The sequence below is a fragment of the Zingiber officinale genome, chromosome 5B (genome assembly GCF_018446385.1).
Source record: "Zingiber officinale cultivar Zhangliang chromosome 5B, Zo_v1.1, whole genome shotgun sequence".
Lineage (NCBI taxonomy): Eukaryota > Viridiplantae > Streptophyta > Magnoliopsida > Zingiberales > Zingiberaceae > Zingiber > Zingiber officinale.
The window spans coordinates 75032073-75104161 of record NC_055995.1 but is presented as its reverse complement, the minus strand read 5'-3'; the positions used below and the strand labels follow the sequence as shown (position 1 = coordinate 75104161).

The window sequence follows — 72089 nt, the reverse complement described above, 5'->3', positions numbered from 1 at the left end:
TCACCATTTCCAGAGGTAACTTCGATCCATGGGGAAGTTCTAGTTCATCTTTGTTTTGTTCACATCACGTGGATTATTTGTCATCATTGGCTACAACATGCAAATTCATGAATACAGGTATTGAAGAGATTGCGCAAGGACAAAGTTATATCGAGCGCTCAGATTAAATTTGAGGTACTTACATAACTTGGATACTTGAGTTTTGAACAATCACATTGACATATGACATTCTTTATTCTTTGGTAACCATATCTGCATCAATCCATATGTGATGTTTGAATACAATTGTTTGCAAATAATCAAATACAATTAAATATTAATCACAATAATAATTATATAAAAAAGTCAATCCTTGGCCTTGTCGTAATAGATTCAAGAAGTGGGCAATTGGTCATTGCCAAATGCCACTAAAGCATATCCTAACTTTCTTAACTCAATTTTTATGAGGTATGGAATACAGGAGATAAGGGATGAGAAATGGAATGGAAGGATAATGAAAAGTAGATCTTCCACGGTTTTTTAATTCTTAGAGAAGGTACAAGGTATCAAAAACATAAATACTAGGCAATTAGTATGCAAGCTTGTTTCATCTCCTCTTTCATCTTTTGCTTGAATTTGGTCAGGGAAAAATTGGGAAGAAAATTTTCACTGTTCTTTCTTCTCTTTCTTCTTCCATTTCCCCTCCTCTATTCCTCCCTATCTACCTAAGTAACCAGTCCTTTAATGCTAATATTCTTTTATAATCTAGTGGCCATTATGTTTCCATCTTTACTTCAACTGACTCATCTAATGTGTTTTAGGATTCACACGGTGTTCATGAAGACTTATTGAATCAGGCGGAGTTAGCTACTGCAATAGAGAAGGAAACTCATTCCTTTGAGATAGACCCTTCTCAGGTGCCATATGGTTCCACCTCCTACAGTTAATGCATTTAATGAAAGTTGTCTAAAACAGTGTTATTTTTATTGCAGGTGGAAAATGTGAAGCAACGATGTTTGCCTAATGCTCTAAACTATCCTATGCTCGAGGAATATGACTATCGAAATGATACAGTGAGTCACATGTTTGTTTATTTTTCAAATATGCCTATTGGAATTCATTGAGTTTTCAAGTTATACTATCATTTTATTCAAGTTCAAGAATCTCCACTCTAGTTATAGTGGATGTAATTCCTCTTTGGAAATTTAACCACAGGTGAACCCTGATTTGAATATAGCATTGAAACCTCAAGCACAACAAAGACCATATCAACAAATAAGTCTCAGTAAGATGTTTCGCAATGGTAAGTACATTATCACCTGCATTTGTTTATTTTAACTACAACGCAAATGTCTCGACCAATATTGATGCGAAGCACAGATGAAAAATGTTGAGGGTCGCATGAGGGTTTAGGGTCACCAATATTGATCACCAATATTTTAACCACAACAACTTGATGCTGACACTGATGAACACATAGGAATTGGTGCCCTCCTAAGTTTTATACTTGCTATTATGTTTCATCTACCTTTTTGTGATTTTTATGCTCGTTTCCTTGCTGCTATTAGTTGTTATTTTGCATGATTTCTTGTGGAATTTGATTGGAGAGAGTTATTATAAAAGAAGCTCCAGGGTAAAAAAAATTTAGGAAAGAACTTGTGCTAACATAATTGTTCAGCCTTTGGACATTTTGCTGCTATGTATATCTAGAAACTTATACAAATACATATTATTTTTTGTGCAGTGAAACTTTGTGCTATCTTATTATTTTTTCTTCTAATTCCTTTCCCATATTTCATAGCAAAAGAGTTACAGCTAAATTCTAATTTCTTTGCATTTCTTAGACATGTAGTTTTGCTCTATCCTCATTACCATTTTTTGTCACATTCAATGGGCCTAAGCTCATCTTCATTGAACAATTAAAGCCTCTTCTCTAACACTATTACAATAGAAATCATAGATGAGAAAGTAGATGATCATTAAGGTTGGAAAACAATGTCATACTATGTCCAATAATAGAGTTGAATTTCCATATATATGTGATTAGAGCTGCTGCTGTTGCTGATATATCTTACCCGAATTAGGCGTGCTACAATACACATTCTAGATGCTCTTAAACAATTAGTTAACTAATAGTGATTTTGCTTTACTTTCTTGTTGTACAACAGGACGAGCTAGGTCTGGTATCATTGTGTTACCTTGTGGCGCTGGGAAGTCTCTGGTGGGTGTTTCTGCTGCTTGCCGCGTAAAAAAGAGTTGCCTTTGCTTGGCTACAAACGCCGTTTCTGTGGATCAATGGGCTTTTCAGTTTAAGCTCTGGTCCACCATAGAAGATGAGAACATAAGTTGCTTCACATCTGATAATAAAGAAAAATTTCGTGGGTCGGCTGGTGTAGTTGTGACCACCTACAACATGATAGCTTTTGGTGGGAAGAGATCTAAGGATTCTGAGAAAATCATTGAAGAAATACGAAATAGAGAATGGGGACTACTACTTATGGATGAGGTACTTTATTTTTTAAATCCATAACATGTCTATTTTTTGGATAAATTGGTTTCATGCATGCACATTCCAATAAATTATATAATTAATGGATTGCAGTTGAGGGTGTTAGAGTAAAAGCCAAAGGGAAGCCAAAAAAAAGTATAGTTAACATAATTTCATGATGATTGCACCACTAAAGCTATTTCAAACTGAACATATAAGAGAGATGACTTCAGGGATCTACAATTGATATTCGTTGAATCACCATCTAAAATGATTCAGGAGTATTAGGAAATCACTGCCATCAAAATCAAGAGTGAAAAGAAAGTGGCATGATGGCATCTACCATTTTACATCCAAGAATTAAATTTTTCTTGGCATAATATATCTAGTAGTTCATTGTCCACGTAAAAACTTTCCTTCCGATTCAATATAGTTTTCTTTATATTACAGATTCACTTTTTGTTCTTCTCTTTCTCCTTACAGGTTCATGTTGTTCCAGCACATATGTTTCGTAAAGTAATTAGCATCACCAAATCTCATTGCAAACTTGGACTTACTGGTCATTTTTTCTTCTATTGAATTACCTTTATGATTACCTGTACGGCATAAGCTGCCTGATATTTCATGTTTCTTTTTACTGAATATTGTTTTCTTGTCACTTCAGCAACACTTGTGAGAGAAGATGAACGAATCACAGACTTGAATTTTCTTATTGGACCAAAGCTGTATGAGGCAAACTGGTTGGATTTGGTAAAAGAAGGATTTATTGCTAATGTCCAGTGTGCTGAAGTCTGGTGTCCTATGACCAAGGAGTTTTTTGCAGAATATTTGAAGAAAGAGAATTCAAAGAAAAAACAGGTATTTCATTTATTTGGAGATGTTAACAGTTTTTATAGTAGATTATCTTGGTTGCCATGATGTAGCTTGCATAAAGTTAGATTCATATTTGGCCACTACTACCTAGAGAAGGAGGTCAAACAGGTTAGGAGTCGATTGCCATTAGATCATGAGGGTGATGATAGGAAGGATGGTAATTAGTGTAAGGTTAACAAGTTAGGTTAGTAAATAGTGGATTCAAGTTATTAATTAGCATTTTAGATAATGAAGTGAGGCTTCCTGCTTTTGCTCACCCTTGATGTTTTGAAGTAGCTATGAGGTGGTGCTACAATGACATCTATGAAAGATGAATCTTAGGCAATAAATGGAAAGCACCCATGGCAAATAGCACCATGTTGAGGTAGTTATTGACTTATTGTTCATGCCTACCTTATTTTGGTTTTGAACCAAAAGGTAGTTTCATTTGTGTCCACCAATTGGAATGACACTTTAATCCACGAGCCAACTATCATCCTATCTCACCACATAGGTGTTGTTGGGAAGGTACTATATTTGTTGATCTAAATACTATCTTTTTCCCCCACAACCATGGTTTGAAATTTCCTACGGTGTCGGCGGTATAGTTAGAACGTTTAGTTCTGACAAATTTCTGGAACTTGAAGTATCGTATCATATTGACATTCGACACTACTAGACATGCTACAAATGTTTCAAGATGTATTGAAATACAATTTATTATTATTTTTACTTGTGTCAATATAATATAATGTTAAATTGTATCGTTCTAAATGGGATATGAAGGTTAAATTTTGATATATATAGTTAGGTTCTTTTTTTTTTTTCCTACTTTTTTGTTTCTTCTTTCCCTTCCAATTCTCCATTGGTGCTATACATTGAAACACCAATATGATATCAAAATTAGTATTGTTTCAGTCAAAGTTTGAAACTGGCTCGAGATTTTGAACCTTGTCCACAACATAATACAATCAAGTGATATCACTAATTAGTTCAAGCAAATGTTTGAAACTATGACCATGTCACACAATACAAGAATTAATTTACATGAAGAATCTAAAGACTAACAGAACAATTTTTTTTTGATGTGAAGATGGATATCTTGGAGTTATTTAATTAATTATACCTTTACCATGTTCATATCTATAAATTCAAGTTTTCCCTTGATAGAGCCCAATGACTCAGAAAGCTGTACATGTAATCTACTCTAATAGTGCTTGGAGAATTAGATAATTTTCTTTCTTAGCATATATAAAATTGTCATATATTGTAATTCTATTGCATGCTTGACAGTTCAATTTACCTAAATAAGATTTAGACTTCTTCCATTTTCTCCAAATTCCGTACTAATTTACTTTAAGATTTAATCCGTTTTTTGCCCTTTTATTTAGTGCTATTTATATGTTTCAATTCTAATTTTATTTGGATTCATATTCTTGATTTGTTTTCTAACTAAGTAGATTCTCTCTTGCTAGGCACTATATGTGATGAATCCGAATAAGTTCAGAGCTTGTGAATTTCTTATTCGCTTTCATGAGCAGCAACGTGGAGATAAAGTTATAGTTTTTGCTGATAATTTGTTTGCATTGACTGCGTATGCAATGAAGCTCCAAAAGCCCATGATCTATGGTGCAACCAGGTTCTTTCTAGGAGCTTTGATGAAAATTTTCATATAGTGGCCCTTGTTCTTTGATTTAATTATTATTATTTTTAAATTATTTTCAGCCATAGTGAGAGAACTAGGATTCTTGAAGCTTTCAAGAGTAGTCGTGATGTCAATACAATCTTCTTGTCCAAGGTTTGTGAAGTATTATCTTTATACTACATATTTTAGTAATTTCTAAATATTTGTTTACTAGATTATGAGGTTGAAGTCATATTTTTGTTAATCTTGGAAAAGGGGATAAGAGGTTGGTCCTAAAGCAGTGAAAGAATAGAGCAATTCATTATTTCTTTAAAATTTATGTCATTTTTGGAAGTCAAGTACCATTGATCACTAATCAAGATATTTTTACTTTTTTTTTACAGGTTGGTGACAACTCAATTGATATTCCAGAAGCCAATGTGATAATACAGATTTCATCCCATGCTGGTTCACGACGTCAGGAAGCTCAACGTTTGGGTCGTATTCTTAGGGCTAAGGTAATTAAATAATGAAATATATGTAGGAAACGAAACTAGAGGACTAGTTTGTACATGATATGATTCATAAAATTGAATAAACTTATTTTTTTTATTGCGTCATATTGAACCTTCAAATTGGCTAGTATACATGGGATACCTTGAGTTAGCATTAAAAGATTCAAGTTTATTGTGTCTGCTTATTTGTTTCTGACAGAAGAATCTCTCTAACTGATGATTTTAGGCAGAAAATTATCTTGCAAAAACTTGTATTATAATTATTTAAAATTTCAATTGTGCTAGCTAACTTCATGTATTATGAACTTTACTTTTGGGTTGGCCAAGTAGAAACCATATCAAGCTAGTAAGCTTAAAATCCCAAAGATCTGGTTAGTCCTTGACCAATGGATCTGCAGTAGGGTCCCAATAGAATTGGCAGTAAAGAGCAGATTGTTCTTGAGGAAGACAAAAACAAGATTAATTGATTTTTGCAACATAGATTAGTTTGCTTTCTTGTATAGTTGATTGGTTCGAATCCAGGTAACCACTATACAAAACCTGCAAGCCTAAAGTTTTTTGGATTTGACTACCTAGAGGATAGTTCCCTTTGTCCTGCAAGCCAACATCTAGTGCTATTATAGATTGCGACAACATTAGGTCACTATTATCTGAAAACAATGAAAATTGTCTGCTTAAGTTTCTACTATCAATTATCTTTCAATTAATTGTATAAATAAATAATTTGATAACCACTGTCTTACTACTCTTGTTTATTTTAATGTTGTCCTCTCGGGTGGGTTTAGTGGTTAGCGCATGAGGTGTTGCCACAATGAGGTCTGTGGTTCGAATCTCGACAAAGCCGAGATAATACCTCCCTATGTGCTAGTCACTATTCCAAAGGCTAGTAGCCGCCCGTGATTTACCTCCTCCGTGTTAGCCCTGGGACGGATTGGCGGGGGCACTGGGGGTGAGCGTATTCGCCTTTTGCCACAATTGTTTACTTTAATGTTTGTACTACATATATCTACTATTATGGCTTGACTTGATTTTCTGTAGCCACTTTTGGATTCGACATAAAATCAGTTTGTGCAATTTATTTTGGCAGAAACATTTCTGTTTCCTAATACTTAGATAAAATAACCTTGTGTATTTCATTTTTGTGTGTGTGTTTTTTTTTTATTTCTTTGTCATTCCTGGGCATGGTCTGCATTGCAGGGGCGACTGCAAGATAGAATGGCAGGTGGAAAAGAAGTATACAATGCTTTCTTCTATTCTCTTGTTTCCACGGATACTCAGGTGCAGTATTCTTTTCTTTTTAAAGAAAAAAATAGACATTGTGCTCAACTAGTGGAATTGTAGTAATTATTTCATCTGTTGATTGTAGTAATAATTGTTCCATCTATTGGTTTTCGTAACGCTCAACTTGAACGAAGTTGTGAAGCATATGGTCTAATAATTGTCCTCTCTACTGGATACAGGAAATGTATTACTCTACTAAAAGGCAGCAATTCTTAATTGATCAAGGGTATAGCTTCAAGGTAAAGCACATCCGTTGATCCTGTTTTACAAAGGTTAACAAATATTTGTCCTAAGTTTTTGTTCGGCATGCTTCAAGTGTTTCTTGTCATCTCATGAATTTGGCTCATGCGGACCAGCATCAATTACAAAATTTCCTTTCTTTTCTTTTCATCTCTGTGAAATTTCTGAGCTCAATGCATTGACACATTTTCTTCTATAGGTTTATTTCCAACTTTATTTAGAAGCATTGGTCAAATTATAAATGCCTTTTTATATGGGATGTGATGAATTTGTAGTGCCTCAACTAAGAGTGTTTTATTTGATATGCTATACGGAAGATAATTTTTATTAGGCAATATACTAGACATGAAGAGGTATGGGCATTTCTAATCTTCCGTAAGATAATTTTTATTAGGCAATATACTAGACATGAAGAGGTATGGGCATTTCTAATCTTCCGTGTCTTTAGATTTATGGGATGTGTACTATAACTAACGTCTGGTTGACCTCATTCCATTAAGTTTAAGAAGGCAAGATGTGTATTTGAACAATTGTATATTCAGTTTAGAATTGCCGAACACAATTTGAGAGCTTGTGTGATTGCTAGTGAATGATGAAATATTCTTCCTACTTCGGTGAGATAAACCATAGGACAACATAGTAATGCATAACCATAAACATGGTCTTTTTTATTCTATTTAATTATTTGCAGACTTTGTAATATTTTTAGTGAAATTCGAACTTTCATCTAGACTAGTTTTGTATTCTATTTCTTATTGTACACATCTAATAAATGAGAAGCAAAATTATCACAGGTAATCACTATCTTGCCGCCTCCTAATTTAGGCGCTGAACTCAGTTATCATAGCCTTGATGAGCAAACCGAACTACTGAACAAGGTGTTTTTTTTTTTTTGATACTTATTTGATCTTTTTGGAATTTGGGTGAATGTTTTCAGTATTGAGCTTTCCCTTTTTAAACAGGTGCTGAATGCTGGTGACGACATGATGGGTCCGGAGCAGTTGTTGGAGGATTCAGGTGATATAACTGCTATCAAGCGCAAGCGTTCTGCGGGCTCAATGAGTGCTTTCTCTGGAGCAAATGGAATGGTCTATATGGAATACACGTAAGTCTTCCTCACATGCCTTTTCCCTTTTGCAACATTTATTCATATTTGAATTATTTAACATACTAATGATTTGCTTCATTATTGGATTTTTCAGCACTGGGAAGAACAAACAAGGACGTGGTTCGAAATCGAAACCAAAGGACCCGTCAAAGAGACACGCGTTGTTCAAAAAGCGATTTGCTCCTTGAATGTTTACATCGGAGGATCTTGGAGCCCAATGCAAACTTTATGCGTGGAATATGGTACATTGTGAATATGTAAAATTTTTAAATCGACCACTTAATTTTAGAATGCCTCTTTTTATACCCTTCAAAAATTCCATTTTATAAATTTTCTTCTTTTTATTTTTTTTTTATTTTTGAAATATAAATATTATATACTATTAAATTGTAAATTTAAACTAGTTGACAACCTACTAATCTATAAGAGCACCCATAATGTGGTTAATGGGGAGTGTTAATGTGGGCGTGTATATTAACGTGACCCTACTGTTCATCTATTATAGTATTAATGTGTTCAAAGAATTGAACGCGTTAATAACTACATATTGAAAAGAAAATAAAAAAATAATAGCAAATGCCATTAACGCTTGAGCGTGTTAATAATAGCATTGGGATATCCTAAGCATTGGGATATCCTAATGAGATTTATCTTAATCAATTCATTTATGGGCAACCAAACTTAGGAATTATTTATCACGATCGGATGTAAATCCGAACACGATCCAAATTCGAATATTTAAAGTATCCAAATCTTATTTAAACGAAATGAAATTCCTCTTTAATCAATTTCTTAGATCGCCTTCTTGCTGAATCAACTGCTGAACTGGCGGCGCCTTAGAATCATCTTTCTCCTCGTCGTTGTCGATCGTGACGTCACCATATCTTCCATTTCCTGCTGCACCTCCATTCGCCGGCGCCGCCAACGACCTCGATCTCTCCTCCAAGTCCCTTTCCCTGCTCTCTTCGACGCCGTCGTACAAATTCCCCGTCCGCACCTCCTGCGCCACCGCGCACGGCCAGCAAAGCAGCCACCGCAGGTAGTCGGCCGCCGTCGGCGAACACCTGCAGCACGAAGGATCACCCTTGAGATCGAACCTTTCCCTCATTTTCGTCCTCCAAAACCCACCGTAGAGCAACCCGCAGAAGCAGAGCAGCGCCCCGGCGACTCTCATCAGGATTTTCACGACGCCGTCGTCGATGCGGCTCGCCGTCGTAGTAAACACAAGCAGGGGAGCGAAGCAGAGCAGCACGAACTCGGCGGCGTGGACGTACTTGTTCCCGAGTCCCAGCCGCTCCATGTTCCACCCGAACACGCAGCAGGTGCAGAAGAGCGATAGCGACGCGCCGACATGGTCGTCGCCGCAGTCGAAGAGGCCGCCAGCCCACTCCCGGCCCACGGCCTCCTTTCTTTCGTGTCTCCTCGATGACGAAATCTCAAATTCCTCATCGAGTTTGCTTTCAAGGGGGCCGAAGGCGACGTAGGCGCTGGCCACCGCCGGCGACAAGATTCCAACCGCCATCAAGAAGATCTGTAGCCACGTCGGCCGGTCGTCGGAGGAATATCCCCAGTAGAGCCCGCATTGGCCGTACTGACACAAGCAAGTGAGGTGGAGAAGCACGACGACGAACGCCATGTGACCCCTCCCGTCGCTCCGCCGAGCGCCGGCGTTAGCGTTCTTCTTGCAGTAGACCTTCCTCACCTCGGCGGCGTCGTCCGGCAGCCAGCGGCAGAGGAGTACCAGGTGGTGGCACAGCCTCGGGTGCTGGTAGATGCACATGATAGTGAAGAGGGCGTTGAGAATCTGGTTGGTGATCTCGGTCCACCGCGTCCTCTCCGACCTCTCCGGCACGGCGCCGTCCATGCCCCCCGACATGAAGAGCAAGACGACGGTGAGACCCGCGACGACGACGAAGGCCCACGCCATGAGCGCCATGTTCATGGGTTGCATGGCCCAGTTCTTGCAGGGGGCGAACAGAGCTCGCAAATGAGCCTTGGAGGGCAAGCGACGGCCTTTTTCTGAACCAGTCAACTTTAAATCCATCGACCGGCAATTTCCTCTTCGTCGACGTTGATTCGCTAGCTCTGCGTTTGTCCAAGAGAAAGAGAAAGATAAAGAGGAGGAACTAAATTAATTAAGCTTGCCGTACTGGGCGGCGTTCAGGGCGGATCTCGCCGTACTACTGCAGGCAGGCAGGCAGCACCGCAGCAGGCCAGACGAACGAGAAGGGGAGGAAAGCAAGCAGCAAGAAGGCAGGTTCCGTGTAGAAAATTAGATATTTTTATTTTAGCAGAAAATTAAAAGAAACGCTATCAATTAACTATATCATAAAAATTGTTTTTTTTTAAAAAATAATAATTATGTATATCATACAATTGATTTTTTTTTAAAAAATAATAATTATCTATATCATAAAATTGATTTTTTTTTAAAAAAACAATAAATTAGAAGTTCGTTCTACTCATAATTTATTCAAAATATAAAAGCTATTTTATTAATTTATAAAAAAAAAATTTGGTCATGGATTCTAGATGATGCGTTTGGACGGTTATACTAGTCAACACGTGTCAACATGTGACGATGTAGCCAGTGTGACCTTCCAACGATTAAGTCGGCACTAAACCAAAGAGAAAGAGGCTCGCGAGTGCGCGTGAACGAGAAGAAGAGTGGCCTCTGTATGCGAGACGAAAATTATGTCTTCATCTACCATCGTCGAACATTATATGATCGACGGGAGGGAAGGATGAAACTAAGATTTTATTTCGGGATTAAATTTAAAATAAATCATTAAAAAAATCATATAAAATTAATGTATTATATTATATAACCACTCTTTCACATAATATTTCAACAACATATAAATAAATAATTAAAAAATAAATTAAAAGAGTGTAAATAGAATAATCATATAAGACACCACAAAAATAATAAATTAAATTTATTGACATTATATTTTATCTTACGAGATTTTTTATCAAACTCATCTATTATGGATTTGAGCTAATTAGAAAATATTAGATCTTTTAGAATTTGAGTTAAATTTGAAGTCTTAAGTATAGAGAAGAGATATATTGAATTAATTAAAAAATTTATATTCTGCTTTGATATTTGAGTTAGATAATATACTCTTATAAGGAGGGGGGCTAACTTGAGGTATAATATACCATTATAAGGAGGGGGCTAAGCCCAAACTAACCCCCTTTTTCTTTTCGCTTATGACGGGAGGGAATATCCACATTACCTACGCGCTGACCACGAGTCACATAGTGCCTTATATGAGTGGTGGTCGTCTTTATTGCCACCTTATATGAGCGGTGTGTCCTCTCGAGACGATCTAATGGCTAGCACATGAGGTGTTATCATCACGAGGTCTGAGGTTCGAATCTCGATAAAATCGAGGTAATATCTCTCTTATATGCTAGTCACTATTTCAAAGACTAGTAGCCACCCGTGATTTTACCTCCTCCGTGTTGATCTTGGGACGGATTGACAGGGGTGCTAGAGGTACTGGAGGCGAACATATTCATCTTTTACCATCTTATATGAGTGATGAGTCGGGAGCTAATTGACGGAGTGACTATAAGTTAGATAATAGACGGGACAATGATTGAGTCGTACATTTTACATGATCAGACCGTTGACTAGGTGTCACCCTCGGTTTCTACTATTGAGCCAGGGACGGTTCTAGCAACAAAGTATGTCAATTCGACCATCAAAAATTATCGGAGGTTGAGGTGAGAACCAACTTGACAAGGAAGTCTCCGTTAAATTGAGCTTTTGTACACGAGAGCCAGCCGAGCAAGGAGAATATCGACCGTGCCGAGGAGCAGAGGAGAATGCTTCCTATCTCCGATTCATCAGTTACCAAAGTTATCATTATTTCTGAAATTATCCTTTCATAGCGTGTGTTTCGTCTTTAAATCATACCAAAATAATATAGAAAAAATTGAGAAAAATACTACTGAAAACGCTCTTGAATGAGTTATTAAGACATCATTAACTTGAATGTCGTGGATTCTATTTCTTCAAATACAGCAGCATGACTTGGACCAGATATTAGTCCTTCACAGACAACTCTAGATAAGAGAAGCTCTGTTGGTTGGCTATTGAGGATGAGATCAAACTAGAATTCAAACTGTATGCTGTAAACAAATTAAAGGTTAAAGTCCCCGGTAAGTTACGAAGATTATTCGTCTACTTCAGTAAATGACAGTTAGAGTAGTTGAGCTCACTGAAACTTATGAGCATCTGCAAGTTCAAGCCTTTTCCAATCATCCTCATCGAGCGATGCAGGGTGGGTCTCATACTCCATTCAGTATGAAATAGTATGTGAGAGTACTATACTACCTCGCCAATAGTCAATCTCATGACTCTTTTACGGTTCCTATCTCCGTATCTGACCATAATATTTTCCATGGACCACGTACCTTTGGTTTGTAGTCTGGAAGCCAAGAGAAAGTGTCAGCATCGTAAAATAAGGATGTCGAGGTAGTTTACATCAGTTTTTGCACCTCCAATTTCCAGCAAGGGCTCGTAGACTCATAAAGAGAACCAAGCCCCCACGGGCGGGATCAACTGGTTATGACATGGATTCTTGCAGCATGAGTCGAGAGGTCGAGGGTCTGCGGCAGCAAATGCGATAACATCAATATCTGTCCGTGCTAAACACCTGAGACCACCATGTCATAGCTGAGCCCGTATTCACCGTGATTTACTCCCTCTCATACTTGAGGGGGCCGCTGGGTTGGCGGTTCCAACCTTTGCAGCATAAAGAGAACCAAGCCATAACCCATAAGAAGGAACACGGATGAGATTAACCCTATAAGCACCTATACGACATATATTTAAGGTAATGAAGAAGTGAAAAAGTAGTGTTGTTGAATTGTAAGTGTAGAAGAGATGAGACCATTGAATATGCAGCATACGAAAAGTCTGAGATGCCGTCGACTGTAGACCCCGTCAATTACAAAAGCAATGGCATTGATTGGTTGAGATATAGACACAAACTGCAAAAAATTCCAACTTGATTCAAAAAATTCCAACTTGATTATGGACAAATTAAACAAATCTTCTGAGTTTTAACAATAATGAAAAGAAATTTATACCAGAACACCAGAACTAGCGATTTGGAGAACAGCAAAATCAGTGGTGAATAGAGTTGAGAATGACTCGAATCCAAAGAACAACAACACACTCAGTGCAATGCCAGTTACGTTGTTCTGACCTGTCGATGATTTAAAGGACGATCAAAGAAATTGATAACAAACTTTTCCCATTGGATTTTACTAGTAACCATAGATTCATGGGCAATTATATATAGAATGTGTTGAACTAAGAGCATCATACAAACCTGTAAACCCCTATACACTATAATGCGAGCTTGTTTATAGTTCTTCTTGGTATATTCACTCGCTAGTAAAGCCTGTGAAAAAGGTTTGCACATTTTCTTAATATTTCAAATGAACTGAAAATGGAGTTGTATTTTCTTATCTGTATATTTTGAAGAATGAGCAGGTTGATTATGTTATCTGACCTGACCAGTGAGTGCCAAAGCATCATTAAGCAAAGAAATGACCAACCAAACTTGCAGGCATATCTGGTGACTGGCCATGGGAACTGGACCTTCTCGCGCTGCCTTGGAAGTTGATATTGTCATGGTTATGAGCACCGCAATGGTTCTTCCAACCAAGAAACCAACTGCATAAGAATAGCATTAAAAGTATTCTCCTTCAAAAACAAAATGTATAGTATTCAGATCTAGTTTTCCATGTGGTTTATACTTTATAGTCATTCATTGAATTATAACTAAAGCAATCATAATCAGACTAGAATGCCAAAAAGGAAAATCCATGATTTAGGCAACAGTAAAACTGAATGCTTTTGACCATTTGATACGGAGTTAAACTAGAAAGCTAATTTGTCTGTTTATGAAAAATGTATTGTTCTTTTTATTATACTAGAATGGTTCAGCTTAACTCTCTATCTACTTAGTTCCATCCCAATTCGATGTGATATTTCAAAACGCCTCTCTCCAAATTCATGCTGTTGAAGAAAGAGAAACAAGAAAATAGATGTTGAATCAAGATAAGGAGAAAGAAGAGAGAAAAGAGGAAGAGGCAAAAGGAAATGAGTTCCTTGTCTCACAACAAGCTTCCCTCCTACAGACTATCCCATTCATTTTTTCCAATACAAAAAGTGCTCAAACAGATCATCTTACATATCTTTGTTTATTGTATATTAAAAGCATTTGGGCAACCTACCAGATTTCAAATATTTGACTCATTCCTTTCCCATTTATACTCGGAGATAGTATAACTTTCTCATTCAGCTTCCAGAGGAGAATAGCAGCTATCAAATATCTTGAATAGAATCAAGCATGAAAGTGAATTAAAGAAGAGAAGTAACAAAATAACAATTCATTGGTTTGCTAATAATATCATATTGCATAGACATACCGCCTATCCCTAGACCAAGCAGAAATATCAAAATGGGATCGACTACGGCATTTAGCAAGTTTCCAGCACCTGATAGGCAAGATGATTGTAGTATTACTCAGTGCTAAATTTGGCATCAACAAAATAAGATGTGAAACAATAACCAAAAACACTAATTGCTAAGAATGAATATTGAGACTAAAATATTTTTCAGTGCTAGTTGACCATTATAGAAAAAAAATCATCAGCTCATGATTCATTTCATGATCTTTTATACTCCCAATTATTTTAGGTTTGAATTTATGCAACTTGAAGTTAGTCAAACCTCTCTGAAAAGAAATAATTTTTCATGAAAAGAAAAGATTTTACAAATGAACTAGTATCAAAGAGTATACACTCTTTTTGATGGAGTTGCCATTTTTCAGACTATCCTGTATCGATATCCAAGCAACCTTCATGAGCAGACTTCTTTGTGCATAATATATAACTGAAATACTACCTCAACAATTTACAATTTATCTAACTTGGAAATAAAAGTGAGAGATACATGGAACAACAGCAAATTACAATGGGTGTATATATAATGGGCACTTGACTATGTAAGTCATTTGATGGGCTATGTGAAGATCTTTGAAGAAATGGAGTCTGTGTACTACTGGTAAACTACAAGGGACGTGCAAAAAATTTACCCAATAATATTTGGCATGCCATGTGTAGGTCAAACAAAATCTCTATATTGGTATATCAAATGTCAGCTTGATAATAGAAATGCTAAAATAAAGTTCCATGAATTCTTCCTCTTTTTTTTTTTCAAGAACCACAAATTTAAAACAATTCAATCACATTTCTCTCTATCTTTTTAGCAACATCAAAATCCATCTTGTATAGCTGTCTAAAGCTTGCTTACCACAGAAGATATTTTCTATCTGAACTAAGCTTCATTTAATTGAAGAAATGAAAAACCTTTGAGCAATCGAACTTATCCAACTATCTCCAATTTGGCATCCATCACATTCTTAAAAAGGGATTGGGAAGGATCGCAAAGAGTTGGTAACATGAATGGAAAAATAGTGACGAATGGTGTGACTTAATTGAATGACAGTTATAAACAGTGTTAGTCTATATGGTTTAGTGGTGTAAGATGAGACAGAGGCAAAATAATGCAATCTTTGTATATACAATAAAAACAACATCCAAACAAGAATAGGTTACATAAAAACAAATGTTGAAGATACAATACTTACAGACAGCATATAATGGTGTTTTTGTATCCTTAAAGCCACGAAATGTTCCTTGAGCAGCAAGTGTTATTAGTTATTACAATTGCAGGAGCACCAAATGCTCGTGAGTATAAGAAAGAAATTGCTCTGCAGGTAATCGCATAGGTGAATCCTGCAACAATCATAAAAAATGCTGTCAATTTACAGAGGTACAAGAAAGCATCCAACTGTTGTCCTGTGTTACAATGCAAAAATATTTATTAGATCGTCAGGAAAATTATAACAATTAGCTTCAAACACTGATAGCCTTTGTTGCAGTAAAATATAGCAAGAATATAAATTTGTAATATGATATCTATCATCTCCACCATGCTTTTACAAACCCAAAAACTAGTGCTGGAGTGAAAAATTCCAAATCGGCATACTTGAGATAAGATTAGCAGAATAACATCAATGTCAAATTGCATAAGCTGAATCCTTTAGGGAATTCTACATTCTGACATCATCAAACATATGAAATCATCTTTTAGCAATAAAGAATATGATTTAGTCCAGTGACTTGACTTATTCTGTATGCATTATCCATGAGCTGAAAATAAGATCAAGAATTCAATTTAATTAAACACAGCTATGAAACTATTGTGAACAATTGCTTCATTGGACATACAACAGCTATACCCATGAAATCCATCAACACACCCAAGCCAAATATTAGACCAATTGATTCCAAAATCCCAACGACAGCAGCCAAAGCCAGAGAAGTCGATACTGCTGGAAGAGACTTCCAGCTCTCTCCATATATATATATATATATATATATATCATAAATACATTTTTTAATTAAATATTTTTAAATCATAAACTTAACAATTAGATGCATCAACTTTTAAAAATTTACAAAAGTACGATGTCTTGTTGCTATATTTATCCTAATTTTCTGAATGTTACCTTAATTTTAATATCCTAAATTTTTAAAATTTAATAATTTACCCTCAGCTGATATTTTTAACAATAGTTACTTAGTCTGTTCACTAATGTGAGATAGATTTTGAGAGTTTCTGAATAAAGACTAAAAAAGTTTATTGGGATTTTAAAAATAGATAAAACTATTACTGTTGAAATGAAATAAAATTACAAGGACTTTTTACAAAAAATAGTATATTTTGCTGTTAATTTTACATTATATCTCAGAAATAAATCACCTTTCTATTACCACACGTCTCAACTGTTAAACAACTTGAATAAAATTTACTTTTACAAAAGTGTGATTTATTTGTACAATTTGTGGAAAAAAACACCCTCACATTTTTTACCATTTCCACTTGTATTATAAAGTATTTAGTACAAAGTGTAGTACATTCAATAGCTTAACAATTTTTTAAGTTTCTTGGCCACGACGTTACTTGACAAAATTTGTCGCATCATGCAAAGTTGTGGATTTCAAATTTGTGGACGATGACAATCGAGTTAATATTCGAGGAGATCAAGATTGTCGCAGCCTCGACTCTCTTAAAAGCCAGTAAGATCGAAACATGATCGGTTTTATAATTATATATAGAAAGGTAAATGTACACATGAGAAGGTATTTCTCCCGATTTTATTAAAATCGACCCTTGTTTGATTTCATAATTCTATCATATGATGACCAATTCAACGAAATCTTAGGTCCGTTTTTTTCTTTGAAACGAGAAGATAGAGTAGGGGAAGGATTGTAAGTGTAGGGTTGAGATCAGAGAGAAAATGAATTCGATGTTTGGGGTACTCCACGTACAAGTTAGAGAAAATTATATAAAGCCTTTGGCCTTTTTATTGGACTCAAGATTTTCTAATAGAACACTTTTTTTTTTTTTGAGATTATCAAATAAGATTCTTCACTCTACTTTTTTAAATTCTCAAATAAAAATCGATCAATCCTTTGCCGTTTGCCTATCTCCACCCTCTCACACTTATTGACGATCACTCAAATAGCTTTCCTTCGCCCTTTATCCAACTGGCCCCTCCATATAACATATCAAATGAAACACTTTTAGTTGAAATAATACAAATTCATCGCATCCATGTAACAAGACATTTATAATTTGACCAACACTTCCAAATAAAGCGGTAAATAATTTGTTAGATAATTTATTACAAGAGATATTAAAAAAAATTATCGAATTGAAATTATATAAAATCAATTCTAATTTATCTATTGATGACCTCAGCAGATACTCTCAGGTTGTCAGCGGAGCTGGTTCTGCCAAGCTTCTAGTAGTTTGAGTTGTAAAGTTGATGCAGTGCGTAGTAGAATCGGGAGTTCATCATCGAATCGGGAAGAGAACTCGCTGACTAAGATACCGAGGTTTACGTTTAACACAGTTTCCTTGAAACAAATTCGTCCCACTTCTGGCTGTGCTTCGAGATTCTCTCGGGTAGTCTATTTCCCAGGATACAACGACAAAACCACGTATACAACCAAACACTGATTGTTTGTGGCAAACTGAGAATGCACCTCAGTACTATCACGAGTAGTTTAGCTTAACGGATGCACGACTAAGAGAGTTTTGTGGGAGAACACAAGTGGACAGAGATTCACTTCTTACTCTTCCGAATGTGTTCATTAATGTCGAGACATTATAGAATCATTATTAATAGATTTCATGTCGCCATTAATGCCAAGACGTTACGAAGTCACCATTAATGAGTTTAATGTTACTAGTAATGTCGAAACGTTACGGAATCGACATTAATTTCATGTTAATGCTTCCGTTACCTTCTTGAGCAGGTAGAAAAAAGAGATTCGGTGGTAAAATGTTGGTTTATTCACTTGGGCAAATCTTGCATCGATTGGTCCGACATTTGACGTGTGCAGGTCATGCTCACACAGTCAACCTTGGTTCAGTACAATTGGGCCATATATTTGCACCCACCCGTACGCACCCATGTGTGAGAGAGTTTCTCCCCATGCATATGTTTACAACATCAATGCATGTGTCATAATTTAAACCAACAATAAAGTCAAGAGACTTCTAATGTGGGATTAACAACTCATACACAATAGAGTCTCTTCGTCTCTATCTCTTTATTCCATTCATATTTCCAACAATTGCCCACATGAATAGAATACATGATATATGATAACATCCAGCGGTTGAGTCAAGTATAGGATATGTAGGTTTTACCCTTTGAACCTTATGATGTCCATGAACTATTCTGCCATTTGTGTACCCAAGACTCTCCCTGATACAACTCAGTTCTCATGAGTGTGTTCGTTCTTGGCCATGCATGCCTGGTTCTAAGAGAAGCCGTAAGAATTGTGCATTCAATTCTCTTTGAAGTGGCCCCACTTCTTTCTCATATAGGTGATTCCTCGAGAGTAGTCATATATTTTTCTTGATCATTAAAAGCCCATTAGCTTACCCTGGTTCGATCACTATTTTATTGGGTTATCTTCCATAGTGTGTCTAATTAGTGCAAATTGGTTGTCCCTTTGAACTTAGTTCTTAGGATCTCCAGTCAGCATAGGTTGGGTGTCCTCTGTACTGATCGCTGACAATGACATCAAACCCATTCCTCATGATGAGCTTGCAACTAACTCTTGATTTAACCATTTGGTTAGCAGATCCACTGTGTTATCCTTTGACTTCACATGGTCAACAGTGATAACTTTTATTGAGAGTAGTTGTCTAGTGATATTATGCCTATGATGTATATACCTAGACTTACCATTATACAGATGGCTCTGTGCCTTGCCAATTACTGATAGACTATCGCAATGTATACAAATTGCCAGCACCAGTTTCGACCATCTCAGAATATCTTCTGAGAATTGCCATAGTCATTCAGTCTCTTTAGCGCATTTGTCAAGAGCTACAAATTCAGATTCCATCGTGGATTTGGTTATTACTGTTTGCTTAGAAGATTTTCAAGAAATGTCTGCACCTCCCAGAGTGAATACATATTTACTCGTAGACTTAGAGTCTTTTATGTCATATATCTAACTCGTATTACTGTATCCTTCAATCACAGTAGGATATCTCATATAGTGTAGTCCATATTCATGAGTATACCTTAAGTACCTTAGTACTCTTATTATCCCTTTCCAGTGCTCAACACTAGGATTACTCATGTATCTACTCAGTTTACTTATTGCTTAGGCCAAGTCTGATCGTCTACAACTTATTAGATACATCAAACTTCCAATTACTCGAGAGTACTCTATCTGAGAGATACTTTCACCTCGATTTTTTGATAGATGTTGACTCATATCTATCGGTGTCTTGCTAATGCAGTATCACCCTTGGTGAATTTCTCAAGAATCTTGTCTACATAATGAGACTGACTAAGAACAAATCCTATTGTTCTAAGAATTTCGATTCTTAGAATCACATTAGCTAGGTCCATGTCTTTCATGTCAAATCTTGAGTTAAACATATATTTAGTAGATTTGATTATCTTATCATTACTCCCAATGATAAGTATGTCATCTATATATAGGCACAAGATGACGTATTCATTCTCTGTGACTTTTATGTAGACACATTTATCACATTCATTAATCTTGAATCTATATTCCTTCATGACATTATCAAATTTCTCATGTCACTGCTTTGGTGCTTGTTTCAAGCCATATAATGACTTCACCAATTTACAAACCTTATTTGTCTATCCTGGTATAGAAAATCCTTCAGGTTGCTCCATGCAGATTTCCTCTTCTAAATATTCATTTAGAAAAACTATCTTTACATCCATATGATGTATTTCAAGATTCCATAGAGCTGCAATAGCCAACAACACTCTAATGGAAGTTATTCTCGACACCAGAGAATATGTATTAAAGTAATCAAAGCCTTCTTATTGTCAGTATTCTTTGATTACCAATTTAGCCTTATACTTATCAATTGTGTCATCCGAGTTCATTTTCTTCTTGAAGATCCACTTGCAACCTAGTAGTTTACTTCCTGAAGGAAGATCCACAAGTTCCTAAGTGTGATTTTGTAAGATAGATTCTATCTTAGATACAATTACGTCTCTCTAGTGAGGTCCATCATAAGAGCTTACTACTTTTGAGTAACTTTGGGGTTCACTTTCCAACATGAAAGTAATAAAATCTGATCTATAGGATTTTTTTACTTGAGCTCTTTTGCTCCGTCTAAGCTCAACCTCGACTGGTTCCTGATCATCATCTTCACCTTGTGTTTCATATGTCCATTTTAAGGAGATAGCTTCCTATCGGGACTTATACAAAAATACATGCTTGAAGAATGCGACATTTCTCAATTCTATTATCGAGTTCTTGTATATATCCGATATTTATGACTCATACACAAAAAACTAATACACACTGTTATTATATGCATATCCAATAAATATGTAATCAATTATTTTTTGTTTTATTTTAATCCTTTTTGGATCAAGCACCAAAACTTTGGCAAGACACCCCCACATTCGTAAATATTTGTAAGATAGTTATCTTCCATTCTACAACTCATAAGAGCTCTTATCTATTTACTTCCGAGGCACCTTATTTAAAAGATAATTAGCTGTTAACATAGCTTTCCTCCACATAAACTTTGGTATTCTAGAGCTCAATAGAAGAGTATTCATCATCTCCTTTAGAGTTTGATTCTTTCGCTTAACAACTCCATTTTACTGAGGAGTATAAGGAGCTATTGTTTTATGTCTAATCTCATGTTCAACACACAACTTAGCGAATGATGATACATATTCACCACCTCGGTAACTTTGAACTACCTTAATCTTTTTATTAAGTTAATTTTCAATCTTATTCTTATAGAGAGCAAATTTCTCTATAACTTCATCTTTACTTTTGAGAAGATACACATAATAGTATTTTATGTTATCATGTACAAAAGTGATGAAGTATTTATTTCTACCACATGTTGGTGTACCTTTGAGGTCACACACGTCGGTGTGAATTAGCCCAAGTGGTTCGTTGCTTCTCTCAACATGTTGAAAGGATGACCTTGTCATTTTCTCTTCAACACAAATCTCACACTTGGGTTTTGGGTCAAGGTGGAATATAGGTATGTTTTGCATATTTATTAATCTACGTAACACACCATAGTTAACCTATCATAGTCTACCATACCACAAACATGAAGACTCAAACATATAAGTGGAAGAGCTTTCATCTTTATTTATCTTAGGCCTAATGACCATTACATTGAGCTTGAACAAACTATCAGATACATAGCCCTTCCTATAAATATTCTATTCTTTGACAGTACAACTCTGTCTGACTCAAGAACAATGCGAAAACCATGCTTGCTTAACAGTGATCCAAACACTAGATTCTTTTGAATCTCTGGAACATACAACACATTGTCCAGAGTAAGGTCCTCACTCGAAGTCATCTTCAACACCACTTTTCCTTAGCCCATGATGTCCGAGGTTGCTGAGTTCCCCATGAACAACTTATCTCCATTGACTTTTTCAAAGTTGTGGAGAAGCTCCTTATTATAGCAGACATATTTGGTGACTCCAATATCGATCCACCATTACCGCGGGTTTAAACCGATCAAGTTTAGTTCTGAGACCACTGCACAGAGGTCGTCCATTTCTGGTCCCTCATTCAGGTTGACCTCTTGCTTCTTCTCTAGCTTTCTGCATTTCATAGATTTGTGACAAACTCGACCATTGTTGAAGCACTTCCTAGAGAATTTCTTAATGCCTCCTCTAGGTCCCATCTTGGAAGTCTTGGGGTTCTTCTGTTTTGAGTTTTGATCGTGCTTGACCATATTGGCTTTTATAGTAGCCTGAGAGAACAACTTTCTCTCTGAACTCTTGTTGTCTCCTTCGATGCGAAATATAACAATAAGTTCCTCCATATTCATTTCCTTCCGCTTGTGCTTTAGGTAGTTCTTGAAGTCCTTCTAGTCAAGAGGTAGTTTCTCAATGATAACAGCTACCCAGAATATTTCATTCAAAACCATCCCTTCTGAGTGGATCTCGTGTAAGATCACCTGAAGCTCTTGGACTTGGCTGATCACTATCTTGGAGTCAACCATCTTGTAGTCTAGGAATTAGCCCACAATGAACTTCTTGGCCCCTACATCCTTTGCCTTGTAGTTCTGGTCCAGGGACTCCCACAACTCCTTAGTCATTCTCTTCGTGTTATACACAGCGTACAACGAGCCAACAAGGCAATTGAGGATGTAGTTTTAGAAAAGGAACTCAGAGCGAGTCCATGCCTCCACTATACTGATGGTATGTGCATCAACATCCTTAGCACATTTGGGAGGGTCCTCGATCAAGAACCTAGCCAGATTGAGAGTGGTTAAGTAGAAGAGTATCTTCTGTTGCCACCTCTTGAAGTTCAATCCAATGAACTTCTCTAGCCTTTCCCCATGGTTGATTGACACAGTTTTAATCGAGGAGGAGGGGGCATTAATGTGTTGAGTCTATTGTACCTCAACACTTTATTCTGTGGCTATCTCAATAGAATCAAAATATGTTTCTAGATTGTTGGACAATCTGTTGCCGGAGATATTGGAGAAAATTAACGAATTAAAATCACACAACATCAATTATAACTTATCTATTGAGATGACCTGAGCGGATAATCTCAAGTTGCTAGTGGGGCTGGTTCTGCCAAGCTTCCGATGGTCCGAGTTGCAGAGTTGATGCGGTGCGTAGCAGAATCGGTAGTCGATCACCAAATCGGGAAGCGAATTCGCTGACTAAGATAACGAGGCCTGCGTTTAACGTAGTTTTCTTGAAACATATTCGTCCCCCCTCCGATTGTGCTTCGAGATTCTCTCGGGTCGTCTGTTTCGCAGGATACAATGGCAAAACCACGCATACAACCAAGCACTGTTGTTCGTGGCAAACTGAGAATACACACAAGTGCTATCACGAGTAGTTTAGCCTAACGGATGCACGACTGAGAGAGTTTTGTGAGAAAACATAGGTGGACAAAGGTTCGTTTCCTGCTCTTCCTCTCGCTTTCTCTTTTGCTTATCTTCCACTACTCTGTATAATGTCACTATTAATGTCGAGATGTTACAGAATTTCCATTAATTTCATATTAATACTTCTGTTACCCTCTTGAGCAAGTACAAAAAGAGATTCAGTGATAAAATATTGATTTATTCACTTGGGAAAATCTTGCCTCGACTGGTCTAGCATTCAACGTGTGCACGTGCTCGCACATGAGTTAACCTTAGTTCAGTATAATCGGGGTCTTGGATTTGCACCCACTCCTGCGAACTCATGTGCGAGAGAGTCTCTCCCCATGCATATGTTTACAATATCAATACATATATCATAATTTAAACCAACAATAAAGCCAAGAGACTTCTAATGTGGGACTAATAATCTATGCATAATAGAGTCTCTTAATCTTCATCTCTTTATTCTATTTACATTTCCAACATAATCTTATGGAAGAAAATGTGCTAATGCATTGAGCTCAGAGATTTCAAGGAGAAAACAAATTTTGTGATTGATGTCAATCTTCATGAGCCAAATCCATGAGATGAAAGTGTTGAAGCATGGCGAACAAAAACTCAGGGTTGGTGTTTGTGAACCTTTGTTAGAATAGGATAAACAAATGTGGTTTAACTTGAAGCTATACCCTTAATCAACTAAGAATTGATGTCTTTTAGTAGAGCAATACATTTCCTGTGTAAGTAGAGAGAACAATTATTAGATTATATGCTCTCTAGGAATAGTGTATTGTATTTTGATTCATGTCTTTAATTCACATTTAATCATATTATTTCAAACCCTCTATCTCAATTCTTGATACTATTACATATAATGGATTATAAATGCCATTATATGTAATAACAGTACTCCCTGCAAGTGTTTTTTTGCATGACTTGCAATAATTTGTGATCTTAGATAACCTCCCCAAAAGATAACCAAACATGTTGGACTATCACTTTCAAATTTTCATTTTGTTCTTTGTAAGATCAAACTGCACAAAAGTAGTGTATACTCTTTGTTACTAGTGCATTCGTATTTTTTTTTGGAGAGGTTTGAGTGACTTTTAATTGTCCAAATGTAACTTAGAGTATAAAAAATCATGAGTTATAGAATAGATAGAGTTGGTGCAGGTTGCACTAATAATCAGATTTTGATGTATGACAAATAAATTAAAGTTAGATATGTTGTTTGTCTAATATTTTACCAAGTGTGTAGGACTTGATGGGTCTAGAGGACTGAAACACCAAGCTGAAGTTTAGTTAGATTGATAGCTGGTATGAAATCCAGATTGGTTGAGATTTGGCAGGTGGAAGTCCAGGTTAGTTGAGATCTGGCAAAAGGAAGTCTAGTTGGGTTGACAACTTGCTGAAGTATAGATTGATTGAGATCTGACAGGAAGTCCTGGTGGATCAAGAGATCTAACATCAAGGAAGTCTACAAATGGTAAGTGAGGTAAGTCACTAGAGGAGAGAGATCCAGAGAGGACGAGTCCCAATGGAACTATTGGCGGGTTCAACTTAGAGCCATTTGAGAAGTCTAAGCGAAGACCATGGCTAGATCCTAGTCTTGGAAAGACAGGACAGGATCTAAGTCATAAATTGATCATATTATTATTATACTAACTTTATTTTGCAGGATAAACATATTATCGTTGCTTGAACTAATTCTTTTTTACAGAAAAAACAAAGGCGAAAAAGGGTGGTCTGGGCACCCGGAAGGGATCCAAGCACCCGAAGTTGGTCCAAGCACCTAGAGTTGGTCTGGGCATCTGGACCAGTGTCGATGAGGCTGAGCGGCTGCCTAGCCAGGCACCCGGGCGGTCCGGAGTTACTTTAGGCACTTGGACCAGTGTTGTGAGGCCGAGAGGGTGCTTGGCCAGGCACCTGGGCGGTCTGAGCACCCGGAGTTGCTCCAGGCGCCTGGACCAGCAAACCTCATCTTCTCACTGAGCTGGAGTGCAATGACTGGCTGACCCATATTAATGGTCCAAGCGCTCGGAGGGGGTCCAAGCGCTCGGAGGTGGATAAACTTCGAGGATGAAGTTTCGACGAGAGCTTGCCATATCAACACGGTCCAGGAGCTCGGGAGGGGATCCAAGCGCTTGGACGGGGCTATAAAAGGAGGCTTCAACAAGTAGCTTCAACACAACATTTGCTACAACTTTCGTTCTTGCACGCTGCTCCAAGAAGGCTTCGACGATTCTGAAAAGCTGCTCCGACAACTTATGATTAAGGAATTCTTTTCATACTTTCTTCTTGTTGGCAATTTTTCATTTTACAATTCATGTACTCAAATCTTGTAACTCATTTTCATTTTTGAACTGATAGTGATTGCCTAATGAAAGCACTCACAAGTGCAAGCCTTGGAGTAGAAGTCGTCGAAAACTCCAAATTGAGTAAAAAATTACTTGGGTTAGCACTTGTCTTTTCTTTTTTCTCATTTCTATTCCTTAGTTTTATTTCCACTACAAACTTGGTATTTTTAAAAGAAAAGAACATTTTTAAGATCACGTGATTCACCCACCTCTCACGTGCTCACGATCTAACAAGTGATATCAGAGTAGGTTCTGCTCTGAATTGATACAACCTCAATTAAGCCGGGGGAACTATTTTATTTCTTTTCAGATTTTAGTTTTTTGTATTTTATTTGAATTAGTAAAGTTTACCTCTTTAGATAATTATTTCTAATTTGGTTTTAATTCGAAGTTGGTGCAACACTACTTGAGTCTTCAATATTTCTTTTTACCTTAAACTTTGCTAATACAAGACTTAGTCTTGGGACATTTCTTCTTTTCTATTTTTTGCAAGATAATTCAAATAGCCCGGCTTGAAGGATACAACACTGCTCATCTTCCTCTCTTCAACGGAAATGATTTTCCGTATTGAAAAAAGAGAATGGAGGTCTACTTGAAGACGAACATCAAGCAGTGGTTCACCATCTGACGAGGATACAAGGTGACTATAAACGAAGCAACTAAAGTACCCCTTGATCTAGAAAGATAAAATCTTGAAGATAAGAAGAAGGCCTAGATCGACTCAAAGGTATTGAGCACGATCTAATGAGGACTCACAAAAGAAGAACTCAACCAAGCTGTCCTGCACGAGAATGTAAAGGAGTTATGAGACAAGCTCATCGAATTACATGAAGGAACCAACGATGCTAAGATAACTAAATGAGACCCGCTTCTAAATTCTTTATTTAATATCAAAATGTAGGACAGAGAAATCGTAAGCCAACTACACGCAAGGATTAAGGATATCCTCAATGACCTGTACATGATCGGACATCAACTCGATAATCATGATATTATCAAGTATGCTCTGAACTTGTTTCCTTGAACCACACTGTGGGCATCGATCGTAGATGCCTATAAGGTTTTGACGAACCTTTCAAAGTTAAAATTAGATGAGTTATTTTATAAATTAGAGCTACACGAACAAACTAACTCCACAAAGGTTGAGAAAGGAATTGCATTTCTTGCAGGTACTTTGAAGGAAGCCAAAGTATAAACCCAAGCCAAACCCGAGGTGGAAACTGAGTCCAACTCAGAATCAGATGAAGAAGAGCATCTAGAACTAAACATGGTAAAGAAAATGTTCACTAGACACAAGAGAAACTTCTCCAAGCACAACATGAAGAAGATGCCCAAGTCCATATCCAACAATTCAAAGGAAAATATCACTTGCTACGACTGCAACAAGAAAGGGCACTTCAAACATGAATGCCCTAACGAAGATAAGATGAGGAAGACAAAGTAGAAGAAGGCACTCAAGGTGACTTGGGATGAGTGTTCCTCGGATGGATCATAAGCAGATGAACCAAAGAAAGCGAGTTGCCTCGCCCTGATGGCAACCGGAAGCGAATCAGATCAAGAAGACGAGTTTGAATACGAGTCAAGTAACAGATCCACATCTGATTTGGATGAACCAATTAGGGTAAATTTCAATTATACTATAATTTTTTTAAAAATAATTTCTTGGTTAATAAAAAATTAATAAAAATTGAGGAACACGCTAAACTTCTCCTTAAGGAAAACAACATCCTTAAGGAACAACTAAGCTTGACTTCCTTAACTGACCAAGTTCAAGATAGAAACTCAAGCTGCAAATCTTGAGAAAGAAAATTCTGTCTTGAAAAGTCAAGTTACAGTTTACCTAAGGATCTAAGTATATAAACATAATACTTGGATTCCAAAGAGCTATGTACAATAAATCCGGACTTGGATACAAGTCTGACTCTACCTTTAAATCATTTCTAACTCTAACTCAAAATAAAAAACTAACTAAAGCTTAGGTTCTGAAAGCTTGTCTAACCAAGTAGGTATGACTCAATCAATACTCTAAGATAAATTCAAATAACTCAACTTTAATCTAAAAAATTAAACCTTCTAAGCTAAATTCAAACCTAAAAAAAATAAAATGAAATTAAATAAATTAAAAACTAAACTAAATAAATATAAAATTAATCTAAATTCAAACTATAATCAAGTTTATTATAACTATACAACAAATCAACACAAATTTAAAACTTAAACCCAGGTTCAATAAGTTTGGGGGAGGCTCTAAATTAGTTGATACCTCCAAAATAATAGTTTACCCGACTAGGTAATTAGGACTAATTTAATAAAGGATAAAATTCAACTTGACAAATAGTACTAGAGAAGTTATGAATGATAGTAGGTTATGAAAGGTCTGTCTATGCATATTTAGGAAAATATGACTTTGACCTGATGCATTTAACTTAGTGGAACTAACTGAAGCTACCCCTTACTAATCTTAGCTGGTTAGACCAAAGTTTTATACTAAGTTTCGTGGGCAGGATTATTTGAAAAATTTTAAAGGCATGATTACTCTAATGATGTCTAGGTGACTGACAACAGCTTAGACGTTTATCCAAAGAATGTTTGCTTGTTGAACCCAAAGTTAAACTTGAATCTAACACAAGTTAAACTAAACCATGAAATTCAAATTAACTCATCTCACAAAATTATAAGATTCTCTTGATTGAAAATATAGATTTTGGCGAGATTAATAAAGATTTAAATTAAATTAAAATAAAATAAATAAATTAATTAAAATTAAATTAAAAAATTAAATTAATTAATTAAAATTAGATTAAATTAAAATAAATTAAAATTAAACAAATAATTAATTAAATTAAAATAAAATAAATAAATTAAAATAAAATAAATAAATTAAAATAAAATAAATAAACTTAAATTAAAAATAAAATAAATTAAATTATAATGAATTCTAATTAATCAATAATCAATTACTCATACTTTTTTTTTATCATAATTAATACCAATCTAATAACTGAATATAATAAGTAATAACTTAATTAATTAATAATTGATTAAAACTTAATTATTTAATAATTGATTAATTCAAAATAACTTTTTTTAATACAAATGGAATAATCAAATTTAGAATTAAACAATAATTTATTTCATAACACTAATAAATATAAAAGAGTCATTATCTCAATAGTTAATTTCTTTGAACTTATTAGTCTATCATATCTACAAATAAGTATATCTTTCTTGAAAATTAAGACCTTAGGTTAAGGGGAATGATATTTTTTAAAATAATTTTCAAATTCAAAGCTAATTTTTACTTATATTTTCTAAAAATAGTGTTCAAAATTTGTTTTGGCCTTAGTCTTAGTTGAATTCTTAAAAAGTATGATCCTATAGATCTAGGTAACGAGCATCTCATAAGCACACTAGGTTTACCTTGATTGCGTATTCAAAAACTTAGAATGGCGTGAGATGCGTAGGCCTTTTACCTGAACTTTAGATGCTTATATTAGTGCATCAACATAAGTCTGAGCGGAAAATATAATAGTATATTGATCAAGTTAAGTAGTACTTTTTTTTAGTAAATTTCTAACTGAACATTATTACTTAACTTGACTAATTCTAATAGTTAGTTAGCAACTAATGGTTAGACATTTAAGGACAATTTCTAAATAAATATTATTTTTTAAATACTATCAGGTTCAGGGGAGGATATTTGAAAACTACTTTTAAAAGAGTTATATTTCAATTTTTTTTTACAAAGTGGTGGTCTAAAATTCTTTTAAAACTTTACTGAAACTTACTTTGCAAATGGTTAAAAATAATATCTATTTTAAAAAATAAAATGAAAGTGTTTTGAAAATTACATTGAAAACTACTTAAAAATACTTTGAAAAATATTTTGAAAGATGTTTTTAAAAATATTTGAAAAGTTGTATCAAATTCTTGTAAAGTTTATCTTTGTAAAAAGTTTTATTTTAAAAAAATTTAATTTTCAAACATTGGAAATAATTTACAAAATTTTGAATTTCCTTAATTACTTTGAAAATTTCTTTAAAAATATATTGTAAAGTCTTTATGTAAAATATTTTAAAAACTATTGTATAAATTATTGTAACAAACTTGCTTTAAAAGGTATTTTTGAAAAATACTTTTTGAAAATTATTTGGAAATACTTTATGAAATTTAACTTTGCAAAATGTTTTATTTTTGTAAAATTTAATTTTTAAAATTTTAAAAATCTTTTGTAAATTTTGAAAATTTCCTTTCAAATTACTTTATTTTTTTTAACTCCTTCCTACAATAAACCTACAAGTTTTATTTAAAAACTTAAAATCATTATTTGAAAATTTAAAATTATTATTTAAAAACCTGTTTGAAAAACTTGGTTTGCAAAATCTATTCATTTTGTTAAAACTTTATTTAAGTTGTTCAACAATTTCTAAAATTTTGTCAAACAATTGGTTGTAATATTTACAACTTTTATTATAGTTTTTTAAATATTTTAAAAATTAAGTTGTTAATTTTTATGAACAATTGGAAATTTTTTTAATAGATCTTCAAAAACCATCTTTTTGATTGGTTAATAGAACAACTACTTGATTCATCTGCTCTATTTTTTAAACATCTAGACTGTTCTAATTCCTTTTATTTAATGTGTTGCATTATTTTTTAATGTATGCTAAAGAGGGAGGATAGTGATTTAGGTTAGAAAAATCAACTCACTTTACTCAAATTTACATTACATGTTTATTGCTTCCTTATTTGTATTTTTTTTTCTAACTTTAACCCAAGTTATCATTATATAAAAAAGAGGGAGATTGTTGGTGTAGGTTGCACTAATAATCAAGTTTTAATATATGATGAATAGGTTAAAGCTACATGTATTGTTTGTCTAACCATTTACCAAGTGTGTAATACTTGATGAGTCTAGAGGACCAAAACATCAAGCTGAAGTCCAACTAGGTTGATAGTTGTCATGAAGTCCAACTTGGTTGAGATCTGATAGAAGGAAATCTAGGTTGGTTGAGATCTGGTAGAAGTTGAATTGGGTTGACAACTGGCTGAAATCCAAATTGATTGAGATTTAACAGGAAGTCCTGGTGGGTCAAAAGACCTGACATCAAGGAAGTCTGCAAATGATAAGTGAGACAAGTCACTGGAGGAGAGAGATCAAGTGAGGATGAGTCCCGGTGGAACTATAGACACGATCCAGTTTAGAGCCATTTAGGAAGTCTAAGCTGAGACCATAATTAGATCCTAATCTTGGAGAGATAGGATCTAAGTCATAAATTGATCATATTATTATTATGCTAACTTTGTTTTATAGGATAAACATATTATGATTGTCTGGACTAACTCTTTTTTTACAGAAAAGACAAAGGTGAAAAAGGATGGTCCAAGCGCTCGGAAGGGATTCGGGCTCCTGAAGCTGGTCCAAGTGCCCTGAGTTAGTCTGGGTGCCCAAACCAACGTTGATGAGGCCAGGCGGGTGCTTGGCTAGGCACTCGAGTGGTCTGAGCGTTCGGAGTTGCTCCAGGTGCTCGGATCAACAAAACTCATGTTCTCATTGAGCTGGAGCACAATGACGGGCTGCCCCATGTCAATGGTCTAGACACTTGGAGGGGGTCCAGGCGCTCGGAGGGGGTCCGGGCGCCCAAAGGTGAATAAACTTCGATGATGAAGTTTCGATGAAAGCTCACCATGTCAGCGCAGTCCAAGCGCCCAGGAGGGGATCCAGGGGCCCGGATGGGGCTATAAAAGGATGCTTCCACCAACAGCTTCAACACAACATTTTCTACAACTTTCGTTCTTGAGTGGTGCTCCGAGAAGGCTCTGACGATTCTGAAAAGCTGCTCCGACAACCTACGATTAAGGAATTCTATTCATACTTTCTTCTTGTCGGTAATCTTTCATTTTATTGTTTGTGTACTCAAATTTTATAACTCATTTTTGAACTGATAGTGATTGTCCAAGGAAAACATTCAATGAGTGCGGGTCTTGGAGTAGGAGTCGTCGAAGGCTCTGAATCAAGTAAAAAATTACTTGTGTTAACACCTGTCTTTTCTTTTTCTCGCTTCTATTCCTTAGTTTTATTTCCGCTGCAAACTTAGTATTTTTAAAACAAAAGAATATTTTCAAAATCACATGATTTACCCCCTCCCCCCTCACGTGCTCACGATCCAACACTAGCTACTAACAATTGCTATACAATAGATCACATTACAATAGATTCTCCCTGAATGACAAGTGATCTTAAAACCTAACTTGCCCATTTCCTAAGGGGTTTGACTATTATTTATAAATTGTCAAAAATTGTCCATGGATACCAAATATTTCAGGATCAGGTTTGTTCCTATGAATGAATATGAAAACTGAAAAAAATATAAATTGTTGCTTGTTTGATCTTTACAAGATTAAAATGACACTGCAATAAGAAAATCATCATTTTATGACAACCTATTCCATCATTAATTGGTCATTAAATGAATTCAGCCATTGAATCTAAATCAGTTACTAATTCGGTCACAAATTTAGTGATCGAATATAAAATCAATTGTTAATTAGCGATCAAATTTAAATTTGATTGCTAATTACTGATCAATTTTAATTTAAATCTAAGTTTATGTTTTAAATCAAATTTTAATTATTGTTTATGTTTTGAGGGTCGAGGGTTATCTTAGGAATTTTTATGTCAACACCTAATAAATAACCAAAATTGTTTCTAGATAATCATTAATTTGCCATCTTGTGATTCAGGAGGCCCTATCATGATCTTGATGGTCCTAATGAGCATATTGAACTACCGAGCAAGATTTTTTTACCACTTCTTTGATCTTTCTAGAATTTAGGTGAGTGTTTTCTCTATTGAGATTATCATGTATTGAGATTATAATCATGGACTTTTCCTTTTTAAATAGATGATGAATGTTTCAGATAACATTGTGGGTCTATAGTAGTTGCATGAGAATTATGATAATATCACTGGTATGCATGAGGATTATGATGATATCACTGCTATCTAAACCAAGTGGTTTGCATATTGCAGTGGTTTGATAGAACCACACTACAAGAAAATTCTATAATTTTTTACGGTAAATTAGTGACCAATATTAAAATATCTTTGATCAACTCAACTAATCAATTTAAATGTCAAATCAATCGAATTTAGAAATTGGATCAATTATTTTAATATACTTTTTTAAATTTATTCAGTTAATTTGATTTCGTTTCAATTTTAAAAATATTTATTCAATTAAATTGAATAAATCGAAATAAATAAAAAATGAACTTATAAATCTCCCACTTTTAAACTATCGATTTCGGTTAAATCTTCTATGATTCCATTGTTATTAAAAAACATTTAGTTCGGTTCGGTTTATTTAATTTTAATTGAAAATTTTAGTCAGTTCAGTTAATTTGAAAAAATTTAGTTTATTCGATTTTAATTAATTCGGTTCGCTTTTATTTTAACGGTATACTTAGCCCTACAAACTAATCCTTTAATTTCTTTTCCTACACATATTACATTATTTAATTGCCTTAGCTCTAAGAATAATCCAAACGTTGAGCTTCTTGACATCATGAATCAGCATGGATGAATCTGTATTATCATATTGATTTTTAGAATATTAATTGAGTTATTGAGCTTCCTGACATTATGAGCCAGCATGGATGAAATCTATTATCAGCTCTTGAAATATCAATTGAGTTATAACATGTCAAAAAAACAAAGTTAAAAACATCTTTATTAGTGACCATACTTACATTCAAAAATAAAATATTAAAGAAATAATGAGTTGTTCTATTCTTCCATGGCTTCAATGAATTTAGTTGACCAACTTTTTTTTCCTTTTTCTAAGATTAACAATAATATGATCCTCAACCTTATAATCTAGTAAAGGAATATTTAGAAAATTATGTAGTATAAAGATAATAATTCATAAACTTTGGATAGGAAATTATATTAACATGAGGATTACTTTTTTTTTGAAAGTTTCAAGAATCCTAATTCTCTCATTCGATGAAACTTTTCATCGAAGCTAGCAGAAAAAACCTGATTGCACTATAGATCACGAGCTTTGCTTCATTGTATACATAGTTAGTGCAAATAAATAGTCAGCAAAAAATAATAATTTTATCTCCACATTGCTACTGATGAAAGTGAATAAGAAATTCACAAACTTTGAACTTATTCGAATTCATCTCCCAACAAAAGAGAATCTCCTTAATCTGAAAACTAATCGAGAGTATAATTGATGTAAAATAAGAATTGAAACATATAAATAGTAGAACTTATTCGAATTCATCTTCCAGCAAAATAGAATCTCCTTAATCTGAAAACTAACCGAGATTATAATTGATGTAAAATAAGAATTGAAATATATAAATAGCAGTAAATAGAGAAAATAAAACTGATTAAATCTTAAAGTAAATTGTATAGAATTGGAGACAATGCAAGAAGTCCAGATCTTCTTTACTTAAAGGATACTATAGAATTATAATTTATACTATATGGCAATTTTATATGAGAAAATTCTTTAGAAGAAAACTGATTTAACAACTGAATTATAATTTGATTGCTAAATTGTGATCAAATAAAATTTTTTGAATGTATATTAGTGATCGACTAAAATATGTATCGCTAATATAACAATCAAAAATAATTTCATCGTTAATTTACGATCGAACATTATAATCGGTCATAAATTAACGATACTGGTCGTTAATTAGCGCAAAACAATGTCAACTTAATGATTATGGTTGTTAAATTAGCGACCGAATATAATTTTAATCGCAACTTAACGACTAATTCTATTTGTGATAGTAAATTAACGATAAAATTAACTTCTAAATTTAAAATCATTCACTAATTAATGATTGATTTTAAATTGTATCTCTAATTAATGATTAATTTTAAAGTCGATTGTTAATTTAACGATGAATTTTATATTCGACAGCTAATTTAACAACCAATTCTAAAATCCATTGTTAATTTACGACCGCACTATTTAATGGTCGAATTATAATTCAATTAAATAGCAATTTTCTTGTAATATGGTTCTATCAAATCACTTCAATTTGTATATTGCTTTCTCTCGATAATCCTCCTACAACTACTCAAACCTACCATGCCATCCTTAACATTCATCACCTGTTTAAAAAGAAAAGTTCATGATTATAATTTAAGTACATAAAAAAATAAATTCATTTAAATTCTAAAAAGATCAAAGAAGTGGTCAAAAAACATTAAGGGTTTGCTTATTTCTTAGGTGTGGACATTACTATGACGACTCAGGACCCTAAGAACATAAGCATAATTAAAATTGGATTAAAAACTAGTCTAGATGGAATTATGAATTTCAGTAAAAAATAATGCAAAATATGCACAAAATTAAATTGCAAAAAAGGACTTGTTTATGGAAGATGCATTACTATATTGTCCTGATGTTTACCTCATAGGAAGAAAATTTCATTATTCATTAACAATCACATATATAAGTCAAACGGTGTTCCAATTCTAAACCGAATATACAATTGTTCAAATACAGATATTGTCCTTCTTAAACTTAATGGAATGAGGTGGATCAGATATTAATGGCCATACCTCTATATTTCCTAATAAAAAAAAATTATCTTCTGTGTGACATATCAAATAAAACATTTTTAGTTGAAGCACTACAAATTCATCACATCCCATATAAGAAGACATTTATAATTTGACCAACACTTCAAAATAAAACTGGAAATAATCCATGTGCTAATGTATTGAGTTCAGAAATTTCAAGGAGAAAACAAATAAAAAACAAATTTTATGATTGATGCTAGTATGTATGAGCCAAATCCATGAGATGAAATTGTTGAAGCATGGCCAAGAAAAACTTAGGGCAGGTATTTGTTAACCTTTGTTAAAATAGGATACACGAATGTGGTTTACTTTGAAGCTATACCCATGATCAACTAAGAATTGATGTCTTTCAGTATAGTGATACATTTCCTGTATCAAGTAGAGAAAAGAATTATTGGACTATATGCTCTCTAGGAATAATGTGTTGTATATTGATTCTTTGAAACCCTCTATTTCAATTCTCGATATCATTACATATAATGGAGTATATGTTGTACAATTTACACTAATAGTCTAACTTAGGTTTTGATAAATGACAAGTGAGTTAAATTATGTGTTGTTGTAGTCTAACGTTGTTATCGAGTGTGGAGGGTCGACTAAACCCGGTTAGGATGTTCAATTCCTGATTGGTTTTAAATCGGATGTGTGATTCCAGTAGGTCCGGATGTTCGATTCCCGATAGGCTGAAGTCTAGATGTGAGATTTTATCACTGGTCGGGATGAGCGATTCTCGATTGGAGAAAACCGGATGTACGATTCTGGTAGGTCAGGATATACGATTCCCTATTAGAAAATACCAGATGTGCGATTACGGTAGGGCGGGATGTTTGATTACCGAAGTCCGGATGTTTGATTTCGGAAGGTAACTCTACACCTGGTAAGTAGAGGTAAGCCACTGGAGGAGAGTGACTAAGTGAGGACACATCCTCGTTCAAAGGGACATTAGGCGTCGGTCTAATGTAAGTCTATTTCGGAAACCTAAATTGAGACTTTGACTAGATCCTGCTCTCGAAGAGACAGGATCTAATTACTACTTCTTATTATTATTGTGCAAACATTGTCTTACAGGTTATTAGACTAACACTTGTTACAGGGCAAAAGAAGCACAAAATATCTCGGGTGAATAGTGCCCGAGGCACCTTCCATGGTATGGGAGGCACCTTCAGTGCTATGGAAGGCGTCTTTCGCAGGATAAATCTCATATCTCATCTCAGATAAGGAGCGAGTGGTTCAGAATCATATTCCTCACATTAGAGACACCTTCAAGGCTATGGAAGGTGCCTTCCATACTAAATAAAAGGATGTTTCGCCCATGGCTTCAACAACAACTTCCATACGAGCTTCTACGCGTCTAATTGAGTTTTTGACTACTTCAACTTACTGCAGCTGTCTCGCTGTGACTCTACTATGTCCAACTGCTGCCAAGAAGGCACCTAAATATTGAGCTCGAGCCGACCGACTACAAATAAGTGTTTGGTAAAAAGTTAATTACTGTACTTACTTTCTACAAACGGGAAGTGTAGTGTGTTACACTTCTCTGACTTTCTTTGTACTTGATTACTCTTCCGGCGGTTTTGGAAGAGGTATTTAATGGATTACCTATCAATAGGCCCACGAGATTGGGTCTTGGAGTAGGAGTCACCGAAGGCTCCAAACCAAGTAAAATCGACTGTGTGTCTTTTTTATTGTTCTTTTATTTCGCTTTAGTACTTAATTTTTTGCTACGCGCTTGATTTTATAAAATCGAAAAGAAGAAGTTTTTTAAAATCACATGATTTACCCCCTTCCCTCATATGTGTCTCGATCCAACAAGTGGTATCAGAGTAGGTTCTGCTTTGAATTGGTGCAACCACCAATCAAGCTGAGGAAACCATTTTTTTTTGGTATTTTTAGTTTTTCACAATTTATTTGACTTGGTAAAATTCACCATTTCAAATAACTATTTCTCATTCGGTTCTTACTCGAAATTGGTGCAACACCACTCGAGTTGTCAATATCTTTTCTTTCTCAAACACTACTATTCCAAGACTAAGTCTTGGTACCTCCTTCTAGTTTTCTTTTTAATTTAGCAAAACAAATAGCCCAACTTGAGGGATCTAGCACTGCTCATCCTCCTTCTTCAACGGAAATGACTTTTCATATTGGAAAAAGAGGATGAAAGTTTACCTAAAGATAGACATTGAGCAATGGTTCACCATTCGATGAGGGTACCGGGCACTTGTAGATGAAGCAATAAAAGTACCACTTAATCCAGAAAGATGGAGTCTAGAAGACAAAAAAGAAAGGCCAGATCAACTCCAAAGCATTGAACACAATCCAGTGTGGATACACAAAAGAAGAACTCAACTGAGTTGACCCGTATGAGAATACAAAGGAACTATGGGACAAACTCATTGAGCTACATGAAGGAACTCCTGATTCGAAGGTAAGAAAACATGACCTACTCCTCAATTCATTATTTAATATTAAAATACAGGACGGTGAGACCATAAATCAACTTCACGCTCGAATCAAGGACATCCTCAACAACCTTCATCTAATCGGACACCGGCTCAAAAATCGAGATGTAATAAGGTACGCTCTTAACTCATTTTCCCGAAATGCACTGTGGGTATCAATCATAGATGCCTATAAAGTTTCGAGATAACTTCTCTAAGTTAAAACTAGATGAATTATTTTATTAGAGCTACATAAATAAACTAATGACCCTAAGGTCGAGAAAGGAATTGCCTTTCTTATAGGTTCATCAAAGGGAACTAAACTTGAAGCTGAGCCTGAATTCGAATCAGAGTCAAATGAAGAAGAGCAACTGGTGAACATGGTAAGGAAGATGTTCACTCGATGCAAGAAAAGATTTTCCAAACATGACATGAACAATATGTCCAAGTCTGCATCCAACAATACAAAAGCAAACATTATTATGGATATCTTAGAATATATGGATATCTTGAAATTATTATGATATCTTGGAATATATGGTGCATAAATATTAGGATATCTTTTGTATATGTTTCCTTATCTTTATATATGTTTCCTTATCTTTATCTCTTTATGATGTATATAAATACACCTTGTATCATTATTCATAATTAGTGAAAACATATTCTTTCAATACCTCTCTTCATGGTATCAGAGCCTCAGGCCTATGCCACAACCCCTAACTCTATCGACGCCTAGTAGTAGTTGTCATCGTCGTCGCCATCTCCGTTGTCGCCACCTACCCTCTCTCTAAAGCAATTGCTCCTATGATTGCACCTGCGACTCCCCGATCTCCTTCAATGTTGCTATTTATGTGCCCTTGAAGCTGACTTCATTAAGCTATCTTTCATAGCGTCTATAGTTCACGACCCTCCTCACTGGTCATGATCTACTTGGCTTTGTTGATGGTTCTCACCCTTGTCCAGACAAACTACATACTGTCAACGGTACTCAAACTCCTAATCTTGCATATCATGCTTGGATCCATCAAGATCAACTCATACTGAATGTTATTATTGGATCTCTTTCTCAATCCTTAATTCCGTTCATTGCTGCTACTCGCACATCTTGTGATGCCTGGAATACTCTTGCTCTCACTTATGGCACACCCTCTCGTGGTCATATTACACAACTCAAAACATAACTTCACAATCTAGTTAAAGGCTTTCAATCTATCATTGAATTTATGCAGTTTATCAAATCCAAGTCTGATGAACTGACGCTTATGAATCCTCCTCTTGACATTGAAGATCTCACCATCAAAGTTCTTCATGGTCTTGATGATGACTATAAGGAACTCACACATGCCATTCAAGCTTGAGACATTGCAATCTCATTTGAGGAACTCTGTGAGAAGCTCCTCAATCATGGAGCTCATCTTGTTGCTCGTAGGGATATGAAAATCACTCTTTCGGCAATTGCTCACCCTGTTTCTCGATCTGCTGCCTCTTCATACAGACAACCTTATCCACTTGTTGTAGCTCATCCACCCAACGATTCTCGTCCCATTGGTCTGTGGTTCTCTCGATTGCGACAGTAGCCACACTCTCTAATGTAGGGTGTTGGTCAGCATGTCTCACGTCCATATCTTGGACGTTGTCAGTTATGTAGTCATCAAGGTCATTCTGCTTGGCGCTGCCCTGATTTTTCATATCAGGCCACTCCATGTTTCAATACCTCTCTTCAAATGTCACTTGCTATGGTTGCAATAAGAAGGGACACTTCACGAATGCCCGAACGGAGACCAAGTTAAGAAGACAAAGCAATAGAAAGCACTAAAAGTGACTTGGGGCGAGTCTTCGGACGAATCAGGAGCAGACGAACCAAAGCAAGCAAGCTATCTTGCACTGATGGCAATCGAAGAAGAAACGGATCAAGATGACGAGTTTGAAAATTAGTCAAGCCAAGAATCGTCATCCAGGTTAGACCGACCCAAGGTAAATTCCTTTATTAGCATAAAATATTTTAAAATAATTGCTTGCTTGAATTAAAGTCGAGGAACATGCTAAACAACTCCTAAAGGAAAATAACATCCTTAAGAAACAACTAAACATGAACTCGGTGACTAGACAAGTTCAAGACAAAGATTCAACTCAAGTTGTAAAACTTGAGGAACAAAACTTTGTCTTGAAAAGTCAAGTTAACGAGCTCAAAGGGTAGTTAAAAAAGTTTACCTTGGGAACTAAGTACCTAAACATGATGGTTGGTTCCCAAAGAGCCGTGCACAATAAATTCGGACTTGGATACAAACCCAACATAAAATACAAATCATTGTTAATGATAACACAAAATTCAAAATTAACCAAAGCTTTGGTTTCAAAAGCGTGCCTAACCATACAAAGTAAGACTCAATTAATACTATGTACCAAAAGATAAAATTCACTATATAAATCCAAATAAACCACTCTCAACCTCAAAAATTAAAATCCAAAAATAAATTCAAACCTAAAATCAATTAAACCTAAACTAAACAAGAACAAAAACAATATAAATTCAAACCATAACCAAGTCTACTATAACTATATAGCAAATCGACACAAATCTAAAATCTACACCCAAAATTTAATAATTCAGAGGAGACTCCAAACTAGTTGTCACCTCTAAAAATAATAATTTACCTGTCTGTGTAATAAGGATTAGAATAAATTGGGATAAAAGTTTAACTTGATAAATAGTACTGGTGAAGTTTTGGATGATAGTAGGTTAGGGAAACTCTGTCTATGTATGTTTAGAAAGATATGACTTCGACCTGGTGTATTTGACTTAGTGGAACTAACTAAAACTACTCACTAATCCTAACTGGTTAGACTAGGGTTTTGTATTAAGTTTAGTGGATAGAACTATTTAAGAATTTTTGAAGGCGTGGTTACTCTAATGATATCTAGGTGACTCACCACAGCTTAGAAGTTTATCCAAAGAATGTCTGTCTATTGAACCCAAGCTAAACTTAAATCTAACACAAGGTTAAACCAAACTCTGAATTTCAACCTAACTTATCTCATAAAATTATAGGATTCCCTTATTGAAAATATAGATTAGGTGAGATGACCAAGGATTAAAATTAAATTAAATTAGAATTAAAACAAAATTAATTAAAATTCAAATTCAAAATAAAATTAAATAAAATTAAAATTAATTAAAATTAATTAAAATTAGAACTCTTAATAAATAATAATAATAATTAAAAAAATCTTATTACTACCACCGAAGACGCCTCCGACCCAATTCGAAGCGCCCTCAGGATGTGCGAGAAAAATCCCACCTTAATCGACTAAAGGTGCCCTCTATAGCACATGGAAGGCGCCTTCCATCAGGTTGAAGGCGCCTTCAACCCTATTTTTCACAGTGAATAAAGATTTTCTCTGTTCACATTTTCCCCCCTTTCAAGGTGCCTTCCAACAACAAGTTAAACCCTTTTCTCAAGTTTTCTACCTCCAAGCCTCAACAATGTCTCCTAAGTATACTCCAACTTAATCTATCTAGTTAATATTTGGCTATTTGTATGTTTTCTTTATAAATCTATGTTTGCATATGATACTGTGCTACTTTAGGAAACAACGAAATGTTTCTCCTACCTTGAGCAACATCCCATCTACTGATGCTAGATTTCCCACTAAGCGACTTAGGCTAGATTTTCTACAACATACATATGTTGCACTTAAATCTAGATTTTTAAGTAGGTCTTTTTTCACTGGATACTGTGTACCTATTGATCCGGCGGTAAGAATGGGGGACCCACTTCCTGAAGGGTCCCAGCTTGAGGACAGATGAAGGGCTGACTAAGCGGTTAATGGCCGCGCCGAGCAGTTGAGTAGGTCCGAGCGGAGCCAAAGATAACCCAGCCATGGGCTTGGGTTTCCGACGCCAAGACGGGAAGACTGAATGGCCGAGCGGGTGTCCGCCCGGCTGGGACCGAAGGGCCGAGCGGGTGGTCCGCTCGGCCAGGATAAGGGCGAGGATACAAAGATTAGCCGAGCGGCCTATTCGTTCAACTCAGGATATGGGATGTCAGCAAAGGCATGTCTGATGATTACGCCGTACACAAGAGTGCACGATGGAGGATCTCGCCGTCACATCATGGAGAGGTTGACACAGTAGCGGTATGGCCTTATGGATGCCCTTCTGATAAACCCATACCTGAGCATGGTCGAAAGCAGGTGATTGCTTTGATTGGCGCGCCCAGGCTCCTTCGAGAGGTCTATATAAGGCCTCCATTTCTTCATCGGAGGTACGCGGGTCTTAATATCTAAAGCCACCTCTTTGTTATTCCTCGCCTGACTTGAGCGTCGGAGGGCCGTCGCCGGGACACCCCTCCCGGCTCGGTTTGTTGTAGGTTCGCCGGAGCACTCGAGGGTCCAGCAGGGAGCGCCACGTCCCCAGCGTCCGTTGACTTCTGATTCGGACAGGATCAATTTGGCGCCGTCTGTGGGAACGCACCTGCATCCGAACAGGAACGATGGACGAGGCTGGACGACAACACACGGTGGCGCTTTCAACAGAAGAACTCGACGCTCTGGTTGAGATGAGGGCCACCAAACTTATGGAGCACAAACAGAAAGCAGCAGCCGAGCGGCCGGAGCAACAAGCAATATCTGCGTCGGGTGGCCGAGCGGAAGCACCTCCAGCCACCGTCGCATTCCATCGAGCCTTATTTCGCACCCCTGAAGCCGCACCAGCTCGAAGAGATAGAGGATCTTCTTCAGACGAGATGCCTAGGCGAGATGACAGAAAGGGGAAAGCCCCCCGAGCGGACTCATCTCCCGAGCGGATCAATCGCCAATTCTCGGAGGCTATTCTACGAGACCCTCTGCCCAAGCACTACGTGCCTCCGACGATCGGCGAGTACAATGGAACAACAGACCCGGATGATCATCTGAGTAAGTTTGATAACACGGCTACACTCCATCAATACACAGATGGAGTAAAATGCCGAGTTTTTCTTACCACTCTCTCGGGATCGGCTCAACGGTGGTTTCGGAGGCTGCCGGACGGATCCATCACAAGCTTCAAGGACTTCCGAACGGCCTTCCTCCACCACTTCGCCAGCAGTCGGCGTTATCAGAAGACAAGTGTCAGCTTGTTCGCCATCAAGCAAGAGCCGAGAGAATCGCTTCGAACTTACATCCAGCGGTTCAACAAGGTGGCAATGGATATTCCAACGGCCACATCGGAGACCATGATGAATGCCTTCACACAAGGCCTAGTGGATGGGGACTTCTTCCGGTCGCTCATCCGAAAGCCGCCCCGAGATTATGATCACATGCTACATCGGGCCCACGGAAAAAGGAAACTCCAACCGAGAGGGCGCCTATTCATGCCGAACGGAGACAGCATGCCGCTCATCAACCGCCTAGAGGACCAAGGGCCGAAGCAATCCGCTCCCCTCGTGTGAGATCCCAAGTGCAAGAAGTAGCTGCCGCTCGGATCAAGCCAAAGAAGAGATGGACCCCTATGTTCTGCTCCTTCCACCGGACGGATACGCACAACACGAGGGATTGTCGAAGTCTTCCCTTCGTGGCTAATCCCGTTCCCAGGAAGGCTGAACGATGGTCCCCTTCCATCGACCGGAGACAAAGGACCCATGAAACCGACCGGACCCGCACCGAGAGGCGACATCAACAGACGCCCGATCGGCACCGATCTCCAAGACAGGAGAATCGCCGAGCGTCCAGAGAACGGTCCCGACCGTCCACTCGGGAAGAGGAAAATAGGAGCAATACTTCCCGGGGCGAGATCAACGTTATTGCTGGTGGGTCGACCGGAGGAGACTCCAACCGAGCCCAAAAGGCGGGCGTCCGGCAACTCCAGATTCATGCAGTCGGTTGCAGTCAAGAGCGGGCGAACGGACCGGAGATCAGTTTCGGACCAGGGGACTTGGAAGGAGTCGAAGTACCCCACGACGATGCTCTGCTCATCAAAGCGGTAATAGCCAATTACACTATTCACCACGTATTTGTTGACACAGGGAGTTCAGTCAACATCATATTCAAGAAGGCGTTCGATTAGCTGCAAATTGATCGAGCCGAGTTGCTGCCCATGACGACCCCGCTTTACGGGTTTACGGGCAACGAAGTCCAGCCGGTTGGACAGATTCGGCTGGCCACCTCGCTAGGAGAAGAGCCGCTCAGGAGGACAAGAACAATAAACTTCGTGGTGGTTGATTCTCCCTCGTCCTACAACGTCATTTTGGGACGACCGGCGCTCAGCGAATTTCGAGCGGTCGTCTCAACCTTCCACCAGAAGATGAAGTTCCCCGTCGAAGACAAGGTGGGAGAAGTACGGGGAGATCAGTTAGCGGCTCGGCGATGCTACATCGAGATGATCCGAGCAGAATCCAACTCCGCTAGGAAGGCGCCTCGAACCGAGGTAAACGCCATCACCGAAAAGCCACCCACTTTAATTTATGAGGAAAAAGAGGAAGTGCAGATTCATCCAATCCGATCGGAGGCCACCACCTTTATTGCGTCCGATCTGGAGGAGAAGCAGAAAGAGGGGCTGATCCAATGCCTCAGGAGAAATCATGATGTCTTCGTCTGGTCGACACATGAACTGCCTGGAATTTCGCCGAGCATAGCGCAGCACGAGTTACATGTCCGACCAGACGCTCGGCCGGTAAAGCAGAGAAAAAGAGATTTCAGCGCCGAGCAGAATGCCATCATTCGGGCGGAGGTAGAAAAGCTTCTGGAGGCCGGCCATATACGCGAGGTGCAGTTCCCGAGCTGGCTAGCTAACGTAGTATTAGTCTCCAAGCCGGGCGGCAAGTGGAGAGTCTGCATCGACTTTCGGGCACCTTCGACGGAAGACGCGGAATGAAACAGAGAATGCAGCGTAAAGGCGAAGACGAAGGCTTTATGCGAACGAGGCTGGTCGGCCTCGTCCGTCGGATGCAGGTCACGAGAGGCGAGGTCATCATCTAACCGTCCATTTCAAAGTAATCGGCGTCCCATCGTACGGATCATCACCGCCACGCAAGAAGAGCCACGTGGCGCTCTGTCACCAGGCGCAATTAATGCGCCCATACCGCGCATGCTTCGACTTAATGAAGAGGATTTGCATGATTTTCGAGAAGATTTAGACAAGCAAACATCCACGTTGAGCGACAAGACAACCAAAACGAAGAGCTGAGCGGCTGAATTTGGCATAAGGGCCGAACGCCTCAAGGGATATTATAAGCGACGGTAAGGCGACGACCGCCCGCTCGGACACATAGTCCAGTCAGTCGGACTCACTGCCTCCTTCGACTAGACTTGAAGGGAAGGCAAGTGATCCGGCGGTAAGAATGAGGGACCCACTTCCTGAAGGGTCCCAGCTTGAGGACAGATGGAGGGCTGACTAAGCGGTTAATGGCCGCGCCGAGCAGTTGAGTAGGTCCGAGCGGAGCCAAAGATAACCCAGCCATGGGCTTGGGTGTCTGAATGGCCGAGCGGGTGTCCGCCCGGCTGGGACCGAAGGGCCGAGCGGGTGGTCCGCTCGGCCAAGATAAGGGCGAGGATACAAAGATTAGCCGAGCGGCCTATTCGTTCGACTCAGGATATGGGATGTCAGCAAAGGCATGTCTGATGATTACGCCGTACACAAGAGTGCACGATGGAGGATCTCGCCGTCACATCATGGAGAGGTTGACACAGTAGCGGTATGGCCTTATGGATGCCCTTCTGATAAACCCATACCTGAGCATGGTCGAAAGCAGGTGATTGCTTTGATTGGCGCGCCCAGGCTCCTTCGAGAGGTCTATATAAGGCCTCCATTTCTTCATCGGAGGTACGCGGGTCTTAATCTCTAAAGCCACCTCTTTGTTATTCCTCGCCTGACTTGAGCGTCGGAGGGCCGTCGCCGGGACACCCCTCCCGGCTCGGTTTGTTGTAGGTTCGCCGGAGCACTCGAGGGTCTAGCAGGGAGCGCCACGTCCCCAGCGTCGGTTGACTTCTGATTCGGACAGGATCACCTATCATTGAGGTCATTGACTATTACGGTTAGATAGGCTAGTTTATTGTAGTGATTCAGTAAACCTTGATTTTTGTGTACATTTTTACAACAACCTAGTTAAGATCAACGATCTGACATACTCCACTAGAGTTGGTGGGAAATATTTTAGCTTCTCCCCCACTCTCTTGTATGATAGCCTAGGACTTAGGAGGTCTTCTTGTCTATTTTTGTGTTACCTTAGTAGGGATTTGCCATTTGACGAACCCTACTCCCACGTTACATTGGATACTATCCACATGTATTTTTTGGGGGAGGAGAGATTATCTATTGTGACTGACTTTAGGTCACTCTCCCTTAGGGTATAGAACTATGTCTTGTATCGAGCCCTAACCACTTACATTCTACCGATCACATCTCATGACGTTGCGATGATGTAGACCTCCCACTCTTTCTTCTTGTATGCACTATGCCAGTGTCTAGACATTGATATTGCATTGCACATGTTCCAAAATGTCATCCATGCATCCAGTCTTGCCACTAGGAGGTAGGTTTATATGCTCTATTGTCACATTTTGACATACATATTTTCGACCATAAGGGTAGATATGACCTAGGGTACATCCACTTCTCTTAGCATATATGACGAGATTGGTCAGCGTCAGCTTGCATTAGTGCATATAGACGTCACCGCTTAGGGGGATTGGCTTGGAGAGCAGTACCATAGCCAGACGCTCCAGGCGAGGCCGATGACGATTTTCCACCTATCATTCAAGCCGAGGGAGAGGAGTTTCCGACATTTATGACCGATGAGCTCTTTGGACCTTCTCCAACCTAGCCCTCGACTTCGTTATCCATTGAGGACTGCCTTGCTCAACTTGAGGAGTCCTCTTCTCAGATCTAGCAGTTTGTCTCGATGGATTCAGCACTATTCGGGGAGAGATGATCACCATATTCTCATCTCTTCAAGAGGAGATGACCATCATATTTCAGCAGATTCTTCGGACTTTACGAGTGCCTGAATAGCCCCCACCTCCTCCAACTGATGATGACCAAACCTGATTATGTTTTAATACATTATTATGCAGTGTATATTTGGATGACTTGATCTATACAGTTTGCTACTCTTTGCTACTGTTATTTGAATAATCTAGGAAATTCCTTTTTAGACTAGGACTGCTATTTCAAAATACTTTTTCAATTCCTTTGCAAATTCTAGGGTAAATTTGTTACTTATATTTTTCTAAACATTCCCATTTACTTAGTATTTCAAAATTAACTTTGGTCTTAGACTAGATCAAATCCATAGAAAGCATGTTCATATAGATCTAGGAATTGAGCATCTCACAAACACAATAGGTTTATCTTGATTGTGTATTAACAAACTTAGAATAGTATGAGATGCATATGCATATTGCCTGGATTTTAGATACTTATATCAATGCATCAATATAAGTCTGGGAAAAAAATACTAAAATTATAGTGATCAACTTAAGAAATTCATCTTTGTCAAACACTAACTATATATATTTACTTAACTTAACTAACCCAGTGAATACTGCTCTCTTCCGATAGTCAGTTAGTAATTAACGGTTAGACATTTAAGGTCAAACTCTTATATGAATATTTTTTTATTATATATCAGGTTCAGGGGGAGGATAATTAAAAATAATTTTTATTTCATTTTTACTTTGTAAAATACAAATCGCAAAATATTTTAAAGGATATTTTTAGAAAATACTTTGAAATTTTCTTTAAAAAGTTTTATTCAAAAGTTGTTTTTTTCACTTTGAAATTTTTTGAAAAGTAAATACTTCCGATATTATTATTTTGCATGAAAATTTGTTAAAAAAGATAATTTGTAAAGTCATTTCAATTATTTTGATATCTAGTTTGCAAAATTTAGCTACACAATCCATATTCATAATATTAAAAATCTTAATTTTTTTTTAAATGGTTGAATAGCTTATTTTGAAAAATATTGTGCAACCACTCTTCAAGTATTTTATCAAATTAGTTTACAAATATCTTTGAAGCTACTTTAACACGTTAAACTTTGAAATTATTTTACAAAATTCAGCTTCCAAAACCAGTTACAAATTTTGAAAACTTTTTCAAAATTAAATGGATTTTTTTTTAACTCTAAGTTTCTCCCTACAATAAACCTATATTTTTTGTTTACTTCTGCATTTCAATACCATGGTATACTTGCATATTTTTTGATAAATACCAAAGGGGGAGTAAGAAAAAAATTAAAAAACCTTAATCCTAAAATGATCAAGAGAATAAAAACAACAATGAATATTTCTCAATTAATTTTCTATTGAATCAGTTATTATTATTATTACATATCTTTTTGCATATCTTTTCCTAACTCTAAACCAGGCTATCATTGCATCAAAACGAAGAAGATTGTTAGTGTAATTTACACTAACGGTTGAACTTAGGTTTTGATAAATGATAAGTGAGTTAAGTTAGGTGTTGTCGTAGTCTAACCTTGTTATCGAGTATGCATGGTTGACTAAACCAAGTTAGAATGTTCGATTTCTAATTGGTTGAATACCAAATGTGTGATTCTAGTAAGTTGAAATGCTCGATTCTCGATAAGTTAAAGTCCAAATGTGAGATTCTGGCAAGGGTCGGGATGTGCGATTCTTGATTGGAGAAGACCGGATGTGCGATTCTGGTAGGGAGGGATGCTTGATTCCCGAAGTTTGGATGTTTGATTCTGGAAGGTAACTTTACCCCTTATAAGTAGAGGTAAGTCACTGGAGGAGAGTGACTAAGTGAGGACGCATCCCCATTCGAAGGGACATTAAGCGTTGATCTAATTTAGGTCAATCTCAGAAATCTAAATTGACACCTTAACTAGATCCTAGTCTCGGGGAGAGTTGCCTCTTTTCTTTCCTACAACAAAAAGTTAGTCTAAGAAATAGGAAAATATATTTATCCTATAAACCAGAGTTAGCATAACATTAATAAGATAAGAGTAGTAATTAGATCCCGTCTCCACAAGACTAGAATCTAGTCAAGGTCTTAGCTTAGGTTTTTCAAATGGACCTAAGCTGGACCGATGCCTACAGTTCCCTCAATGGAGAACGTGTCCTCACTCGATCTCTCCTCCAGTTACTTATCTCCACTTACAACCTGCAGTTGCTTAACTTACCTTTGACCCACCAGGTCTTCCCTCCAGTTGTCAAGTTCGCAGACCAACCTGGACTTTGGTCGGTTGTTAGGTCCTGCGGATCCAACCAGACTTTTCGCTAGATATCAGGCCTTGTGAACCTATTTGAACTTCCTACCAGCTATTGGGTCCCACGGACCTAGCTAGATTTCAACCTGTGTCATGTCCTTTAGACTTTTCGCTATCGGGATAATAAGCTTAAAGAAAGATAAGCCAATATCGACCAGGATAATATGCTTAAAGAAAGATGATTCAAATATCGGCCGGGTTTACACGTTTAGGATAGATAAACCAAGATTGTTTGGATTAATACATCTGGATGTATATTAGCATTGGGCGGGCTTATATGATCGCATGGGTGTGAAAAAATACAAGGCCTTACAAGATCTATAGTATATTATCGGACGATTAGGATGTATGTCGAACAATAGTAGTAACTCGCCCAGACATAACCTAGGTTCAATCGCGTCCGATACAAATCATAGTATAAGATCGGCCTATCTGTAACATAATAAAAACAGGGTTACCTGAACGATAAATATATCTCCATATAACTTATAAGACAGGGTGAGAACAAATATTTCAAGAATATTCATAAATAGCCTAATGAAGATATCTGTAGTATGTGATTGTATAACAGGTTTGTTAATTTGGCGGGAAGAATGTTTCTAGACTCTTCTACAGGTACAAAGCGACAAAGAAGGTACATCTGGGGTACAAAAAATATTCCTTAAAAGCTATTTTCTGCAAGTACATGACTTACGTCATCTCATAACAAACTCTAATAAACCGAGGTCCACTTCATGATTACGGAGGTTATATGAAGTAGTATAAAAAGGAGAATCCTCTCCGTTGGCTAGGTATGCTTACGCTCATCACACTCACAACTATCCATGACAAACCCTAATTTCAATCACTGTTCATCTTCTTCCTTCTTTGCACACTAAGAGATATCACTGACTTGAGCGTCGGAGGGCCTAGCCAGGGATTCCCACCCCGGTCTTAGGTCACTGACAATAGTGTTGGTTGGTCTCTTGTGCGCAGGAAGCCGGGAAAGCTCCAGATCTTGGTGTTCTTCGGTGGATCCCTCCTTTCATCCTTGAGTCTTCGTATCAGGAGGGCGTTCGGTGACTTTATTCTTCTAGATTCGCTTTGGTTTTCTCGGATCAGGAGTTCCCAGGTATTCTTCTTCATCAGCAGTAAGTTCTCTCCCCAACTTTCCATTTTGTTAACTTCTCAGAAAGGATCAAATTTGGCGCCGTCTGTGGGAACTTCACCTGAATCTGAGATTACAAGATGGAAGACATTGGAAAATTGAACCTACTCACTATTAGTCGTGAAGATATGGATTTCCTTATTAGCACTCATGTGCAAAAGGCTCTACAACAACAATAACAACAACAATAACAACAACAACAAGCTTATACTTGAGCTACTCTGCCAATAGCTCATAATCCGACAATCTCGACTACTAATCATCGAAAGGGAAAAGAGTTGGAGGAGGAAGATCGTGTACATATTACTCCGGCTATGGCTTCTCCAACGAGACACCCTCGAGCTTTTCTTCGTACTCCTTTCGAACAGGGAGGACGAAGGCTTGTATTTCAAGAATCCTCTGGCGAGGTACCGGACAAGGAGAAGCGCAAAGCTAAAATAATTGTGGCTAGTGATAGCTCACCAGAAATAATTATTTCTCCATTTTCTCAAGGTGTAATGGATGATCCACTTTCTAAATAATATCAAAATCTTCAGATTGGCAAATACACTGGAACTACAGATCCAGAGGATCATTTATTAAAATTTGAGAACGTAGCATTATTACAACAATTTTCTGATGGAGTAAAGTGCTGGATGTTCCTTACAACATTCGGAGGAGCTGCTCAATGCTGGTTCAAAAGATTGCCTGAAAATTCTATCCGAAGGTTTAAGGATTTCAAGAAGGTTTTCTTGCATCATTTTTCTAGCAATAAGAGGTATCATAAAACTCCCTGGAGCTTATTTTTAATTAAACAAGGATCTAAAGATTCCATTAGAGCCTGTATTAAAAGATTCAATCAGGTAGCCATTGATGTGCCCAATGCTACTACTGAAATATTAGTAAGTGTTTTTTCTCAAAGCTTGAATGATAATGATTTCTTTAAAGATCTGGTGAGAAATCCTCTTGCCAATTTTGACTCATTAATTGAACGTGATACTGAATTCATTAATGTTGAAGAAGCTCAGGATGCACGCAGAAAAGAAGATACTACCTCTTCTCCTTCTCCTGTTAAGGAGAAAGTTTCCGTTCCCATTCATCCACTGAGGGGCCTCGAGTAATCCCTCCACCCCATCGTCACATAGAGTATCGTCCACAAGGCATACAACATGTGGAGATGCAACAAGAAGCGCCAAGAAGATGGTTCACTTATCACAAGACCAGCAGTTATCATACAGAAGACTGTTTTGTTTTGAAAAATAAGAAAACAAATAGGGATCGTTATCAAAGGTGAAACTACTATCAACAGCAATATCCCAAGCAGCAGAGTCCACTTAAGATAGAATACCGCCCGGTAGAACCTCAACAAGGTGTATTACCAAACCCGGTCAGTATAAATCAAGTGCCTGAGAAAACTCAGCCTGAGGCCATAACAATCCGATAAGAAGAGAACAGAAACAATGCCGCTCGAGGTAGTATTAATATGATCACGGGCGGTCCCACTGATGGAGACTCCAATAGGGCCAGGAAGGCACACGCAAGAAGACTTGAAATCCATGATGTGGGATGCAACATGGAAAGAGCAGCAGGGCTAGAAATCAGTTTTGGGCCCAAAGATCTTGAAGGGGTAGAAATACCCCATGATGATGCGTTAATAATTAAGGCTGTGATAGTCAATTACACTATTTCTCGTACCTTTATAGACACTAGTAGTTCCATAAATATTATTTTCAAAAAAACTTTTGATCAACTGTAGATTGACCTAAGTGAACTTCAACAGATGGTGACTCCTCTGTATGGATTCACTGGTAATGAGGTACAACCGCTCAGCCAAATAAAGTTGGCCATATCCTTGGGAGAGGAGTCTTTAATGAGAACAAGGAGATCTCATTTCATGGTGGTGGATGCCCCGTCCGCCTATAATGTGATATTGGGTCGACCGACCTTGAATGAGTTTAGGGCGGTCGTTTCTACTTTTTGCCAGAAAATTAAATTTCTTGTTGAGGACCAAGTCGGGGAAGTACGTGGTGATCAAAAAATAGCTCGTAAGTGTTATGTGGAGATTGTCAGAACTGAAGCTAATGCCGCCCGAAAAATGCAAAAAATGGAGGTCAATGTCATTCAAGAGAGGTCACCTGCCCTGGTTTATGAGGAGAAGGAAGAAGTCTAGATACAAACCGGTCGACCTGAAGCCGTCACTTATGTCGCGCCCGATCTTGATCCTACACTGAAAACAGAGCTGGTTCAATGCTTGAAGAAAAACAATGATGTCTTTGCTTGGATGACCAAGGAAGTCACGGGCGTTTCTCCTTCAGTAATGGAACATTCTTTACATGTCTTCCCAGACGCTCGGTCTGTCATGCAAAGAAAGAGGAATTTCAATACGGAGCAAAATCAAATCATTAAAGAAGAAGTGGCTAAACTGATGGAGGCCGGTTACATCAGGGAAGTACAATTCCCTAGCTGGTTAGCTAATATCGTTCTGGTCTCTAAATCAGGAAATAAATGGAGGGTATGTATTGATTTCCATGATCTTAACAAGGCCTGCCCAAAAGATTATTATCCTTTACCCCAGATCAATCAATTAGTAGATTCCACGATCGGGTGTGAATATATTTCTATGCTGGATGCTTATCAAGGCTATCATCAGGTCTCTCTTGCTAAGGAGGATCAAGAGAAGGTCAGTTTTGTGACATCTGAAGGTACTTATTGTTGTAATATTATACCTTTCGGACTAAAAACTACATGAGCAACTTATCAAAGACTTATAAATAAGGTCTTCCAGAAACAGATTGGAAGGAATATGGAAGTATAGTCGATGATATTTTAATTAAGTCTCTTCAGGCTACTGATATTTGCAGGGATATAAAAGAAACTTGCGGAACATTGAGGCAGTATGGTCTTAAGTTGAACCCTGGCAAATGTCTGTTTGGAGCAAAAGGTGGAAAGTTCCTGGGTTATGTGGTGTCCGAACGGGGAATAGAGGTCAACCCGAGCAAAGTCAAAGCACTCCAAAACATGGAGCCACCACGCAATATGAGGGAAGCTCAAAGACTCACCGGCTGGATCACAGCCTTGTCCAGATTCATTTCAAGATCGGTTGATCGTAGCTTCAATTTCTTCAAAATACTCCGGAAAGCTAACAAATTTCAATGGGATGAAGAATGTAACAAAGCCTTCCAGGAATTAAAAGATTACTTGTCTACCCTTCCTGTGTTAGCTAAGCCTGTGGTAGGAGAAACCCTATGGGTGTATCTGTCAGCCAATGAAAATGTCATAGGCTCTGTGTTAGTTAGACAAGAAGGAAAGGAGTAACAACCTATGTATTTTTCTAGCCATTTATTAAATGGAGCCGAGTGTAGATATACTACACTCGAAAAGTTGGCCTACACATTAGTGTTAATTGCCCGGAGGTTGCGTCCATATTTCTTAGCACATGCAATTATTGTATTGACCAACAGTACTCTCGGGCGGGTGTTGCTTAACCCAAAGGCATCTGGTCGGTTGATCAAATGGACGACCGAACTTAGTGAGTATGATATACAGTACCAACCTCGCTCGGCCATCAAAGCACAAGCTCTAGCAGATTTCATCATAGAGGTTCAAGGTCTTGAAGAAGAAAATACTTGGAAAGTATATGCAGATGGATCTTCAACCAGACAAGGTAGTGGAATTGATATTCTCCTTATATCTCCGAGGGAAGATAAGCTTCAACTTCTGTCAGGCTGAATTATAGGGTCATTAATAATGAAGCAGAATATGAAGCACTGATAGTAGGGCTACAAGCCGCTCGACATGTGGGAGCAGCCCGAGTTTATATCTATTCTGACTCTCAATTGGCAGCCCAGCAATTATCAGGTAACTTTGAAATTAATAATGATATACTCAGGTTATATGCTGAGGCATTTGATAAATTGAAGACTCAGTTTCAAGAAGTAAATATACAAAAAATTCCTCATCTGAGAATCAAGTAGCGGATGAATTAGCTAAATTGGCTTCTACTATAACATCATGGAACTTGGATCGGCCAGTTAAGCAGACATTATTAGTATCTTGTATTGAAAGACAGACTGAAATAGAGATACAAGGTGATTGGAGAGCACAAATCATATTATATTTGTAGCAAAGCATTCTTCCGATTGATGCAGAACAAGCAAGAATATTTAAGAAGAGAGTTTCCCAATACACTATGATAAGGGAATAGTTATATAAAAGAGCTTTCTCTAGACCTTTGCTTAAATGTATTGTAACAGAAGATATATAATTTATCTTGCAAGAGGTTCATCAGGGCTCATGTGGCAGTCATATAGGAGGAAGATCCTTAGCCCACAGAATTTTACTAGCAGAATATTTCTAGCCTACTTTACATGAAGATGCTGCCAAATTTGTAAGAACTTGCATTTCTTGTCAGAAACATCAGAATATTCCACATCATCCTACACAATTATTAAGAACCTCTATAGTTTCCTGCCCCTTTGATCAATGGGGCATGAATATAGTTGGTCCATTTCCTATGGCAACTGCACAGAGAAGATTTTTATTAGTAGCAGTAGACTATTTCTCTAAATGGGTAGAAGAAGATGTTAGGATCTCTTCGTACGGCTAGAGAGGGGGGTGTGAATAGCCGACCCCAATTGCTCGCGTTTCTTTCTACAAACTAGGGTTAGCGCAGCGGAAACTAAATGCAGAAAGAAAACAGGAGAAGAAATCAAACCTCTACGCAAGGATGTAACGAGGTTCGGAGATGAAACTCCTACTCCTCGGCGTGTCCGTAAGGTGGACGAAGCCTATCAATCCGTCGGTGGATGAGTCCCCGGAAAACCGGCTAAATCAAACTCCTTGTGGGTGGAGAAACCTCGCCACAATCACTTGCAACAGCAAGCTAAGAGTACAAGGAATACAAGAAGTAAATACAATGAATGTAACAATACAAGCTTGCCTTCTTGTCGTCGACTGAAGTCCTGGAAGCAACAACTTCACGGACAAATGCCAACAAGCAGCTCAGCCGAAAGAAGCTCAACAAAGCTCAGTCGAAGCTGAAACTTCAGCAGCAGAACAGAAGTTCTAAGGAGGAAAAAGAAAGAGTCTTTTGCACAGAAGATGCCCTCGTCTCCTTATACCTGTGAAGAAGAAACAACGAAGAAAACTAGCCGTTGCGTCGCAACGGCTAGAACCCTGATCGGTCTGTGGACCGATCAGGCAACATCCTGATCGGCCCGCATCGACGTGAAGAAGCCTCGCTTGTTCCGTCTCGATCGGTCCATGGACGATCGAAACCTCTGATCGTCCACGGACGATCAGGGCTCTTCCGATCGGTCCGTAGACCGATCGCTTCTTCTGCTAGTTTACCATCTCGCCGATCGGTCTCCGACGATCGATCGATAACCATCGATAGCATCGATCGGTCACCGATCGGTCACCGGACCGTCGGATGAGCCATGTATCATTGGATCGATCTGCGGCCCGATCCAAACTTCTCACCCTAAACCTAAGGCTTCCACACCAACATCCGGTCAACCTTGACCTGTTGGTACATCACGCCTAGCATCCGGTCACTCCCTGACCTGCTAGCACTCCCCGCTAAGTGTCCGGTCAATCCTTTTGACCCACTTAGACTTCTCCACACGATGTCCGATCACCCTTGATCCATTTGGATTTTTCCCTGCCCGGCTTCACTCACGGGACTTTCCAACTGCCTGGCTTTACTTTCTCACCTGGCTTCACTCACCAGACTTTCCAACTGCCTAACATCCTCCAGTTAGGACTTTCCATTACCTAACATCCAGTTAGGACTTTTCCCGACTTCACTCACGGGACTTTCCACACCGCCTAACATCCAGTTAGGACTTTCCACTGCCCAGCTTCACTCACGGGACTTTCCACCCGCCTAACATCCCAGTTAGGACTTTCCCACGACTTCACACTAAGACTTTCCTCGTGCCAAGCTCCCTGCTTGGACTTCTCCGTGCAAGTCTCCATACTTGGACTTTTGCAAAGTCTCCATACTTGGACTTTTCCCGTGCCAAGTCTCCATACTTGGACTTTTCATGCCAAGCTCCTGCTTGGACTTTTCCAGCAAGTCTCCATACTTGGACTTTTCCCGTGCCAAGCTCCTTGGACTTTTCCCGCCAAGTCTCCATACTTGGACTTTTTCCCAATCAGTCAACCAGTCAACCTTGACCTATGGTTGCACCAATAATCTCCCAAACATCTATTCTTGTCCCATATCAAGAATACAACTCTTCCACGAGTGTCAAACATCAAAATACAACTCAACTAGGTCAACCTTGACCTAAGGTTGCACCAACAATCTTCCTAAGTCAAACATCAAAATACAACTCGAGTCAGGTCAACTCGAGTCAGGTCAACCAGGTCAACCTTCTTCCAAGGTCCAACAATCTCCCCTTTGATGTTTGACAAAACCCATAATCAAGTTAGGTTAACCCGATAACCTAACTTAGGTTTTCCAACCATCTTCCAATGTCCAATGTTCTTTCCTTGAACATTCTCTGGACATTCTCCCCTTAGGTTAACCCGATAACCTAACTTGGATTCTCCAATAATTCTCCCCCTTTTTGACACACATCAAAAAGAATTCCAATGTTCTTTCTTGAACATTCCTTGACATTCTTTCCTAGCTTAGGTTAACCCGATAACCTAACTTGGGTTCTCCAATAATTCTCCAATGAACACTCTCCCTTTGACACACATCAAAAAGAGGTCAAGAGTTTCCTCCTAATGAAAGTCCCATACCTTTCATTGAAACTCTTAATTCCCCCCTTGATACTAAACTCAACAATCAACTTAGTGACAATCCTATGTCACTAATCCTCAAAAGTCTTTAAGGAGTAAACAAAACTCCCTCTCAAAGTCAACTCCCCCTTGACAATTAGTTAAAAACTCCCCCTAAATGTCAACTCCCGCTTGACCATTGCACCAACAATGTCTTGGAGAGTTTCAAACCTTTAGAAACCCGAAACTCAACTCCTAGCTGAAATTTCAGACCAACTGAAAATCAGTGAGCCACTGATCGGTCCCACCGATCGAACCCATGGATCGGTCCCCGCATCGATCAGCTTCACCGATCGCACCAAGCTCTGGTTCTTCTTTGGATTCTGACGGCCCGCACGATCCATGCTTCATCGATCGGTCCACGCACCGATCAGATTTACTGGATCGGTCCCGCACCGATCCGGACTGACAGCAGATTTAAATTTCCTTCCGAAATTCAGAACTCCTAGAAAATTCCAGAAAATTCGAAAAATTGTGAAATTTTGAGGATACATTCCTCATAACATATACTATCATGGAAAAATAGTTTTCTATGAAAATAACTTCCATTTTTCAATCTTGATACAAAGTTCTAAAACTTTGAAATAGTTCAAGTTTAACTCAACTTTGTATCACAATGTTCAATGATGAATGCTATCACTAGGAAAGCTTCATCAAGGTTTTTCAAATCAATTTTAAAATGCTTTTAAAACCATTTGAATTTGGGACCATAATCTTAGGGCTAGATGTACATGACTTGTATACAAGCTTTCCCTATGATCCTTAATTTCTTGAATTAGGGTCATCTAGGTACAAGGACAATGCACCTTGATCCTAACTCATGATCCTAATATCTCACACACATCTAAGGTGTATCAAACCACATTCAAGTCAATTTGATGTGAGATATGGGTTAAGGTCAACTTAGGCTAAGTTCTCATGCATTTTCTAAACACCAATTTGATCTCAATATCAAATTATATGTTTGTCCTTAAATCAATTTCATTGATTATAATGCAAGAGATGATGACATGGCATAAAATGATATCATAAGTAAAAACATGTGCCAATGTCATGATGTCATGGCATAAAGTTTGAAAACTTAAATAAACATGACATATAGATAACCTAAGCATTATCATGACATTTCAAATGATAATACAATAAATATGATGTCATGGCATGGCATATGGCAACCAATCATGGCAAGTTAGCACAAATAAGATACCTAAATTCCCTATCTAAGTATCCTTAGCCTTTGCTAACTTAAAATCTAACCCTAGATTGCCCATATATCCCTAAGAGAAAATCCCAATTATGGTACTTCTTGAACTCTAGATTTTCCCAAATTGTGCCAATTAAGATTAAAAATGAAAATTTCAATCTTTAGGCACATTTAACTCTTCAAAGGAGTAAATGATAATTCCATTTCATTTTCAAAAGTTCTCAAAACCTTGAAAATGCTCCTTGAGTGTCAATTTCCTCAAAGTTGGGTTAACTACCCTTCTAATTGGAGTTGACACTCTCTAACCCATCTATGGGGTAGAGAAGATGCTCCTAGGAATCCAATACCTATTAGAGCTCATTGGGTTCACTAAATATTCACTAGGGATAACTTCCCTAGCAACCCTCCTAATGACCCTCTTAGGCTTTGAAGCCTTGGTCATTTGGGTCTCATCAAGGTCAACTATAGGGGTGACTCCCCTTGTAACCTTGGTAATGGTCTTCCTAGCCCTAGGTTTTGTTCCATAATCGAATGGAACATTGTGGTAAGTGGGCTTGACCATTTGGGACTTAGGTTTGTGACCCAAACCTTTCTTGTCCTTGGACTTGGGTTTTTGACTCTTAAACCCTAGAGATGACTTCTCCATGTTTTTAAGAGCCTTTTCTAAATTATCAAGTCTTGACCTCAAGACTTGATTTTCCCTCTCTAATACCTCAAGTGTTAATTTGTCATTTTCTCTTGAGATATTCCTAGGCATGTGTCTAGTCTTCTTGGGATTTCTACCTAGGTTTTCCTTAACTTTAGAAGCGTTAATCCTAGGATTGGTATTTCTAGTGTTATCCTTACCTAGGCTAACATGTTTAGCTCCTAAGCACATGTATTGGTTCCTAAAGTTAACATGCTTATCATTATTAACAATTGCAACAAAACTACTAGCATGAGTTTTATTAGAATTGCAATAGTGAACCTTAGAGATTACCTTAGGGTTTGCCTTAGCCCCCCCTATTGATGTGCTTGGTTTCTTGTCCTTGTGAGGTTGCCTCCCCCTCGGACATTGGCTCCTATAGTGTCCCCTTCGCTTGCATTGGAAGCACACCACGTGCTCCTTGCCTTTGCGTATCGGGCCTCCGGCTTCCTTGACCTTAGGCGCCGGTGGAGTCTTCCTAACTCTCTTTGGACATTTGCTCTTGTAATGTCCATACTCCCTACACTCAAAGCATAATATATGTAATTTGCTCGAAATTAAAGTGTTTGAGTTACCTAGGTTTGTGGATGGAGATGAGCTTTCTTCTTCATCCCTTCCGGGGGTAGAATCTTCTTCTTGCTCCGATCTTGAACAAGAGGAACTCTCCTCCTCTTCTTCCTTGGATGTTGAGTAGCCCTCAACTCCCAATTCGCTCCCTCCATGATATGAGCTACTTGGCTCACTAGGCTTCTCTTCATGGCTTGAAGTGGAACTCTCCTCATGGTACTTGGCCAAGTTATCCCATAATTCCTTGGCATTGTTGTAACCTATCTTACACAAGATGTTAGTAGGCAATGAAAATTCAATTATTCTCGTTACCTCTTCGTTGATTTCGGATTTGTGAATTTGTTCTTTTGTCCACTCCTTCTTCTCAAGTAGTTTTCCTTCCTTATCCACCGGAGGAATAAAACCTTCTTGTACACAAAACCAATTCATTATGTTAGTCATAAGAAAGTACTTCATCCTTACCTTCCAATACGCGAAGTCACCACATTCGTAGAATGGTGGAATGGTGACATCTTCTCCGAGTAGATCCATCCTCTAGCTCGTGCTCCCCGGGTGTTAATCCGATGAAGAGCAAACCTTGGCTCTAATACCACTTGTTAGGATCTCTTCGTACGGCTAGAGAGGGGGGTGTAAATAGCCGCTTTCTACAAACTAGGGTTAGCGCAGCGGAAACTAAATGCAGAAAGAAAACAGGAGAAGAAATCAAACCTCTACGCAAGGATGTAATGAGGTTCGGAGATGAAACTCCTACTCCTCGGCGTGTCCGTAAGGTGGACGAAGCCTATCAATCCGTCGGTGGATGAGTCCCCGGAAAACCGGCTAAATCAAACTCCTTGTGGGTGGAGAAACCTCGCCACAATCACTTGCAACAGCAAGCTAAGAGTACAAGGAATACAAGAAGTAAATACAATGAATGTAACAATACAAGCTTGCCTTCTTGTCGTCGACTGAAGTCCTGGAAGCAACAACTTCACGGACAAATGCCAACAAGCAGCTCAGCCGAAAGAAGCTCACGCGGGGCTTCGGAAGTGAGCTCAACAAAGCTCAGTCGAAGCTGAAACTTCAGCAGCAGAACAGAAGTTCTAAGGAGGAAAAAGAAAGAGTCTTTTGCACAGAAGATGCCCTCGTCTCCTTATACCTGTGAAGAAGAAACAGCGAAGAAAACTAGCCGTTGCGTCGCAACGGCTAGAACCCTGATCGGTCTGTGGACCGATCAGTAACATCCAGTGGGCTACTGATCGATTCTGATCGGTCCTTCTGTTCCGTCCCGATCGGTCCATGGACCGATCAGAACTCCGATCGGTGGACCGATCAGGGAACCTTCCGATCGGTCCGTAGACCGATCGCTTCTTCTTCTAGTTTACCACGATCTCCTTCGATCGGTCTCCGCACCGATCGATAACCATCGTAGCATATCGATGGTCACCGATCGGTCACCGACCGATCAGATGAGCTATATCATTGGATCGTCTGCCCGATCCAAACTTCTCAGCCCTAAACCTAAGGCTTCCACACCAACATCCGGTCAACCTTGACCTGTTGGTACATCACGCCTAGCATCCGGTCACTCCCTTGACCTGCTAGCACTCCCCGCTAAGTGTCCGGTCAATCCTTTTGACCCACTTAGACTTCTCCACACCAGATGTCCGATCACCCTTGATCCATTTGGATTTTTCCCTTGCCCGGCTTCACTCACCAGGACTTTCCACACTGCCTAACATCCCAGTTAGGACTTTCTCACTGTCTGGCTTCACTCACCAGGACTTTCCAACTGCCTAACATCCCAGTTAGGACTTTCCCATTGCCTAACATCCCAGTTAGGACTTTTCCACTGCCTGACTTCACTCACCAGGACTTTCCACACTGCCTAACATCCCAGTTAGGACTTTCCTACTGCCTGGCTTCACTCACCAGGACTTTCCACACTGCCTAACATCCCAGTTAGGACTTTCCTACTGCCTGACTTCACTCACCAGGACTTTCCCTCGTGCCAAGCTCCCTGCTTGGACTTCTCCGTGCCAAGTCTCCATACTTGGACTTTTCCAGTGCCAAGTCTCCATACTTGGACTTTTCCCGTGCCAAGTCTCCATACTTGGACTTTTCGCGTGCCAAGCTCCCTGCTTGGACTTTTCCAGTGCCAAGTCTCCATACTTGGACTTTTCCAGTGCCAAGCTCCCTGCTTGGACTTTTCCGTTGCCAAGTCTCCATACTTGGACTTTTTCCCGAATCAGGTCAACCAGGTCAACCTTGACCTACGGTTTCACCAATAATCTCCCAAACATCTATTCTTGTCCCATATCAAGAATACAACTCTTCCACGAGTGTCAAACATCAAAATACAACTCAACTAGGTCAACCTTGACCTAAGGTTGCACCAACAATCTTCCTAAGTCAAACATCAAAATACAACTCGAGTCAGGTCAACTCGAGTCAGGTCAACCAGGTCAACCTTGACCTAAGGTTGCACCAACAGAAGAAACACTTGCTCGGATTACTGAAGATGCAGTTATTAAATTCTTGTGGAAGAATATTGTTTGCAGATTCGGTATTCCCCATAAATTAGTCTCTGATAATGGAAGGCAGTTTCAAGGACACAAAATCTTATATTGGTGTAAAAGCTACGGTATTACTCAAACATTCACCTCTGTGGCATATCCACAGAGTAACGGCCAATCAGAATTAATCAATAGAGAGATTATAAGAGGTCTAAAAATCAAACTGGATCATGTCGGAGGCAGTTGGGTAGATGAATTGCCCAGTATTCTTTGGGCATATCGTACTACATCCCGAGAAGCTACAGGGATTACTCCCTTCCGACTAGTTTATGGAGGAGAAGCTGTAATTCCTATCGAGGTGGGAGTAGAATCCGACAGAAGACAACTATATGATGATGACAATGTAGGTAGACGACTTATGGAGCTAGATCTGATAGAAGAAATTCGAGACAAAGCTACAACTCGTCTTATATCATACCGACAGCGATTGAGACAAAATTATAACAAAAGAGTCATCCTGAGATTCTTCCAAGTAGGGGATCTAGTATGGAAGCGTGTCAAACCTGCTGGGGATGTTAACAAATTAGCACCACAATGGGAAGGACCCAACAAGGTGGTAGAAAAACTTGCATCAGACTCATATTATCTCCAAGACACAGAAGGAAGAATTCTCGGGCGCCCATGGAGTTCAAATCATTTACAGCCCTATCGAATTTAACAAGCTTATATTGCTCGAGAAATATAGATATCCATGAACGAGCGGACTAACGCCTCCTCAGTATATTTCAATCATCCAATCACGTGAAACTTAGCACGTCCAAAAGAACAAATCAAGTTTACTTTAAGAAATTTTCCTCCGTTCGGCCCTGCGAATAGATAACAAGTATGCTCATAATTTATGTACCTCATTTAATCTGGTAAATACAATGCAAGCCAAGTATCGCCCGAAAAATAGACACGGTTTAAACAGTATGGTGATTATCAGGAAAATATTTTTATTTTGCTCAAGCGGCCGTTAATTGGGAGCTTTAAGGAAGGACCAATCAGTTTTCCTTAAGGAATCTCGAAGACGTTAAACCATCACAAGGTTAGTGAAAGCATTTTTAGTTTCACTCAAAACATAGTCGATCGGGAAATCTCTTGAATAAACCCGGATGGGTCTTCTTGAGAGGAACCAGAGACTTTAAACTAGCGTAAACATAGTCAATCGAGAAATCTCTTGAATAAACCCGGACGAGTCTTCTTGAGAGGAACTGGAGACTTTAAACTAGCATAAACATAGTCGATCGGGAAATCTCTTGAATAAACCCGGACGGATCTTCTTAAGAGGAACCGAAGACTTTAAACTAGCATAAACATAGTCGATCGGGAAATCTCTTGAATAAACCTGGACGGGCCTTCTTGGGAGGAATCGGAGACTTTAAACTAACATGAACACAGTCGATCGGGAAATCTCTTGAAGAAACTCGGACGGGCCTTCTTGAGAGGAACTGGAGACTTTAAACTAGCATAAACACAGTCGATCGGGAAATCTCTTGAAGAAACCGGGACGGGCCTTCTTGAGGGGAACTGAAGACTTTAAACCAGCATAAACATAGTCGATCGGGAAATCTCTTGAAGAAACCCGGACGAGCCTTCTTGACGGGAACTGAAGACTTTAAACCAGCATAAACATAGTTGATCGGGAAATCTCTTGAAGTAACCCGAATGAGCCTTCCTAGGATGAGCCGGAGACTTTAAACTATCATTAAAAAAGTCATGCAGGATTGAGTACCTGATCAAAATATGATAGAGCACAAGACTCTATTGACTCAAATTAATCAGGATTACACGCCCGGCCGAAAACTCAAAAGTTGATGAAATTCTTCATATTAAATCGATCGGGATTACACGCCCGACCAAAAACTCAAAGGTTGATGAAATTCTTCATATTAAATCGATCGGGATTACACACTCGACCGAAAATTCAAAGGTTGATGAAATTCTTCATATTAAATCATTCGGGATTATATGCCTGGCCTAGACACAAAGTCATCTAGATTTCTTTATAAAGATCACTTGATATTACACTCCCGACCAGGATTCAAAGTTCAGAGGGAATTCTTTATATATAATCCTTTAAAATTACATTCCCCATCAGAAGTCACAATCATATGAAGTGCTCTATTTAAAATCGCTCGGGATTGTATGCCCGACCAAGAATACATAAATCCTATGGAGTTTTTCATATAAAGTTGCTTGGGATTACACATCCCTCAGAAGCACGGAGGTCTTTGGAATTCTTTATATACAGTCATGCTTGAATAAAAATCAAGGAGTTTATGGAAAGCCTTATTGTTCATAGCCATATGATCAATTAAGATATCACAACAGGAAAAGCTTTGGAGCAAGATAACACTTATTCTCAGGAAGTAGCAGCCAGATAATAAAGGTCGGAAAAACAGGTAAGTACAAATGTTTACAAAAATTGCAAATACTTAATTGCAAGTCTTTTATAAATATACCATCATGCTCACTTAAAGTTGCTTGTCAAATTTTTGAGCAATTCTTTGTTAAGTTTGCGACAGTTTATGAATAGAAAAGGAGGTATGTGAGATAGATAACCACCTTCCCTTAATTGTTGAATAACCCCGGTCACGCAATGATTTAAAGTTCCAATGATACGGCGGACATATTCGTTAGTAAATTCCGGGGACCTCAGATAAGTTAAGCGCCTATCTTCCCATCGGTCTTCCTCATGCTCCTTATAACTTTGAAATTCAGTTTGTAGTTTAGCAGCTTGGTCTTTGAAAGTGTTTCTTTCTAATTTAAGCTGCTCTAGTTCCTTTCGGAGTAAGGATATCTCTGCATCTTGAGCCTTTCTCTGTTCTTGCTCTTGCAAAAGAGCAAACTCACTTGAGGCTGAATCTTGAGCCTGCTCAGAAAGAAAGATATTGTGAAGCCTCTCCACTTTCTCTAAAATAGTGTTCTTATGAGAAACATCCGAAATAGCTTTGTCTTTCAAAGCAGTTTCCACCTGGAGACGGGAGTTTAACCGATCCACTTGTAACTCCAGGGTTTTCCTTTCAAGCTCTTTATTTTCCAATAACTGCTGCTTATGCTGTAGTTCCTTCTTTATAGCTTCCAATTGTTGAGTCTGTAAAGCTATCATCTCTCGTGATTGAGTAAGATCAATATGAGAAGGAGGAAGAGTGGTTTTCACCTCTACTTGAGCCCTTAATTTGTTATTATCCCTTTCCAAAGTAATAAGCAGCTGCTCTAGATAAAAGCTTGAGGCAAAGAACTAAACAAAATAATAACGTAGTTAGAGGGAATAATAAGAAGTTAGTAACATATAGTTAAAAATGCTTACAACAACAGATTGACGACTATGACTGTCAACGCGACTTGAAATACTCGTTCCCTTTAAAAGCTCTTGGCTATGTAGCCAAGATTCGGCCAATGAGCCCTGAAGCTGTATAGAGCCGAAATTAGGAGGATCCGAGGTTTGTCCCAATTGAGAGGGCATACCAAAAGCTTGCCTAAAAAGAGAAGTAGGGCCGGAAGGTGAAGGAGGCCGGGTAGAAGAGGAAGGAAGAGAAAGGAAGGAAGTAGTAGAACTGGGAGCAACAGAGGAAGAGCCAGATGGAATGGAAGATGGCAAAGCAAGGAGAGTGGTGTCAGTTGTTGTGGCACGAACAGTTGATGGCAATGGACTCAGAGAAGATCTTCTGCAGGGTGTTCTTTTAGCTCGTGGTCTAGAGGCCAGGGGAGATAAGGCCAAAGGAAGAGGTTGAGAGGATGCAGAAGCAGTAGTAGCCACCTGGGAGGCAGAAGCAACTGAAACAATAGTAGAAGAGGAAGGAATAAGTAGACCCGGTCTCATCATATTAAGAGAAAGGTTGGAGATAATGTGGGTAGGGAGCATTGGTGCCTTACCTCTCTCAAAAGAAATAGCTGAAGGAACAATGAGAATTTGTACGAAAGTACCGAAGGTATCACGAAAGGGAACCTCTGAAGTAAGTCTGGGCTTCTTGAGTATGGCAACAAAAGGTTGTTCCTCTTCCTCTTCCAGGGAAGCAGCAGCTTCCGCTGCTTGTTCTTCCTTAGATAACAAACCCAGAGTAGAGGTAGTAGGATTAGCTCGACGAGCCTGTAGTAATTTTTCTCCAAGTTTATTCAAAAAAAAACTTGGTCATAGTTGTATTCTTGTACATGAAAGCAGGTAGAAGAGCATTAGCTGAAATATAAGAATTAGGCATTATTATAGAAAATAATTAACAAATGGCTAATGAACATAGTCAAGAATGTCTAAACATACCAAAAGAGACCTCCTAGGGGGTTTCAATGGGGCTTATTCCAAAGGGAAACATTAGACCCTCCACAATCAGTGTTGGTAAGCAAAATTTTGCCCCCATTAGCTTGGATAAGGCGAAAGAGACAGAGGGATCAGTGAGGAGGTTGTCAGTGTTAGGAGCCGGGGGGAGATTGTGTATCCAGGCAATAGGAAAAGGGGGAGGAGAAGGGAGACGCATAAAGAAAAATTTGTGATGCCATTCCTCTTGAGGAGGAATCCCACTAAATAAAATAGCTTTAGGGTGAGACCAAAACTTAAAAACACCAATGTCTACTTGTTGAGGAATGAAGAAGTAATGAAAAAGGTGAGGGGATAAAGGGAAATCTAGTAATTTAGATACCCCAACAAAACCCACAAGGATAGAAAAAGATTGAGGAATGAGCTGATTAAGGGGAATATCAAAATAGATATTAACATCAGCGAAAAAGGGATGAAGGGGGAATCGAAAACCTTGTAAAGCTTGAGCCCAGAAGATCGATATACTTCCTAGAGGAGGAATATGCAGACCATTCTAAGGAGTAGGGTAAACCATATAGGAAGGAAAACCATAGTTCGCTTGTAATTCCACTTCTTCTGAATCAATAAGGTTAGAAGTACACGAAAGAAGCCACACTGGGGAAGGAGTGGCCATGGCTGAATAGCAGAAGGAAGGTAAACAAAGGAAGAAGAAGGAATAGTCGGGGAGCAGAAGAGAGCGTCTTAAACCTTTGCTTTTCTTCTGTGCCCTATACCAAAAACCCTTAAAAAGATAGGGGAAAACTGGAAAGAGAAGAAACCCGAAGATCAATAATAATTTGTGAAAAACTTAGGTACAAAAAAGAAGGGGATCAAATTCAAAAAATAAGGCCAAATCCCAAGGAAAGGAAGGTAAGCTTAGCAATCATCCTCGGAAAATGTGACAAGTTTTTCTCTCTCTGCACTTGATTCTTAAAAAATCAAAGAGGTACGAGGAAAATCGGTCGGTTATAATAGACCGGTCAAGATTGAGAATATTATAATAAACCGATCGGGATTGATGATGCTATAGTAGATCGATCGAGATTGATGATGCTATAGTAAATCGGTCAAGATTGGTGATGCTATAGTAAATCAGTCAAGATGGATGATGTTATAACATACTGGTAAAAATTAGGTCCTTGTGTAAATAATAATAGATTGGTAAATATTATAAGGATAAGGATGAGAAGCCAGTTATGAAAAGGGGGTAAATTTAGGAAGGGGGCAGCAAACCACCGCAAATGGAAAAAACAGGTTTAATAGAAGAGGAAGAATAATTTTAACATATAAATACAAAAAAAAAATAATAAAAGTATGAAATAAGCATACAAACCAATTGGTCAGAAGAATTCATTAACACAAAAAGATTAACCTTTCACAAATAAACCAGTTTATGATAAGAATTGTCATAGCAAGTCATAGTTAACTTTACAATAATCAGAATTAAAGTAAAAAGTTACTCTATAGATAGTTGAGTAAACAGATCGTCAGGCCTATTAGCAATTAGCTTGCGTCGATCCAAAAAGTTAGGATAATGAGATAGGAAGCTCTGCTCCTGTAACTACTTAACAACTCCCTCAGCTCCGGCAGTATAAGCCGCCAAAATAGATTTTACAATAGGTCTGTTGAATTCAGTAGATCTGATTAGGGTTGTGGCCCGATCCTTAAAGCGATTATCTTCACCAGCTTTGTACTCAACCAGAGCTGTCTGGGAAGACCTCAGTTCAGTATCTTTTGTGGAGGCCTCTATTTTAGTTGTATTCAAGGAAGTGTTTAAAGAAGTTATTTCATCATCCTTCAACTATAGAGGTTTAAGTTTGTCAGCCAAGGTGGACTCGTAATCAGACTTCAGTTTGTTAGTCTCAGCAATCTGCTTCTCTAATTTGGAAGATAATTCAGTGTTGAGGTATGTAGCCGATTTAAATTGAGATTGAAGGCTTTCAAGTTGGACTTCATATTATTTCTTAGATTCTTCTGAAAGTGTGATAGAGGACATCTCAGCAACTTGTTGTTTCAGCTTCTCGTTCTCATAATATAAGTTATGCATTTGTCGAGCCAGACCCATATTGGCTATCCATCACTAAGAATATAATAAGAGGTCATAAAATAGTCAAGGATAAATAATAAAGAAGTAACAGTAAACATACCTTAGTTTCCTCATGAGAGAATTGATCGATTGTCTCGGGAGGGGTAAGCTCTCCAAAGAGAGGGTGAATTTCCTCCCGAGCAGTGGTGAAAGAACCTCCCAACAATATAGGAAGAACGGGGATAGAAGATGAAGTTGTGGAAAAATAGGAACTTGGAATAGAAGGGGGAGCAAAAACCAAATAAGAAGAGAATCAAATAGGTACATACCCCGATTCTGGAAGAGATAGGGGAAAAGTAAAAGAAGCACTACCAGGAGCAGTACTGCTGGAAGAAGGAGAGGAAGGAAAAATAAGGGAAGGATAGAGATTAACCAGAGTAGGCTCAGCAGAAGAAAGGGTAGGAGAAGCAAAACTTTCTAAGGATAATTCCTCAGCAGGAAGAATGGTCTCCTTTTAGAGGGGGGAGCTCTAGTGAGTTTGCGTCCTGGGCGTTTGCTAGGGGCAATTTCAGCAAGGGATTTTTCTGAGCTTACAGGGGATGTAAGCTCGATAACGGGAAGGGAAGTGGCTAGTGAGGAAGCAATAACCACTGATGAAGAAACAATTGGCAAAGGGATAGCAGGAGTTCCTGCTGGAAGAACCTCAAGAACTTCAGGAGCCACTTGAGAGCTAGAAACTTCAACCAGAGGAACCGAAGCTCCAATTGAAGATGACAGATTAATTGCAGCAAGAAGATCTTGCTCTTTAGCATGAAGTTCGGTCTCTTCCAGACGTAGTTCTTCATCAATCAAAGCAGCATAAAAACCAGCCACTACACAAAATGGAAGAAAATGTTTTAGTTAGTAAAAATTGATAGAAGAAGAAATAGAATTTTATGTAAGGAGCCATGTATCTTATATTTGGCTGGGCTCAAACCAAATAGATATAGAAAATCACTCCACAACCATTTAGTGATAGAAAGACGATGACATAGCAACTTTTCACAATAAAGGGGAAAAGAAGGGTGAAGATGAAACTCCTTGATATCAGGTAAAGGAGGTAAAAGATGATCTCCAAACATGGGACCAAGGAATAGGTCCCAGAAACTTTATAAAGAAGAAGCAATATTTCCAGGCTTTAAGAGAAGAAGGCATATCATCAAAAAGGACCATCTTAGTCCGAGATTGGAAAAGAAAAACACCTGACTCTACTACCTTTGGATAGGAAAATATGAAAACATTTTGAGGAGTAGGAGGAATATCAAATGTATGAAACAACATGTATATGCCACACAAATAACGAAATGCATTAGGCACAAATTGTTGAAGAGAAATGTCAAAGTATTGGCTTACATCGATTAGAAAAGGAGGAATGGAAAACCTTAAACCCCCTATCAACTGATCCCTAAAGAAAGTTACACAGTTAGCAGGAGGATGGTGAGAATGCTCATCTGGTTTAGGAATTATGATGTCATATTCCCTAGGAATTTCATATTGCCTACGAATAGCAAGCTGAGCATCCTTGTTGAAAGAGGATGAAATTTGAGTATACCAGGGGGCAATCGTTTCTTCAACCATAGATAGAAGTAAGGGTTAATAGAACAATAGGTTACTTACTGAGAGTTAAGAGAGAGGATCACTAGATGACGATGAGCACGAGGATTGATCAAAGATTGCAGCAAAGAAGAAACGCTAAGGTAAGGAAAAAGGAACAAAGTTGACAAGAAGATGAAGGGTTTAGGGTTGAAAGAACATATAATAACCGTCAGATTAGAATACCTTTTTGCAACAAACACCGTTGATTATAGAAGCGTGCAAACACTGGTGTTACACAGAAGATGAGAAAAGACACGCATCATATGACCATAAATGGGCATTTATGATGGACGCGACAAATCGAATCATGTAGGGGTTGGTGGCGCCTCGTCGCGCGCCTCTAACATTTTCTTACCGTTGAAAAGTCAATCATAATCAAGGAAATTCTGGAAAAAGGGCGTAGTTTACTATGTGTAATAAAGGAGGGTGGATTGTGTTTGACAGATCTCGGGTCAAAGACAAAAAATAAGAAATAATAATAGTCAATCATGCGTGAAGCACTGTCTGAATTAATATAACTATAAAGTGTAGGCTAACATCGGTCGGGATAACACGTCTATAATAGACAGACTAATATCGACCGGGATAACACGTCTATAATAGATAGGCTAATATCGATCGGGATAACACGTCTATAATAGACAAGCTAATATCGACCGAGATAACATGTCTATAATAGACAGGCTAATATCGACCGGGATAACATGTCTACCATAGACAGATTAGTATCAGCCAGGCCCACATGTTACAAGAGATAGGCCAATGTTGGCTGAGTTAGTATGTTTATAAAAGATAGGTTAGTATCAGCCAAGGTTAAAAGGGTTTGATGGAGTATAACATATTGATTGGATTTGAGGCATTTAGCCTTGTATAGCTCGAAGTATATCATCAGGTAAATAAAAAAAAAAAAAGTGTTGCATATACTCAATAGGCAAAGCTTGATCGAGCACGTAATATTGCCCAAGCTATGTAACTCAATTGAACATAAACTCATGTCTAGTTAGTCGGCTGACACCTCCTTTGATTAGACTTGAAGGGAAGTCTGCTGAAACATGAGCTCAGTAGAAGTTAGAAACATGAGCTCTCAAACTTCTTAGAAAACTTCAACCTAGCTAAAGGTAAACCCGACCAAGTCGGAGAAGTGGAAATATTTTGCCCGGTATGAGGGTAGGATGAAAAATCTATCATCTAACGGAATTGCCCTCCCCCCTCCTCATTTAGAAGAGCCAGTGCGTTCTTTTATGCCCGGGAGAAAGTAGGAAAAAGAGTGGTCTCATGGACAAAGGAGGTGCAAACTTGTTCAAGCCTCCTCAGACACATCACGGAACAATCCACTTCCTGCTTGAACATTTTGAGCTCTTCTCCCAGAGCGTACACCTTAGCCTGCAGACGACTTGGGCCTTGCTGCCATCGTGACGCCAACAGGCTAGTTATGTGAACTTCATCTTTGGCTTGAAGTTCTAGATCTTGATGAACTTTGTTCCTCAAGGCCGTTTCCGATCGTACTTGAAACTGGGTGACCGACAGAAATACCTCCAGCTCTCATGCCAGAGAGTTAACTAGATCTAGAACTTGGGCAGCTTCATCTATAGATTTCGCCTTGTCCAACAAAAATTTCCCCCAGAAAGGGGGGGGGGGGTCTAAAGCCATACTCTCGGTAAGGGGAGGCGAACAAGGTGGAAAAGAACTAAGGCAAGTGAAGAAGGAAGGGAGGATCACATCCCTATTTAAAGGGTCAAAAGACTCACAGGATCACTATACTTGGGTTCACGGGATTGCTGTACCAGGAGTCACAAGGACTACTATAGAGAAGGTCATGAGTCTACTGCAATGGCCAGGGTAGAGTCACGACTAAAGATATGCAAAGAAACAAAAATAAACTTGGGTATAGTCAGTCGGCTACACCTCCTTCGACTAGACTTGAAGGGAAGGCTAGTGATATGGGTTAGGAATAGTGGGTTCCCGAAGAGG

The 72089-nt window shown here is 38.3% G+C and overlaps 2 protein-coding genes and 1 pseudogene across 4 annotated transcripts in view; 1 reads left to right on the top strand and 2 right to left on the bottom strand.

Moving 5' to 3' along the window:
- The window catches only part of LOC121984549 (general transcription and DNA repair factor IIH helicase subunit XPB1-like), a 9300-nt gene extending 957 nt beyond the window's left edge, over positions 1 to 8343 (top strand). For all 3 annotated transcript variants that reach the window (XM_042537524.1, XM_042537523.1, XM_042537525.1), the window contains exons 5-20: positions 1 to 15; positions 118 to 174; positions 801 to 896; positions 972 to 1052; positions 1195 to 1282; positions 2148 to 2485; positions 2951 to 3026; positions 3132 to 3325; positions 4795 to 4958; positions 5045 to 5117; positions 5348 to 5461; positions 6656 to 6736; positions 6919 to 6978; positions 7774 to 7857; positions 7942 to 8084; positions 8182 to 8343. The exon at positions 1 to 15 is cut by the window's left edge and continues 208 nt beyond it. In XM_042537524.1, the coding sequence (XP_042393458.1) occupies positions 1 to 15; positions 118 to 174; positions 801 to 896; positions 972 to 1052; positions 1195 to 1282; positions 2148 to 2485; positions 2951 to 3026; positions 3132 to 3325; positions 4795 to 4958; positions 5045 to 5117; positions 5348 to 5461; positions 6656 to 6736; positions 6919 to 6978; positions 7774 to 7857; positions 7942 to 8084; positions 8182 to 8275 (1758 nt within the window). In that variant the 3' untranslated portion in view covers positions 8276 to 8343. The remainder of the gene's footprint in view (positions 16 to 117; positions 175 to 800; positions 897 to 971; positions 1053 to 1194; positions 1283 to 2147; positions 2486 to 2950; positions 3027 to 3131; positions 3326 to 4794; positions 4959 to 5044; positions 5118 to 5347; positions 5462 to 6655; positions 6737 to 6918; positions 6979 to 7773; positions 7858 to 7941; positions 8085 to 8181) is intronic.
- A 528-nt stretch (positions 8344 to 8871) lies between these two features.
- LOC121986743 lies at positions 8872 to 10185 on the bottom strand. Its single transcript, XM_042540685.1, has one exon. It carries the CDS (start codon positions 10129 to 10131, stop codon positions 8872 to 8874), a length of 1260 nt encoding a protein of 419 aa, XP_042396619.1. The 5' UTR covers positions 10132 to 10185.
- A 2131-nt stretch (positions 10186 to 12316) lies between these two features.
- On the bottom strand, positions 12317 to 39746 carry LOC121986742 (annotated as a pseudogene).
- Positions 39747 to 72089: the final 32343 nt, after the last annotated feature.

What these genes read in the sequence shown, in the direction of transcription:
- LOC121986743 (XM_042540685.1), bottom strand. Translation starts at nt 10,131, where the DNA reads ATGGATTTAAAGTTGACTGGTTCAGAAAAAGGCCGTCGCTTGCCCTCC.